We start from the raw sequence: 72089 nt of genomic DNA on the forward strand, positions 1-72089 counted from the left end.
ACATAAAAATTTTAATAATTTTTTAAATATAGGAATTAAATTTATAGATTAAATAAGGAGCAGTTCAATAAAAATCAGTTGTTATGAATTTTATGATCTCAAGTATTTCTTGACAGGTGGCTGGATTTACAAAGCTTACTTATAACCATTAAAGATGATAAATTAAGCGACAAGACATGTGCGAATTCCTTTGTCAGGAGCATAAAGGGTTAATTTAGAATTCTTGTACTATTGGACACAATCCAAAGGAGAAGTGATTTTTTTTATTACTCCCTCTGTTATATTTTATCCTTTCTTGGCTTACACTGCTACTTAGATTACTAATATTTGCACTAGGCCAGGCCTGATTTTGTCCAGTAATTGTCAGCATGTGTGTTCAGGCTGGATTGGTATAAATTTTATGGGAAATAAGTTATAAAATGTAGTGTAAGGTAAAATCAAGCTCCTTTTTTGTCTCATTTCTAAATTTAGGGGGAAATGGCATCCATCTAACTGTTCTTGTGAATATTCATTAACTATCTCTTATCTGGGTTAAGTCTACTTTCCCAGGTAAGTTACATTTGGAGATTTCTCCCTTTCCTCCTTAACTTTTCTTTTTATAGTCAATTGAAAGTTAATCGTGAATATGATTTTCAGTCAATTTAAAAAAAATAAATAGGCTAAAAGAGTAAGGAGAAAAATTTTGAAATTTAAAATTAATTTTCTAAGTATCTTCCGATTATGATCCAAAATCTGAACATTTATCTTTGATCTTTGCTGGCCAACATGTTAAATCATTTCAAGGATGAGGAGTTAAATCTGGGAGATGGAAAGAACAGAATTATACTTCCCTCTCTGATCTAATGATTATTTCCTGAAATATACCCACATTTTTAAAAACAATAGAATGTAGAATAGCCTGCCAAACTGCTCCAAAATGCTTTCCCTTAGCAAAATCCCCAAATAATACAAAATTCCGAGCAAAGGTTTAAACATGTAATCAGACAAAGTTCTGTTTGCAAAAGGAAAACTTCATAGTCACCAGGAGGGGGAAAGAAAACTGTGTATGGTTAGTGACTGACGCTAACTTAAGCTGATTGAAGCTGGCAGTTCGAAGTTGCTGATGTTTCTTGGAGAGTGTTCAGAGTTTCAGGTTGATATTCTGTTCCCTCCCACAACCCTCTGACATGTATATAAACCCTGAGCTCTCCAAAACTCATTGCCAGTTCTCTTTCTTGACTAACTGAAGCAACAAGGGGACTAAAGATGATACTTCTTTTACCCACATTTTTCACACTCTTATTATCTGCTCTTGAGTTTGCAGACTCCACTGCTCATTATGACAAGATTTTGCTCCATAGTCGTATCAGGGGTCAGAAACAAGGGTAAGTGAAAATGTAATTGTTGCTATTATTGTTTTACCTTATGCCATGTAAAAAGGTAGAAGAATAAAGTAAAATTTCTTTACTATAGTCTAGTTAAATCTTTGAAAGGAAAACTATTTATAACTGTACTTATATACATAAGTTTATATATGTTTATATATATATATGGTGTATATATATATATATATATATATATATATATATATATATATATATATATACCTATATATAAGTATAAACATTCTTATCTCAAAAATTACATAAAGATACTTTAAAATGAACACATTTTAGGAAATGTACAGTTCTTAAATCTAATTGGCAGTATTTCATATGTTTCCATTGTAAAAAAGTTTAATTTTTCTTTCTGTAAATCCTGGATGTAGCATCAAACTAAAACCCTATGTAAGAATCTATGGTTTTATAAACATCTAAGTTATTTCACATCATGTTAAGAATAGTAGTCTGGAGTTTCTTTGTCTTGTTTTACCAGTCTTTGTGTGTGTAAAGAGAACAGGATAATGAAATATAACTAGCTTCCTCTGAGTTTTTGCCAGCATTGAATTTGAAGAAGTTAAAAATCCCCATCCAAGCAAAACAATACAAGTAAGTCATATTTCCTGCCATGGCACTCAAATTTGACTTGGCCTTCTTTTCATATTAGGCAGTTTAGTATGACAAGCAAACCAAGAAAACGATGACTTTTTGATTCAAAATGGATTTGAACACTGCTGACTGTGTCTCAGAGGGATTTTTCAGAGTATTCATATGTTCCCTGGTTCTACTGAAAAGATGAAATCACTGTTTCAGATGAGAAATTCATATGGGACAAAACTAATGACAGAATATTTTCTGATCTATTTTATGAATGTCAAAAAGAAATGTTCATTTTCTATCTGAAGCAATAATATTATAAAGGTTTCCCCATTATGAACCTTCCTATTGGTTTTCCACTAGCTCCTTCATGAATGGTTTACCATTTATTTTGAAATATGTGGTTTTCCACAAAGAGGGAAGAAAAATATCTGCCTAGAGCAAGAAGTGTGATATTTTGGCAAACACTGAAAAATCTCACCTGCCTTTCATTGCCCTTTGAACTCTAGTTTTTCCAGCGTTTCAGAACTGAGCACAATTTTTTTCTTTTAAACCCAAATGCTATAGCTGAGATCCTCAGCAATTTGTGTGTTTACACACACATACTCATACACACACATATTCACACCCACACATCATACATAAAAATAAAATTCACAAGCAATAAGGCAACCAGATTATTCAGACCCAGCTATCTTTGTATTCTCAGCAGGGAAGTTGTTTCTGACCCTGTGAAAAGGGGCAATTTTTCTAGGGATCTAACAGGATCCTATTAAGAGCTACAACTCTGCTGGGGTGGAAATTCCATCTGCTATTGGAAATGAAAGCCACATGTTACATTATAGTGCCAGACTATGAGATGAAATGGATATAATTGTGATCTAACTCTCTTTTCTTTCCTTCATCCTCTAGCCCAAATGTCTGTGCCCTTCAACAGATCTTGGGCACTAAAAAGAAATACTTTAGCACTTGTAGAAACTGGTATCAAGGAGCCATCTGTGGAAAGAAAACGTAAGTGCCATGTGTTTCCTATAGAAAATATTTCAATGAAAAGGGATGAAAGGCATAATATATTTTTTTTAGGTTTTTGCAAGGCAAATGGTGTTAAATGGCTTGCCCAAGGCCACACAGCTAGGTAATTATTAAGTGTCTGAGACCGGATTTGAACCCAGGTACTCCTGACTCCAGGGCCAGTGCTTTATCCACTACGCCACCTAGCCGCCCCCATAGTATATTTTTAAATGTACTGAATGAGCCCCAACATTCACTCCCAAATGGGAAAAAACACAATATGTCAATTTTCAGTAAAAGAATCCATAAAAATTAAACACTGTTCTATACATTACTTTGAATGATATTAATTTAAGTTAAATTTTTCCCATAATGGTTATGTAGAGTGAAAGAAATCATAAAGTAAAAGGACAAAGTCCTAGGCTCAGTACCAGGAAACCTGAATTTCCTAACTCTTGATTTGCTGTTAATTAAGGATTATGATACTGGGTAAGTCACCAAAAACTTTTTGTACCTCAGTTTACTTGCCTCTAAAATGGTCACTAAGTTCTCTTCTACTCCAATATTTTATTACTGAATAAAGAAACACATTAAAGTCATAGATCAGTTGCATGAAATAACAGGGATTCAAAAAAAAATTCATTGGCTTCAAGCTCTATCCTGTAAGGAACAAGACCATTATTCATTTGTGTAAGTTGTATGCTGAAGCAATTAGTTACTTGAGGCAAAATAAAATTGTGATAAAATGAGTTTTATTAAAATTATCTAGTATTCCTTTCTATACTTATATAAATAAAAATATATATGTATATATATACAGATAACATATGGATCCAATATCTATTAAAATATCTATTTTTACTTTACAAGCAAACTTTAACACTTTTTTAGGAATGAGAATGATTCATTGCAATGCAATAGAAAGTACACTGACTGAAATCAAAGGATCAGGGTTCAGACCTTGACTTTGCCATTGTGACCTTGAGGAAATTTTTTAATATTGCTCTCTCTAATTATCTATATTTACTAAAAGAAGTTGAACAAGATGACCCATATAATCCCTCTAAGCTCTGAATCTATGATCCTAGGGTCCCAAAGTATTTTTAAGTGTTTAAAGATCTTCAGAAGAGAGCTATTATATTACCCAGGAAAGAAGTACTTATCCACACTTCTGTAAAAATTAGAAACATTACATCAGAGAAGAGATCATAAGAGAAGTTCTTGGGGCAGCTAGGTGGCACAGTGGATAGAGCATCAGCAGTGGAGTCAAGAGGACCTGAGTTCAAATTTGACCTCAGGCACTTACTAATTACCTAGCTGTGTGACCTTGGGCAAGCCACTTAACCCCCCATTGCCTTGCAAAAACCAACAAAAAAAAAAAGAATAAGAGAAGCTCTCTATATTCAAGGGCTGCCCAAGAGAAGGACTTCTCAATTCTTACATCTTTGCTTTACTACATATGTGATTTTGAGTAAGTCTGGACCTCAGTTTTCACAACTGTAATATGAGGAGATTGGACTAGATGACCACTCTTCCAATTCATTATGTTAAGTTCTATTGCATTCTTACCTTGGATCACAGCCCATATGTGCTACTATAAGAAATGAAAGAGACTTCCTCATAGGATTTTATTATAATCCATTCACTCTGAGTATCATGTAGACTAGAACTCATATTTATTTCCAAATGGAAAGACTTTATTTTGTCAAACTTTCTTTAGCTAAAGCCCTCCAGGAAAGAGCTTCTCACTGAATCCTTTTATATGGTACACAGTGGGTATAGATAGACCCTATGCAGAATTTCTTGGAGAGTTATAAAAAAGAAACTTCAAAGACAAAAATGTACTGTTTTTTAATTACATTCAATATGGATTCATTAAATTATACTATATTTAAGATATTAGAATATAGTAATTAGTAAATTATTTTGGTGTATTGCAATACTTCATTGGAAAGAAAATATATATTTAATATGCAAATAAAGTCCTGAGATATCACATTTTGCAATACACATCTGCCATTGGCCACTCTCTTTCCTATTAATATATTTAAATAAAATCAATAGTTTGTAAAAAAAAACCAAAAAGTTAAATCCTTTACTTAATTGTGGTAAATTCATAGTTTAGTTTCTCTTTTCTCTTCTAAACTCACAAGGCAAAATTAGGTAGTGCCTTTATCAAACAGGCAGAAACTTTCACTATGTAAAATAGAAGACTAAAGTGTTGTAGTTGTGCTTTGAATATAATAATTAACATTTATCTTATACTTGCATGTGCCAGACACTGTACTAATTGCCTTCCTGATGCTATCTCTTTTGATTCTCACAACAATGCAAAGGGGTAGGTGCTATTATATTTATTTATACAGATGAGGAAACTGAGGTAAACAGAGGTTACATGACTTGCCCAGGGTCAGAAAGCTAGCCTGAAGGGGTGGCTAGGTGGCACAGTGGATACATCACCAGCCTTGGAGTCAGGAGTACCTGAGTTCAAATCTGGCCTCAGACACCTAGCTGTGTGTGGCCTTGGGCAAGCCACTTAACCCCACTGCCTTGCAAAAAAAATAATAATAAAATAAATAAAAGCTAAAAAATATAAGGAAAGCTAGCCTGAGACCAGATTTTATCTCAAGTCTTCCTAATTTAGACCAATACTCTGACCACTTCACCACCTGACTGTCTCATAATTTCTAATTTTTAAAGTTTAGAGAATATTTTCATAAACTGCATTTGGAAAATTAATTGGCTAAAGGGCATTTAATAGACACATGTCCATTGTAATCAACAAATAATGTACACTAAAATTATTAATATTTTTAACTTCAAATGTGAAAACTGAAAGAACTTAGAAATTGTTATTTTACATTTCTGTGACTTGATAGTATTGCATCTAAGTGTACTGAAAATAAGGTTCCCCAAGTAGTACAGAATATTTAATTCCCTTTACCTCTTTGCCTCACATTTCTATGTACCTGCCTGCCCAAAGGAACAAAAGACAAATGATAAAGATTAAGTCAAGAATGCCATAGGATTTTTATGAAACTGTCAAACCTTTTTTAGCCATGGAGCTCTTAGGGTTTCAACTGACAGATCTCTGACCTTGGAGTTATTCCTATATAAGCAAAGAATTCTAGTCCAGGATCATGAGAAATCAAACAGCCCATTTTGAGTGCCTGAATAGAATAAAATTGGGCTTGTTACTACTAGTTCAGGACTTACTGTTATAAATTAGATGTTGGATTCTTCCTTAATCTTTATTCTTCCATGGCATGAGCCTTATTAGATATTCCAATTATTAGATAAGAAAAGATATAGCTGTAAAGGAAAATCTTTATGGTACCCTGCCCAGAAGATATAGTGGTATGGTATAATCCTCCTCCTACCATGTAAACACAGCAAAGATGCCAAGATTTGAATAAAGTAAATGTCAAAGTATAATCTTGCTTTCAATCAAAGGGCTACTTAAGAGTCAGGTATTTTTCCAAAATAAAAGTGTCTTTGTTCATTTTTTCACTGTTTCTTTTCTTGATATGCCAAGAGTTTCAGAGAAGCCACATCTTTCTAATGAGTACATTAACACCCAAGCTTTAATGTATATCCAAATTTACAAACAAAAAAATAAACAATACTGATAATAGCATTTCAGTATTCGATACCCATTCTCTTATATTTAAATTTCCAAAGATAATTTTAGGATCTTATAAAAAACACAAGGTGACATAAATGGAAGACTTCTGTTTGAACTTATGTTTGGAAAATCTGGGGGTTAAGCCAAATCAAGATCTTTCACGTTTATAATGTAGGAAAGATCTTTAAAGATTTTATATACTCACCTAACATCATATAATGGCAAAAATGTCTATGCAGACTTTGTGTGGTATGTCATAAACCCTTTGGGAAAATTTGCTCAAGAGAGTTTGTAGAATGCTTAGAAAACTAATAAATATCCCTGGGATTATGGGATCATAAATTTAGAAACAAGAGAGTCCAGAGACCACCTAGTCCCTTATTTTACAAATGAGTTTCAGAGGGGTCAAGGTGTCCCACTCCAACCCCCCAAGTCACATAAATAGTACAGGAGGAACAAACAAGCCTAGGCTTTCATGCTAAGTCCAATCTTTTTTTTTTCATTGTACCTTTTAGATGACGCTAAATGAAGCTTGAGGTTGATCTTCCCTATCAATATTGACCTTACTTATGTCATGTTGCCTGGCAACTCCTTATTCAAAAGGCACTTTTTTTTCCTTAAGTACCCAACTTGGGTACTTCTAGTTTTCAGAAAATAGCAATGAACTGACAATGAAATCTTACCTCTTCTAGGGCAATACAAAGGGATTCAAATGCAGGAAAAGAGTATATTTTCATATATCCATATGTTTATGCATGTATATGTGAATAAGTATGTATTTTCAAAAGTTAATAGCATCTTATGACTTTTTACTTCAATGCTGTACTTTAGGTGGAAACTAATTCTTTGAACCTCTAATATTTGATCCTCTTGTAATAGCTTCTCAAATCACTCAACAGAAAAAGAAATATTTATGGGGTTCTTTAGTCCAAGGTTCATGTATATTTCTTCCAGTTGTTTGATGCATACAGATAAAACTCTGTACTTATCAAATAGCAAAAGAAGCCCACAAAATATTGCATTGGATTTCTATATATGCATATATTTATATATGTTTTATATTTTCATAATGTAGTTTAAACTCAGGGAATTCTCAGATTAGAGCTATAGTGTAATCTGGAAATTGCAATGTGCTGATTTTTTTCCCATTCCCATCTTCTTCACCCATCTACTCTATTTGTCCCAGATGTTTTATATAAAACAACTACAGCTAAGACAAGATAAACATAAAAGCAGAGCAGGGTCAAACAGGGAGCTTGAAATTGCTAGGAGTACCATAATTATTCCTATCCCCTTATTTGGATAACATTAATCTATTGACCCTCTTTATTGCTATTAAAGGAAAACAGCTGTTAAGGCTGATATCTAATAATAGCTAAATAAGCTGTTACCATTATAAATGACATTTTCCTTATTCTACTGTATATTAAAAGAATATTTTTACTATTTTCTTCCAAATATGTCACTATTAATGGTAATTAATGGTATATTGTAGAAAAATCCAATCAATTAATCAATGAGTAAAGAAAAATGAAATGAAAAATGAACAAAATTATGTTGCTATGGATGTAATATTAAATCTATAATGACTCTACCTTAGTGACTTGGAGATTTGTCTCTTTCCCAAGGACATTTGCATTTTTTCCTTATGTATCAATATTCCCTCCTCATCTAATTATGTACTGTTGCACCATCCTACCCATTTACTAATCCTCCAAGTCTCTACTGTTAAAAAATAGTTTCATTATACTTAAAAGTAAACTTTTTTAGATTAAGCTCTTAAGATCTGCAGGGGCTTTAGTTGCCAAATGAAATTTGACAACCTAAAGTAGAAAGAAATGGAGAACTGCAACCACTATTTGTATAATTCTGGCAAAAATCATGATTTTAACTGAAATACCAGGAAAGTTGCAACAGAATTAATTGCTCTTGCTTGAATTATGTCTATTACCTCATTCCATGAATTCTCTTTGAACCAAGCACAATTTTTGGACATCAAAGCATTTTCTTGAGTGTTATTGCTCTTTTGTCAGTTTTAAATTTCACCTGCCATTTGTTTTTTTCAGATTTTCTGTACAAATGCAGTGAAAGTAATGTCTCCTTTTAAGTTATAAATACTAATTATCAGTATGAATAATTAAAATCAATTAAACCACTTTAGGAACTAAATTGCTTTTCCTTATGATATTTTATTGTTATAGGATATTCTGTTGTCCTGAAAAGTCAGTGTTCATTCATAAGTTTTAAATTAGCTAGTGCAAAGTAACTTGTTATTTTACTTGTCAATTAAAAGAGGCAAAAAAATCTTTAATTTAATTCTAATCTTTCTCATATTTGATTTATTCCCTTTCCCCTGTATATAGGACTGTGTTATATGAGTGTTGTCCTGGCTACACAAAAATGGAAGGCATGGAAGGCTGCCCAGCAGGTAAAAATCTCTATTTCAGAATTTACCATGGATTATATCTTGTGAGGATAAACTGAAGAAAATACAAAGTTAATGTCATTTGTGAAGGAAAAACTGGATAGATTTTTTCCATACATTAAATGGTAAGAGTATGCATTTCAGAACTTGAATCTTGAAAAATTTTATGTATATTGGGTCAATTTCACCCTACCCTTCCACTGGAGGTTTTAACTTTGTTAATTATATTCATCTGTGATTTCATGGTATGGTATGGTTATTAGAGATTGTGCTTACTATATGCATTCTTATTCTTTATCAAATTATTAATTTTCAACTTGTTCAAGATTCATTAAATATCATTTATTAAATCAATAATTATTTATTAAACAGTTATAAGATGTCAGATACTATGTTAAGGTCTAGGAATACAAAGTCAAAGAAGGAAACAGTGACTATTCTCAAGGACCTTACATTCTAGCAGAATGAAGGACAAACATCATCATCATCATCATCATCATCATCATCATCACAAAACATTCCATCAGTAAAACATAAAATAACTGCAAATCTATTATTTAATAAAGTAGGCTATTGCTTTAAAATATTTTATTGTTAATCTTTATCAACTCAAAATACATTTCCTGATAATTTTCATAGATATCTAGTTCTATGTTTCAGAGAAAAAACAAATATATGTTTCTTCTTCCATATATCAATCTCTCAAATATTTGAAGACAGGCAAACAATGTTAATATTTAGTATTTAAATGATATTTTAAAGTTTTTCAATTTCTTCATAAGTAATAATTAATCTTTACCTTACAACCACCCTGGAAAGTAGGTGCTCTATGGTTCCCATTCTTTTTAGGTTTTTGCAAGGCAAATGAGGTTGTGACTTGTCCAAGGCCACACAGCTAGGTAATTATTAAGTGTCTGAGGCTGGATTTGAAAGCAGGTACTCCTGACTCTAGGGCCGGTGCTCTATCCATTGCACCAGCTAGCCTCCCCCATGGTTCCCATTTTATAGATAGCAGTTAAGTGAATTATTTTCAGATAGCATCAAGTGAATTATTCAGGGACCCACAACTAGTGAATTTCTAAGGCTAGATTTGAATCTTCCTGATTGTAAAACATTTTATCTCTACTGAACCACTTAATTACTCAAATGCTTACTCATATGACATGATTTCCATTCTCCTCAGTCTGTTAGTTGGATCTTTATGGCAGGTGTCATAGTACTCATTAAAATGCAGCAAATAATTATAGGTGTGGAATAACTAATGAAGAGTGCAGGAAGACAACTATGTCCCTTGTTCTAGGGACTACTCTTCTACTAAACAAAAATTCATTAAATTTTCTTTAAATTCTGTCATAACTATCTCAAACAGAGCTTCTTTTCAGTTAAAATACTAGCACTTTCTTTTCACATGATGATAAACTCAGAACTGTCTTCTTTAGAACTTCTTTGAGTTTTTTCCCAGTCTAATAATGATCTAGGGCTTGATAATAAGCATAGTAGAATGATATGGTAAGAAGTACATTGACTTTGAAGTCAGAGGACCAGGAGACCTGTTGGAAATACACTGCTTATGTCACAACCATTCTTGACTTCAATTTCTTCATTTATAACATTAAATAATTTGCTTAGATGACTATTAAGGTTCCCTTAAAGCTCTAAATCTATCATCCCTGTGAGGTTTCATCTGGTTAGTGTTGATCCCATTATTTCATTCCAGTGAGACACTGCTGATTCTTGAATCTGTCATTCAATATATTAAATACAAGTCCCAATTTGTGCTCATATATATCATAAATATATATATATATATATATATGTATATATAAAATGTCTTCTCTAGGTTCATCCAAGTCCTTCTCATGGTTCCATATGACATTTAAGTATGAATAATCATTGACATGGAATTAAATGCATTTTTGCATGAGATAAGGTTAAAATAATTGTAATGAAATGTTATATGAATACTATTCTAAATTAAATATTATTATTTTGACTTTTTTTTCAGTTTTGCCTATTGACCATGTTTATGGTACCCTGGGCATCGTGGGAGCTACTACAACTCAAGGATATTCTGATGTGTCAAAACTGAGAGAAGAGATTGAAGGAAAAGGTTCCTACACTTTCTTTGCACCAAGTAATGAAGCTTGGGACAACTTGGATTCTGTAATTGTTTATTATTATTATTATTATTATTATTATTTACTACTACTACTACTACTACTACTACTACTACTACTACTACTACTATTAATGCTTCTTGACATCCACTGATGTTTACTTTCTAAATTTAACAATAATGAAGGCACCTAGGTGGCACAGTGAATGGATAGATCACTGGCTCTGAAATCAGAAGGACATGGGTTCAAATATGGTCTCAGATACTTACTAACTGTGTGACTCTGGGCAAGTCACTTAATTCCAACTGACTTTCAAACAAAAAAAATTAAAATAATGTATAGACTTGAGGCTAAAAAAACCCTTAACTCTTACTTTCTAAAATTTGTAATGTACACATTTGTGGAGTATCCACAAGCACATAGGTGTGTGCATGCGCACGCGTGCATGTGTGTTTGTGTGTGTGTGTGTGTCTTGATAGTCACATACTCTTTTTTTTGGCAAGGCAATGGGGTTAAGTGGCTTGCCAAGGCCACACAGCTAGGTAATTATTAAGTGTCTGAGGTCACATTTGAACTCAGGTCCTCCTGACTCCAAGGGCAGTGCTCTATGCACTGCGCCACCTAGCTGGCCCAATAGTTGTATACTCTTAACAAAGACTTGAAAAAAAATAAAGAAGAAAGATCTGCATACTCAAGGTCCATAGAGTATCATGATACATTCAGCAAAGAAAAAAAGTCAGAGAGAAAGTTTATCTGTTTATCTTTTTTGTCTTCTTAATTAATTTTTAGGTTGTTTTGGGCAGATAAAGGAGAGATGTTCAGAGAGGCATTTGATGTAATTTTAGGTAACAATTGAAATACTGATTAATTAAAAAGCATTAATAAGATATCAATACATATTCTTCAGAACAAATAAAGTTTGAGAACAAGACATTTTTAACAAAATAACAATATCAAGGATTTTTAATGGATATATAGATGAGTAGTTATATTAGATAATGGTTAGAGAGCAAACTTTAATTCACAATGATATGAGTTCAAGTCCTGTATTTGACAAAAAAAGTAGCTGCATAATGTAGCAGATGTCATTCAATCTCCAGTTACCCAAAGTACTCTTTGAAATTGGACATTTTCAAAAATGTAAGCCTGTATTGTCAAAGGTAATTTCTTTAGTGGAAGCTCCTTATACAAATGAATTCATAGAGTCAAGTTCAAAAATGTGTGTGGATATAGAATAAGGTTAGATTGAATAGCAGATGATAACAATCTACTTAGGTAGTCAGAAGTCTTGAATTTTTGACTTGGACATTAAATTTTTTCATTAAAATTTTCTCATATGATACAAAAGAATTAATTCTCCCTTTTTGAGTGTTCATCTTATACTCAGATTACTTATTAAACAGCCATTCCCTCAGTGCACGTTATGTAGACAGGCCAAAACAATTTTAACAAGATAAAAATTTAGTTACTGATATTTGCTAAAAGTACTGAACATTTTAATATAATTTGTCATATTAGGTCAAATTTAATTTGACAAATGAATAATACAACAAAAATAAAATGATTTCAACTGCTATGATTTACATGTGAAAAAAATTAATTATGACTAATAAACCAAATTTCTACCATTTTGTTCTTCCTCTAGGAAATTCGTAGAGGTTTGGAGAGTAATGTCAATGTTGAATTGTTGAATGCTTTACATAGTCATATGGTAAACAAGAGAATGTTAACCAAGGATTTGAAAAATGGCATGATTGTTCCCTCTATGTACAACAATCTTGGACTTTTTATTAATCATTATCCTAATGGAGTAAGTTTGATTTAAATGTCTTATACTTTTCCAGATTATTAGTTATTGGCCCATGCATATGGTTGAATCTATCTAAAGGAATCAATGTGAGGATATTTGGAGTAGTATCATGATTCTTCTTAATTTTAATATTTAGATTACATATACAATATAATTAAAGCTTTATGCTAACAAATTATTATGAGGAAGATATATGTTTTTAGTTCATATTGCATCTCTTGCCTTCTGCAATGCTGTCAAAGAGAAACTAGATTATTTTTAACATGGAACCTGCAGATGTTATAGTTAATAGCTGTGAGACAAACATTTTGCACACACTTAGGAAGATTACCAGATATGGAATGTGGTACTTTTCATCCCTACTTCTTCTCTATTCTATGTGATATCAATTTATGTGTTTGAAAGGAAATATTGCAAAGTGGGATATGATGTACTTGGGTATCCTTCAACAACTACATCTCAGGAATTGAGGAGTAGTGATGATACAATGATAATTAAGAGGTGACCAGAGAATTCACTTATATTTTTCAGGTGATGAATTCACTGTCTTAGTTTTTGCTCACCTGCTAAATTAAAATACCAGCCCAAACTGCATTTTAAAATAACTTGTGACCATATGAATAATGGGGAAGGAATATAACTGAAAATTTTCTTAAATTCTTAAATTTTCTTAAATAAAAGATTATTTTGAAAACGAAGTGATTTTAAAACAATAATATAGCTTACTTTGTAAAGAAAAACAAAAGAATCTAGGCATTGATCTGAATAATTATAGAAAAAGAACATTTTTATTTCAGTTAAATGAAATGTTCAAAAGTGGCAACTAGGGATCTGAATTATTTGGAAAGTTATTTACATTATTTATCTTTTTCTTCTTTGCCTTCATAAATAGATTGAAATATTTTGATTCCTATATCATTTCATTATATTTTGTAAGGTACTATGCATTAAAATACATTAGAAATTGGCAAAAAAAAAATTCTGTATGTTTATTAATGGTGTCTCAGTATTCTGCCCTTTTATTCTCAATGAATTACAGGTTGTTACTGTCAACTGTGCTAGAATTATCCATGGCAACCAGATTGCAACAAATGGTGTTGTCCATGTCATTGACCGTGTCCTAACACAGATTGGTACTTCAATCCAAGATTTCCTTGAGGCAGAAGATGACCTTTCATCTTTTCGAGTAAGTATGTGTGTGTGTGGGGGGGTGGACATTAGAAGGAGAAGAAAAGGAAAGACACAATAAATAAATTATCCTTGATCTTAATTGTTTTTAAAAGTCCTTTTGGAATTAAGAACATTGCTAAATTTGGTCATAATTTCTAATACATTTCTTGAAATTGAGACATGTGTTTTCCATTTGAATGGAGAAAATCTTTTCCTGAATTGAAGTCATTGTTTCATATTCAAAAATTACAAAAATAAGATAATAAAAAGTAGAATTATTATAATAATTCACATTTGTATAGTGTTTTAATGTATGGAAAAATGTTTTGCATTGTCTTCTTTAGATGCAGTTCTGACATAGTGGGTAGAGATATGACCCAGGACTTAGAAAGTCCTGGGTTTAAAATACAGGCTGAATGAAACTGGACAAGTCACTTAGTTTCTTGGTGTTCCAGGCAAATCCCTAAGACTTTCAATTTCAGAAAAGGCATTGATAAACATTGATAAAGGGAATTTGCTCATCCGAAGATCCTCCATATCAATGAAATGAAAAGTGCCATCTCTATCCCTCAACCTCTCTCATTGGATCATGGAACAACATATAACTTCTGGGTGATCAATCAAGATAATACAATTCAATTCAGCAAGTATTGATTGAATAACCTATTATTGAATGGGATTCAAAATAGGAGGAAGAAAAAGACAGGAGAAAAAGAGAGGAGTAGGCATTAGAGAAAGAAGAGAAAGCCAATTTGATTTACATAGTAGGTCATTCCTACATTTGCAATTTAATCATTCCTTCATTTGTGTTTTAGGCAGCTGCCATCACATCAGATTTATTGGAAGCACTTGGAAGGGATGGTCATTTCACTCTCTTTGCTCCCACTAATGAAGCTTTTGAAAAACTCCCAAGAGGTGTGCTGGAAAGGATCATGGGGGATAAAGTAGCTTCCGAAGGTACTGACATTTTCCTTCCCTTTACTGCACTCTACTAGTCTAAGAAGAAATATAAATGAAATGAACTTGTAAAGTCCATAGTATTTTGATTTTTTTCATATTAGGGAACCATCAAAAATTCCTTTTTCTTAAGTGCTCTCATAAATACACCAACAAAGAAATCTTGAAAAACAGATGAACTTTTAATGTTGAATTAGAAGCAAGTCCTTGCACTATGTTCTTAAATTTAATACTAAGCATTAAGGACATTGTAGGAAAAATTTCCTTTGCTACAATTGTGTTCATTTCTATTTGATAGAGGCATTCAATACAGTACTGGTTTACAGAGGTTTGAAGATAATTCATGTATCTAAGTATCTTGCATTCATACCCATATAAATATGACACATGCTTTCAGGTTCTATGAAAATCTCCTTGTTATCTATGTGAATGGATCCACATGCCACATTCCAGTGGTTAACTTTAGTCCTTTGGGAAGTTGCTTGCATTCATAGACAACAATGATCTTTTCTCATTCTCAGTCTTTTTCCAGACTGTCTACAGATGTTGACTATTTCAGAACTGGGATCACAAATTAATAATTCCACCCTTAAAGGCCTCACTCCAAGACAATTTTCCTTGATTTTATATTACCAGTTTAGTAATATTTTTGCCATAGCAGCTGGAATCTTACTCCTCTTTGCCCACACTACTCCCACACTCAAAACATAATATTTCCTGGGACCACTAGTCATTTCCTGAGTCTCTATTCTTCTATTTACTGGGTTAGATTCTTTCTTTGTTCTATTTGAAAAAATAACTTTCCTAGAAAAAGTCATAATTTGAAAGTCTATATTAATTGATAGTTACAAATATCTATTGATTTCAGGTATTTAGTATATAGAATTTCTTTCTGAAAAGCAGATAAGTCTTTAGTGTTATATCCTAGTATTTAAATGTTTCCTCTTTTTTTTGCTTGTCCTCTAGCTCTCCTGAAATACCATATTTTAAACACTCTCCAATGTTCTGAGGCCATCACAGGTGGTGCAGTGTTTGAGACTTTGGAAGGTACTACTGTTGAAATTGGCTGTGATGGTGATAGTCTAACAGTCAATGGTGTCAAAATGGTAAACCGTAAGGATATTGTAACAAATAATGGCGTCATCCATTTAATCGACCAGGTGCTGATTCCTGATTCGGGTAAGAATCAGTTTTGCTTGTTATTCTTAGGATTAGAAAACACTGAACTTGCAGTTGGAAGAATCCTGAATTCAAATCTTCGTCAAATTCAATTAAAAAATTATTGTGTCCACTAAATGCCACAGAGAACTATGAATACAAAAACAAAAACAGTAGTCTCTCCTCATTTAGTACAAGGTATATGGCCATGAACAATTTGCTTCACCTGTTTTCTCTTTGGCAAAATGGAGATAAAATTGTGTGTGATATCTCATCTATTGGCATTCTGCCAAAAAACTAAAGCAGTGTAAGATTATGCTATGGTTAATGAAATGTGGATTGGGCCAACTGTGAAGAAGGAAAAATGAAAAAGCTAAGATAGCAAAGGAAGATAGAGAATTTAAAAAGTTATTATACTTATAATAAGAGTTGCAAGCTATATTAATCAGTAATATTAGAACTCAGATGAATAAATTGAAGTCATATTTTAGTCACTTAATATTTCTTAGGGTTTAGAGAAAAACATGAGAAAGATCCTATCTTTAGAATGGGTGGACCTTTAAAAGGGCATCTAGTCTAACTCTTTCATTACACAAATGAGCAATCAGTCCCGTAGTTGTCTAAATTTACATTCAGAGATAAAAGTAAGATTTGAAACTAAATTCCCTGACTCCATGTCCAACATTCTGTCTACCATATCATCTGGGTCTTGAAAAAAGTCAAGTAAAGAATCTGACAAAAAGTCAAATTTCTGTCATTTTATGATGACTTCTATTACTCAAAAAGTGAAATAAATGTTATGGAGACTTTAGCTAACATTAGAGCATAGTCCATGTGTATGAGTATACTATCTGTGTAGCTCAAAGCATAAAAGCCAGTTCTAACTTACTTATGAAAATTGATTGCAAAATTTCAGTATAAATTACTGAGAGAATAGCACTAATTTTAAATCAGGACTTGATATCTTGTTTTGTTCATTATCTGGATTTAAGAAAATGTCAACAATGGAGATAAAACTTAAAGAAAACAGGTAAACAGCTTTGTTGTCAAACAATTACCCTCACACCCCTGAAAACAATTTCCTAGGTTTTAGTATGCATTAATCTTGGACTATACTTCCAAGCCTTTTTAGCAGTGCTCTAAAATCCATTTATTGTAGCCATCTTTGAAGTCAACTGATTGAAAAGTGATAGGGTATGTCTCAGAAAGAAGAGATATTCAAGACTGTTGCCATCATAGCAACTAAGGAACTCAGACAGGAGGCAAGTATGTGAAGAAATGATACAAAAAAAATAGAGTAGGAAAACATTTTCCTTGATTTCGGAATAAGTATTTATCCATTGCCTTATTACGTGCAAAACACTAGGCTTTAAATCAATCTCTTCCCTCAAAGATCTATTTTCTAGTTTTCTTGCTAATGACTATAAAACCCAAAGAATAGGACCTACAAAATACTCACTAGACATGAGATATAACTTTTTTATAAAGTAAAGATAAAATAAATGGCCTCAAATATTAGCCTGAAAAGTGAATAGCTATCTGATGATAGTAATGATTAATATTGCAGCCAAGCAAGTTATTGAGCTCGCTGGGAAACAGCAAACCACTTTCACAGATCTCGTGGCCCAACTAGGCTTGGCTTCTCATCTAAAACCTGATGGAGAGTACACTTTGTTGGCTCCTACAAATAATGCTTTTACTGGTAAGTACTATGTTGCTTCTTCTCCCATTTGAGTACACATACTTCTTTCTAATGATTAAAAAGTTGATAAAAGTTTAACAAAAGACCAATTTAGTTTCTATATGTTACTTCAGGTTTGGAGTTCATATATGGTGGCTTATTAAAGTTTTGTCTTTATTAAACTATTTTTCATATCAATTTCTTGAATTTTCTTTACAAATTATCCCGTAGAGATAAAAGCTCTGGATTCAATTGCTCTATGGTTCATTTCTTATCTCATTTCATATCTTCTCTGTAACCTAGGATTCAGGGTGTATATTTCTCCTTACTCCCTGGCACCACTATTAAAATTATGTTCATAGCTGCATGTACATTTTGTGTAGTTAAATCAAGTTTGGAAGAGTAAGAAAACTAGATTGTAAATGAAAGAGACATAGAACTTTTAAGATGGTCATTAATCTTCATGTGCTTCTTTTTCATAGCTTATATAAATGGAAGTATTCTACTTAGCTTGCATTCCATGTGGAAAAACAAAGATAAATATTTATCCATACAACTTTTATCCTATAGACAGTTAGACTGATTCACAAAGAAAATAGTTAAGATCTCATTCCAAATTAGACCTGAGTTCATTTGTTAAAGATTTTGTTGATGTGTTTTGTTTTTATATTACAGCAATTTACAGATTACATTTGCTCTCCAGGAGATCTCTTTTAATAAAGTAAAAACAATGAAATGAGATTAACAATAAAGCAATCTCATCTGAAAATGCATGCAACATTTCACATCTGTAGTACCCCTTCTTTATTATTATTTTAAATAATAAAACTATTTTCTCTTCCCCCACTTACCAACTCATTAAAAGTAAGAGAGAAAAGGAAAAAATATAACAAATATTAATTGTGAAGCAAAATAAATTTCTTCACTGGCTATAATCAAAAATACAAACAAGTAGAAGCACATACACACACAAATATATATATACACACACTATAAAGATATATGCAGATATACATACACACACACACATATAGGTTATGCATTTGTTATTGCAACTTTCAGAGTTACTTAACTTATAATTGTATAAGTTATCCTCCAACTTTTGCCTAATTCATTACCTATTTCGAACTGCAAAATTGTTAATTTTTATTAATATTATAGTATAAATTTTTTCTTCTGGTTCTGCTCCTTCCCTCTCCATCAATGCATATGTCTTTGCATCTCTTTGAAATTCAAATTAATTGAGACAACAAGCCATTACTTTTTTCCATTAGGTGAATTAAATTAATGAGGTTGTGGAGATGATTGAATGAATGATACTTTACACATAAATTTGCACTCCAATCATATTTATTATTTTTTGCATGAACTTCATTTTCTTAATAAATGTATTTGTAGATGATACCTTGAGCATGGATCAGCGCCTTCTTAAATTAATTCTTCAAAACCACATTTTGAAAGTGAAAGTTGGACTCAATGAGCTTTACAATGGACAACATCTAGAGACCCTGGGAGGCAAGCAGCTCAGAGTTTTTGTCTATCGAACGGTAAGGGGAGATTGTGGTGGGGAAGGGAGCAAAGGAGATAAAAATTGTATCAAAAGTGTTTGATTTCTATAAAAATAGTGTAAACCATAAAAAGAATCAAGATGGGAATGTGAAGTGACAATAAAAAGTGACAATAACAGATAATGATGGTGTACCCCTCAATGGTACATAATATATTGGATATATTTTAGGGTATATTTATAATTATAATATTTTAGGTCAGTCATCTCAGTGATCATAAATAAATAAATCCAAACTTTATACAATCTCCAATTCTTTTTGTACTACAGAACCTAAGAAAAGGAGCTCTATTTGGATTTATAAATAAGAAAAGATTGATGTTTTAATGATAGGACTACCATGATCCATTTGATTTTTTTTCAATATGCATTCAAAAATTTCTGGCAAATTCTCATTACTGAAAATCATTGAGTAGAGGCTGGATGACAATTTTTGGAGGATCTAGAGGGAATCATGCTTTAGTTACAGGGTGAACCACACAATTTTGCTATTGTAATTCATAAAATGTATGAGCATATAAAGAAAATCCATGAATTAAAAAAATAAACTGCCATGTGAAAGGAGGATGTCACAGTAAAAAAATTTATTAATGTCACTCAAATAGCAAGTATTTGAAATAGTAAATGTAGATATGAGTATCCTATAAAATTTAGTATTAAGCCTTGTATAATTGAGAGACTTAGCAGTGATTCTTCTTAGCTTTTTAACTTTTCTAAGATTGTTTGTTCATATTCATTGAATAGACTTGATGACCCCAGTCATCACACTAAAGATTTATTATACTAATGTCCACATGTCATGTGTTGAAACCATATTTAGGTGAAACTTTTAAAATAGATCCTTTTTAAAAACATTTTTTAGGCTTTTTTGCAAGGCAATGTGGTTAAGTGGCTCACCCAAGGCCACACAGCTAGGTAATTATTAAGTCTCTGAGGCCAGATTTGAACTCAGGTACTCCTGATTCCAGGACCGGTGCTCTATCCACTGTGCCACCTAGCCACCCCAAAATAGATCCTTTTATGCAACCAAAATAGTATTTCATTTTTCATTCAATTCAAGATGAATCTATCATGTCATATTCCATGTATTTTATAAGAATTGCTTTGCAGCCTAGCTAGGAAAAAAATTATAGCCATCTTTAATACATGAAAAAAGTAATATTAGTAAAAATAGCTTAGTTCTCAGTTTTAGAGAGAAGAATTAAATAGAATTGAAATTTCTTACAATCCCAAAAATGTCATTAGAACTGAGAAAATATTATTTTTAATCAATTTCTGTTACAAATTATATCTGTTTGCATGTTACTATTTTATACTATCATATAATTTAATAAAAAATCAATTTGCAAATATTTATTATGTACCTAGTCTGTGACCAACACTGTATACAGGCCCAATGTCCTCTCCTCCTTTAACAGTCTTTTCTTAGAATCTTTGACTTCTGTCAAGACATATTAAGGGACATGTCCTTCATATGACCCTCATAGCAGTTTCCTCTATATTAAAGAGAATTTTATTAATATATGTTCATGTTAACATATACAAACACACATAGCCTTCATATGATATATACATAAGATATATAGTATATAATATTCAATATGCATATGTACATATTCATATACTTTTGTAGCTGTTGCTTCTCTCTAGTGTACCTTGAAGGCATTAAATATTGTTATCTTTTCTTTTTGTTTTATAAGCCTGTTATAATGACCAAATCATAAAAGGTGCATAGCTAGTAAATGTTGAATTATTTTATAAAATGTATTAGGTAATAGGATTAAAAGTTATAAAATATGAAGGTCATTGGAAAGGATTCACAAAGAAGACAGTTCTTGAATGGAGATAAAGTACTCAAAGAGGGAATATTGTGAAGGAAATAAATGATGAGGTGGGAAAAATAAATTGAGCCAATGTGTAAAGATGGAAGACAGAATGCTGAGATAAAAGAACATTTATTTAACAGTCCAGTTTGGCTAAAGGATGGAGTGCATGAAAGTTAGTAACATGTAAAGGGACTTGAAAGAGAAGTTGAGTCAGAATGGAGAGGCCCTTAAATGCCAGTCTGAATGATTTTGTTTTTTATTTTTTATAATTACTGAAAAGTTTCAAATATGGAAGTTCCATGCCCAGATCTGTGCCTCAGGAATATTATTTTCCTGCCTATATATAGAAGGACTCTTTTGAGAAAAGAGAAACTGGAAGGGGGGAACCTATTCTGATAGCAGCTATTTCAGTAGACTGGACAAAAGACACTAACTGGGCTGATGTGGTTGGAAAGGAATGAAATTATGGGAGATAAATTATGGAGAAGAAATGAAAAGAAGTTCACAAGTGATTAAATAGAGGTAGGGAAAGAGAAAAGTGTAGGGTGAGTGCATGTAAAAACTTGGGTGACTAAAAGGTTGTTGATGACCTCAACAGAAATAGGGAAGTGTGAAGAAAATGTAGTAGAAAGATGATTAGTTCTCTTTGATCATGTTGGATTTGAGATAGAAGTGAAGATATTTAATCGATCTTTGGTGATGTTGGATTAGAGTTCTGAGGAGTCATTAGAGTAGAATATGTGAATATGAATACACTTGTGTAGAGATTATAATTGAACCTCTGTTAATAAATGATTCTAATTGGAGAAAGAAGAGTAGAAAGTTGGGTGAAATCTGAGATTTGTTGAACTACTATATTTCTCCTAGTTAGAGCAAGGAAGAGGAATATACTTGGAAATAAAGGTCATGTAAAAACATAAGAAATCAATAGATTTCCTTTCTAATATATTTTATATATAATATTTTACATAACATACACACACAAATATGTAATATAATATCATATGTGTGATTTTCTTTTTTAAAGAAAAAAGAAAAAAGTAAGATAGATACAGATATAGATATAGATATAGATATAGATGATATAGATATAGATGATATAGATATAGATATAGATGATATAGATATAGATGATATAGATATAGATATAGATGATATAGATATAGATATAGATATAGATATAGATGATATAGATATATTTCTGGTTTTTGGAAGATTAATCCAAAAATCAAATCACCTCAAAAGTTTTTAAATTGAAATTTTCTTGGAAGTTTGGTTAACATTTGTTTTTCTTTCCATTGTCAGGGCATCTGCATCGAAAATTCATGTATGCTTAGAGGAAGTAAGCAGGGAAGAAATGGTGCTATTCATGTATTCCAAGAGATTATCAAACCCGCTGAGAAATCCCTGCATGAAACACTGAAACAGGATAAGCGCTTTAGGTAAGAGGTTATTAACTTTACCTCCTCAAATTGTGAGCACTCAGCCTTGAAATTCATATTGTTACTCAAAAAATCATCAGCCTCCCACTGAACTGAAAATGAGGAATCTATGAAAACATTTTCAAAAGTGAAATGAATCTTCTTTTTTTTAAATTTCTCGGGAGAGAATGGTTGAAAAAGATAAAAGAGAAAAGTAGCAAATACACTTTAACCATTTTCTTTTCCTTTTCATTATGTTTTACTCAACAATCACAAGGAATGTTGGCAAATATTATTCTTTTGAAAAGAACTAAGATGTTTTCACTTTCTAATTATATTAAACTGACCAAATTTTATAGAGAAAGAAACTCTAAACAAAGAAAATAATTATAGTATTCTTCAAAAACTTAAACATTACCCAATTTTAATATCATAAACATAAAATTGCATGAAGGACTTTGGTGCTTCTTTTAAGAAAATAATTGGCAATGAGTATTACTAAATCTTAGTAAATCAAAGCTTAAGGCTATGTGCTTTTTTCTTTTACTTAGCATTTTCCTCAACCTACTTGAAGCTGCAGATTTGAAAGATATTCTGATACAACCAGGAGACTGGACCTTGTTTGTGCCAACCAATGATGCCTTTAAGGGACTGACAAATGAAGAAAAAGAAATACTGATGCGTGAGTATAAAAATGAACTTTTCATGATAGAATTCCTCAAGCTTAAGTACTCTTCAACAAATTTTGAATTTAGTAAATATTCATATTATAAACATTCATGTTTATAAAAGGCTTATTGAACAGAAAAAATAATGTTTAGATAAAACAAAGTCACAGTCTTATGGCATGTATAGTCTTTTAAGGTATATTATATTTACAGATAATTAAATGGTTAGATAAATGTGTTAGAGAGCATAAAACAATTCTGTGAGCAAATAAACATCAGTTTAAAGCTAGAATGAATCTAGATGGTAACTTAAGCCACTTCTCATTTTAGAAATAAGAACAGTGAGCATCAGAGAAATATAAAGACTTGTCCAAAGTCAGACATATTGTTAGTGAGTAGCAGGCCAAAATTTTCAAATCAGTTCATTGGACTTCAAATTCAATACCCAATAAACCATGCGACCTAATGAGTTCTTTTGAATCTTTCACTTTCTTCCTCCATAGTCATCAGCTTCCACTCTTTATCATTCTTTAATATAATTTTCAATTTAGTAGATTGAAATTCTGCAGATGGAAAATAATCTTACACTTATTTCGCAAATAAGGAAATGACCCTGTCAAATGTCAAAAAGTCAGGTCCTGGGACTACTGAAACAAAAACCCAGTTCTCTAAATTGCTAACCCAGTGTGCTCCTTTAATTATACCATACCTTGTTGTCTCTCTCTGTTCACTTGGATTTTGATGGACTATCTTTAAGCATGAAATATGACCAGTGTTCAAGTTTATGCTATTATTAAAATAACTCTTATTTATAGAATGCCAAATATAGCATCATTTGCTCTGACTTATTTATATTATTCTTAAATTTTAAGTAATTTCTTTGAACAATTTCATATGTTGAATGAAATATTCATTTTAACATTTTTTATGTTAATTCTCAGTTTTAGTATTCCTCACCCATCGGATTTTGATTTCATTTGATCTGACTTCAATTTCCTTTTCCCTTGTTTCTTTAAAGTAACAGAGTGGTAAACAAAAGGAGAACTTAAGAATGGGAGAGAATATTATATTTTTTCAAACTTCCTTTTTTTTTTAGTAATTTGTTACCATGGTTGACCAAAGTAGATGATATTCTATAGTTACTTGCTCAACATTAAAAATCCAATGAGTATATGATCTTTTATATGTATAGTGGCAAAACTGTTGATTTAATTAGTATTGAAACTTTTAGGTGAAGACATGCTTTCTACTAATATGTCAACATGTGAATGGTAATTTAAAATTCTGTATTATCAGGTGAACTAAGAAGTAAATTATGTGTTTTAGATCATATATCCAGAAATACACATAATTACATGCATATATATTTGAATATCTTATATAAAATGTGTTCAAAGTGTATACACAGTACATTTATGTCTATAATGTATAGGCATTATTTTCAAGTTGGTTGAACTGATCTCCAATAAATTTTGTTACTTGACTAGTATAATATACTGCAATATTGCTTTGGGAAGGATTTAGTCATGCTGTGCCCATCATAGCAGACTGACACTGAGAAAACTGGCATTTGGCAAATGATCAGGTTTGAGTACTGATTACAATATAGTAAAAGGATACTGAAGTCACATACTTGAGCCCCATTTAAAGACCACAGAAAGATTCTGTTATGATTGTAATACTTACAGTGTTAGAGTTTGTAAAACACAACGTAAAATGCTCTAACAATGATATTTTCTGAATATCTCATCTTATTTTTCCTAGGAGACAAAAATGCTCTTCAAAACATTGTCCTTTATCACTTGACACCAGGAATTTTCATTGGCAAAGGATTTGAACCTGGTGTCACAAACATTCTTAAGACGACACAAGGAAGCAAAATCTTCCTGAAAGGCGTAAGTCCTGTATTCCATGGTTTTGACTAATGACTTGAAATAAATTCATATTTATAATTAAGTTTGGAGATTTGAAATAAGCTTTTATAAGAAAACAACAATCTTATGGTTTTTCATTTTTTCCTCCCTTTTTCACCCTTTATAGGTAAATAACACACTTATGGTGAATGAAGTAAAATCAAAAGAATCTGATGTCATGACAACCAATGGCGTCATTCATGTTGTTGACAAACTACTCTATCCTGCAGGTTAGTTAGTATATATAATACTATGATAAATAAGTTAATATCATTTATTATACATAAGTATTTTTATGAAAAAATGTGTCCCCAAATTTTAGTAATGAGATAATATGTGCAATAATGCTTTGTAAAGTTATCTTCTTGGAATTAATTTTATGGATAACTTTTTTCTAATAGAAATGCATACTATTAAATTTAAGAAATTAGTTAATTGAATAGAGTAAAACATTTAATTCAGTGAAAATTATTACATTTGATACCTGCCTAAGCATTTAAAATACAATTCTTTCCCAACTAAGATTTTTTTATCTGAGACCTATGTTTAATGTATAAACATCTCTCTGTGCCAATTTTTGACTTTTTTCATCCATATATACATGTGCATTTTTAAATTACAAAATTTCCTTCCATCCTCTCTTCCCACATCCCCCTCCCCTCAGTGACAGACAGGTTAGCATTGTTCGTGCATATTTTTGATAAACATGTTTACAGATTAATCATTTTCAATATGAGGAATTAGGATTAAGGGATATACATAAGAGATAATTTTTATAAAGTGTTCATTAGATTCTGAAAAGTTGGTTTTTGTTTTCTTTTTCTTCCTTTGGATGGGGATGGCATTGTCCACAGTCAGGCTAATACAGTTGTCCTAGATCTATGAACTGCTGAGAGGCACTGATCATCACACAATGTTGTTGTTAATGTGTATCTTGTTCTCTTGGTTCTGCTCCTTTCACTCAGCATCAAATCCTGTAACTCATTCCATGCTTCTCTAGAGTCCAACCATTTATGATTTCTTATAGAACAATAATATTCCATAGTATTCACATACCATAACTTGTTTAGTCATTCCCCAATTGATGGGCAATGACTTTTTAAAATAAAAAATAAAAGTATCAGTTTCCCTTTGAATATATTTGAGGGTCCTTAATTCAAAATTGCCTATGATTTCCTAAATACCTTCTGATTCTGAACTGTTATTCTTCATAGACATACCTGTTGGAAATGATCAGCTGCTGGAGATCCTTAATAAATTGATTAAATACATTCAAATTAAGGTAAAGTACTTGGTTTTTAATGTCTTTCATAATAAATTATGCTTATCAAAGGTTGAAGATTTAGAAAACATGACCTAAAATGTCTGCATGAGTAATAAAGTAACAAAACAGTTGGATTTAACTCTTCAATAACCTTTTATATGCTGACCTTTAAAGTTGTCGTAAAGATTTATTTTTCTATTATTTAACATGTTATTTATAGAAAGTGGAAAACTTACTAAATGTTTTAATTGTAAAATAGCATAACTCCTTGTTTCAGATAGCGAGCCATTTGACTTTTCTGAATTCCATCCCTCCTTTTATAAGAGATATTAGATAATGTCTAAGTACTCTTGCAACTCCAATAATGATATAAATACAGAAACTGTTGATTCAGTTTCTTTAAACCATCTCTTTTTGCATTATAGAAATAATACTTTTATTATAATCTGGCCTGTTTGGCAGAGAGTTAAGTATACAAGCTCCCTGGGCAACTCCTTTCAATCCTATGAAATATGACGAGTGTTCCCTTCTGTTAGGCTAATAGAGAATGATGGCAATGTTTGATTTTATTGGCAGAAGTACTGTATTTCCTTCTACTAAATTTAAACATTTATGATTTTTAGTTTGTCCGTGGAAGTACCTTCAAAGAAATCCCTGTAACCGTTTATAGTAAGTACATTGTGAACCTTTTGAAACAAAGATGGAAATACTGATGCAAAAAATTAGGTCTTTTTGTCTAAGCTATAAATCATTGGTAACTTTGTATTTGAACTCTCAAACACTGGCAGACAAATGACTTCCCAGTGACTCCAGGTTTAAGAAGAGTAGGGAGAAAAGCATTAATTTCTGATCACACCTTTTAAGTTGAGCCACACTCCTCACTCATATACCACTCTGGGATTCGAAGAGGAAATTATAAAGGGTGAGAAAAATTATCCAAAAAAGTGAGCTTGGAAGGGGGGGAAGGAGGCTGAACAGGCTAAAAAGGGAACACACCTAAAGCAGTGCATGTTTTTAGGAGTGATTGTTCTTCAGCACTCCTTCACACTTCTGAGCTATCTCAAGAACAGAAATAATGAACAAAAACAAATATTGAAATAAATAAAACCAAATAATCCAGAGTTTGACAGTTTCATGTTTATATACCATTTCCTACTTATGCAGCTGCAAAGCTTGGCTGCCACTTCTAAAAATGACTGACTCAAATCCCAATCTGGCCAAACTATAAACTTTCTAATTGAATCCCTTGAAGAAAGATACCTTTAGGTTTTATTGCTAATGTGTAAATATGTTTTTAATGGAAATGGTTTCTTTTTCTTCTTTATATCTTTTTCTATATATATATGTTTTTCTTCCTTTAACCAGAGCTTTTAAGAGCAGAAGATTTTTATTTTGTTTGGCTTTATGAATAAACCCACAGAATATATCTATAGGAAAAAATGAAATTCATTTGTACATTTAATTTTACTAGGGGGGAAAAAACCCTCCATTTCCAAGTTCTAATTTTTCAATTGATCTCAGCAATACAACTCTTTCTAAACTCATCCAAATTTTTAACAGAAAAAAGTCTAACTTTAGAAGCGAAACAAAATGTCTGCTACTTTACTGATTTAATTTAAATGAAAAAATAGTCACTTTTAAAGTAATATAACTCAGTTCAGCTCAACATTTCACTTAAAGATTCTAAAGGAAGAGTAAAAATTGTGGAATATTATTCATTTTGTTTTAGAGGTATTTAGTCTTGCTTAATACATCTTATTAAAGAAGTCTTTATGGGCTCTATTCATCAGAAATGTTATATGAACTTTATCCATTAAAAAAGATCTCCATGATGTTTCCTTAATGTTTCTGATTTATTCAATATTATTTTATCAGAGATTTCCTAAATGATTCAAAGCAACATTTGTTTAGATAAGCTAAAGAATATACATTAGTATAATAGTGCCCTTATTTTCACCATTTTTCCTTTTACAACCTCTAATTCCTTAGATCCCAAGCATAAGTTAAAGTTTATGACATCTCTAAACTTTTTAAAACTGGTTGGTCATTCTTAGATCTGTACTTCCTGTATGTCATTGTAATATTTCACTCTTTGTATGGTGCTTTAGTTTCCAAAGCTTTTTGTATTTGCCTTGTTTGAATTTTATATTATCAAGAAACATAGAGTAGGTAACAATATCTTTATTTTATAAAGGAAGAAAATGACATTAAGTAATGAAATCATAAGAAGAAACTGAATATGTTCATATTGATACTTTGCAATCTGAATGAGTCCATCTTTCAAATGATTTTATGAAATAATATCATAATTAAAACTTAAATCTTCTTGTCCTTAGTCCAATATTAAATTCATTAAACCATATTCCTTCCCATATGTTCATTTGCAATGTTGTCACCACATATAGAATAGGTATATTATTATTATTACTTAAGAATATCATTTCAAATAAAGAGAGAAGATAACTGAAAAATTCAAATTTAAATCCAATTCAAATCAATAATGTATTGCCTTTATCATTGCTTTTATCAAGCAAAACTGTCTGATTCCCTCAATTTATCTTTATGCTTCTTCAAATATAGCATGACTTACAAATTGTGTTGAAAACACATTTTATAGATTCTATTAGTCAAAATAAGTAAGATTTGAAAAGAAGTGACCACTTCATTAACTTCTATCCTACCTTTTTAAAATGATGATTATATATATCTAAAGAAGAAAACCTTCTTTGTTCTTTGTTTTTAAGATGTGGGTGTAAAATGACTAACAAGATGAGAATTTAAACACAACTCTGAATGTTGTTCTTTAATTGGAACAAATTTTTCTGTGGTAGGACAAAACATATACATATACATATATATGTATATGCATAAGCAAAATTTATTATGACATGTGATGAGTTTCATTGCATGCCTTCAGGACATAAAAGTGGAATGTGGTTTTATCTACATATTAATTAAAACTCCTTCATCCTGCCAACATTCTTTCACCACCCCAACACTCCTCTATTCAACGTCCCAGTTTGTAAAGACAAAGTTTTGGGGAATTAAAATTGAGAATCTGAAAAATCACCAGACTATGCTAGCAGCTTGATTTTCTAGTGTTGACATATCTATACTATGTATTCACAGGTAGATTTATTGTAGTCATTAGCACAGCATTAAAGGACACCATCTAATGCAGAAATGGAGGAAACAGTAGCTAGGCATATATAGCAGGAAGTTAAAAAAGAAAGCTAGTAATTTTTCAGGTTATTTGAAGAAGTTCAACCAGTACAGTTAGGTCAAAATTCCATTTGGGGGTTAGAAATGGGAGTGTTGAACTATTTAGTTTGATTTTTTAATTTTGCTATTATGTAAATATTGTAAAAATCCTCTCCCACTTCTCATCACCACTTTGGCATAGGCAGACACTATATTTTCATCTTTTATTGATATTTTAAATATAATTTTAATTTTATAGCCAAGAGGAAAAATTATATTATGTAAGAATTTTTTGTGGTGTTGCTTAAAAATTAGACATTGACTTGCAGTTTGAAATACTCAACATATAATATTTTGTTGCATAGAGCCCACATCTGGCTGGCTGAAGTTTAATTTGGATTCTTAATTATGTTGACCTTTTTTTTGTTCTTCCTTCCCTGTCTCTATAAGTAAATGCATTAAAAATGTTTCACAGCCTTTCTCTTTCATTTTTTCCTTTTAACTGAGAGGGATGAAAACCAAAAATGCAATTTTGAAATATGGTAAATTGCATGTCTAATTATGTTTGTTTATCTTCTATTACCATGCAGCCCATATTTTCAAGAAGTACAATGAAAGGTAAAGAGCTTAGTGGTACAATTTTTTAAAAAATCTTAGTTTTCTAGATAAATGTTCTTTAATGAATTTGAAATAAAACTGGATCACAATTAAGCCAAGGAAATTCAAAGTCTTCAACCTCTGGATTTCTGAAGATACTGAATATGACATCAGTAACATTGCTTGAATCTGAGTCCCTGGACTTGCACTATACGTGATATTTCGAAAACATTAAGAGGTCATTACTAAAAAGACAATGTTGTTCTGGCTGGTTTTTTTTTTTAACATAAACATCTTTCATGTTCCACTTTCTGTACTTTCAGCAACTAAAATTATTACAAAAGTTGTGGAACCCAAAATTAAAGTGATTGAAAGCAGTCTTCAGCCTATTGTCAAAAGTGAAGGTAAAAAAATCAATCTGTTAATAGATGTTTTCTATTCATTTGGAAAAAAAATATCTATATAATAGATTGATTTCTGTGAATGTTATTACATTCTATGAAACTAACATGCTAAATTCTTTTAAATAAATGGCATGCTGCTACGATTGCAGAATGCAATATGTAAAATCTGTAGCATAGTAAATGGTTCATATTCTTAATCCTTTCAGTACATTTACTTGTGCTAAATTTATGTTAAACTCAAGTGATTCTGCCTCTATTCTGGTACTCAATCATTTATTAAGCAACATAATCCTATAAATTTTTGTAAATAAAATTTCTTTGATGATCTTCAATTATTTTTTATATGTAAACTCTGGCTTTTTCTTGAAATTCATCACTTTTGACCTTTATTAGAGCTATATTCCAAATCATTAGTCCCCTTCATTGAAGAATCTTGAGCACCATGTTGAGAATAGAAAGGCTAGAACTTGTTGCATATTAAAGGCATGAGCTATCATTTTTGTTTCTTCACTTTCCTCCATTGATAGAACTATATTAGTCAGGATCTTGTCATTGTCTATTTGAATCATCTTCATTACTTTCCTTTTTTCACTATTTTTCTTGGAAGGGCATCAGGATTTCTGATATTCCAAAGAAATTTCTCCTTTAAGTACTTACATATGATGAAGAATGTTTTGGAAAATACCATTTTCTGGAGCTATGTTTTTTTTTAGTTTTGTTTTTTTTTTGCAAGGCAATGGGGTTAAGTGATTAAGTGTCTGAGGCCAGATTTGAACTCCAGTACTCCTGACTCCAGAGCCGGTGCTCTATCCATTGAGCCACCTAGCTGCCCCTGGAGCTATATTTTTTACTTCAGATAAACAAAATATTATACACAGATCAAATATCATAATCTTCCACAAAATATGCTTTTAACTACTTGATGTTATTTTAAATATTCTGTTATTCTGTGATAATTAATTTCAGATTCTGTGAAATTAGATGAAGTATTATCTGGTAGCTTTTGTCTATTCCTCTTAAGTCATATTAAAGGGAAAAAGAAATATCTGTCTTCATTTTAAGCTACTGAATTTTTTGAGAATGGCTGATATTATTCTCTTGAGTTGGTTGGCTGTTGTTTTTCATTCTTGAAGACAACCTAAATGACAGCACTATGTTGAAGTCAAGGTGACACGTGCCTGATTGTGACTGATTAGACCAATATGGGCTTTGAAGTCTCTACTACAGGTCAGGCACAAATAGTACATAGGAATATTTGGAGTAGAGATGTCTAAATTTACATTATTTCACAATTCCTTTAAGTAAGTCTCTTGAATATTGCTTTGAGAATGGTTTTATTGTTTTCATCTTTTGTCCAAAAGGAATATGGGACCATTAGGTATGCTACTATCTTTCAGTACCTTTTATTGAGAAAGTGTTTACTGACTTTTCATTGAAAATGTCTAAAACTTTAATCACAAATTAATATTTATTCCTTATATTATTAAGAAAAAATAATTATTCTTGATAAAGTTCAAACACATTTCATCATCTTTTATCTTAAGCCACACTTTGGAACTCTTTGTTTTCCTTACTAAGGTGTTTCTCCATTCTTCCAATGACCATTCTTTGCATTCTGATTTCCTGTCTTAGCTTCTTAGCTCTGTAGAGCACTGGTAAAATTTTTCTTCAGGTAGATTCTGCTGAAGAGGAGTAGATCTTCATTTTATAGTTGGGTGGAACTCATGAAATGGAAAAATCCATATGAAAACAAGTAATTTCTTTATCTGATTCATCAATTCAAAAGCAGCTACAGCAGTGACAGAAACAAAAAAACATTTATTAGAATGATTATGTATCTTCATACTGATCTGCATATGTTCTTCCATCTTAAATATTACACTTCATCTTTTCATACTATCTTGATTGTCTCTCATGTAATTCATTGCTAGTATAGAGCTCATCAACAGTAACAGCAATTGCCTAACATGATATTTTATCAAGCTCTAGATTAAAAGAAGTTGATTTGAGGATTCTTTATAATTATTCTCATGTAATCTCATTTTGCTCTTTTAAAGACAGCATAGGAATGTATTTATTCAAAGAATATTTTTATATGGAATTATTTTGCTTCATTCTCTTCTTGTGAGCATTAATACATTCAGTAATATATTATTTCAGTTCATAAAGTCCATTTCCATATTTCTTAAGTTCTTCCTCTAATTTACATTCCATTATTGTGTGGTTTCAGTGTCTACGATATTGTACTCCATCCACAAACATTTTAGAAAATTAACAGTCAGGAAATTATCTTGAACAATAATTTCTGGGGGAAAAACATGCAAATACAAAATAAACAATTACATTTTACAATTGTTAGATATTATAGCATGAGTTAAATGTACTGAACCTTCTTACTTTTTCTCTGAGGGATTTTTGGTTAACTAATGTAGTAATCAACTTCCTAACATTCAAAATGCTTTGCTTATGAAGCAAAGACATTTTGCAAGTAAACTATACTTGGCCATTTCTTTTGCTATTTTAAAGGGGAATGGGTTCATTAATTAATTGGTTAATTATCATCTTCCTGTAGCAGGTAAGTATATTAAATATAATTATTTTATACACACATACACACACATTTCTGCAGCTCCAAGATTCAATCTTATGTATGGATAAAAAAGTAAATGATCATTGGATTATAAGGTTTTTGCATCATTTAGAAAAATAACAGCAAATAAGGTAGTATAATAAAACAAGACCTATGAATTTTTACATATTTATAGACTCAAATCTAATACTGAAAGTAACCTCAGAGGTCATCTAATTTAACCTTCTTATTTTATTGATGAGTAAATTGTGTCTTTGGGAAATTAGGTGACTTGCCTACGTTCACACAGCTAATAAGGATTTTGAACTCAGCTCCTGTGACACTAGAGTCAGTGGTCCTGTCACTATATCAAGTTGAAGTAAAAAATACATCATATGATTAGTTTGTTCTTCCATTTAATCCCCACAACTTAGTAAAGAAATAAGAGTTTACATACTACTTATGTGACAAAAAAATGAAGCTCAATTTACCAAAAAAATAGTTCTTAGAGCTAATTTTAAAAAATAGTTTCAATAATTTTGAGTTATGAGGTACATTTTCCCCTTCACTTCAGACTAAAACATTTTTAAGTTTTGTTAAAAATATCACATAAACAAAAGTTTTTTATGTGGCCCTTTATGTCTTAAAACAATTTTTCAGGAGGTGATTCTGATTTCCAAGTAATTAAGGAGGGTGAAACAATAACTCAAGTGATTCATGGAGGTGAGAGTTTTAAACATGATTTTGTATCTTCATTGGGCTTCTTTTAGAAACATCTTTGAAGTTCAGAATATTTTCTGTTTCTTTTTTTATCTATTTTTAAAGAAAACTGGAATTATTTTATCAGATGGAGCTTCATAATTGCTCAAAAATATAATTCTTTTGTTCCAGTATAATAGCTCTTATGTTCTATATACATTAACATATATAATAAAAAAGCATATAATAGAGAAACTCTTTAGGGCAAGCAACTCTGCCAATGCATTTAACTGAACCAATTTGATAATGAAATGACCAGCTCTCTTATAATTGATTGTTTTGAATATCAAACTCAATTTTCATTTTGTAGTTGAAAATGAAAATACTTGACTATGTAATAACAATCAAATCTATTCTTACATAGTACTGTTTCTGTTAAAATATAACTTTTTCTAGGACTTACTCTAGGATTCAAGATTTAATCTTGTATCACTCATTGGAACTCATAAATTGACTTGTATGACATCCAGCCATCAAAAAAGTAAAACAAGGCATTGGCAGTTATTTAGGTTGGCCTTCCCTACTACCCAAAATACATGACAAAATTGTTACAAATTGATGCTAATTAGATCTGGACTTACATCAGGGAGAATTTTAGTTCATTAGTAAAACTAATCTTTGTATTAAGTGTCTAAATGACATTGTTTTCATTAAGAAATTGAAACATTCAACTGCCATATGAATAGTATTCTAATAACCACTGAGGGATTTTTTTGGTTGATTTTTATCCCATTTCAGAGCCAATTATTAAAAAGTATACCAAAATTATTGGTGGGCGACCAGTAGAAATAACTGAAAAAGAGACTACAGAGGAAAGAATTATTAAAGGTAAATGATATTTCTATCCATGGCCATCATCTTCACTGCAGAGTGGAATATTTATCATTACAATGTATTTTTATCAACAGAAAGTCATCCTTAGTACCAAAATACTTAGCTGAGGTAACAAAATATGCTGACTAGTAAACTCATGCTCTCTATCTATGTGTGTGTATGTTATGAATGTATATATGTATGTGTGTGTGTGTGTTATGTATGTATGTCTCTAGACCTGTGTGATTATTTGTGAGGAAAATTTCCCAGTAAGAAAACTGTCTCTTAATGCAAGCTTAGTCTTAGAAAGTTACCTGAAGATACCTTTAGTGCAGGTTCACATAACCAATTTGGTTTGATTTTTTTAATCTAATATGAGAAATTTAATACATATATTCATAAATCTAACTATAGGCACTACTTCAACTTTACCATCTTTCATTGATTCAATTAACAAACATTTATTAAATGCCTACTATATGCAAAGTGTTAGGAATGCGGAAACAAAAGAAGAAATGCTCCTTACTGTCAATGAGTTTTCATTTCATTAGGGAAAAACAACATAAATACAGATAAGTAGAGGTAAAAGAAGCTACATAGACTAAATACAAAATAGGGTCCCAGAGAAAGAACTCTGTTTATATATTGAGGCATATGATCCATTCAGCATTTTAAAAAATTTAATAGAAGGATTTTAATAATCACATAAATTTCCTGATTATGATTACTTCTTGGCCCCTGTTATTATCCTATATTGATGCAGTCAGTAAGCATATTAAGTGCCTAAATGTTTGCTGAATTGAATTGATTAGTCCAGTTTTAAAATATAACATTCTGATTCTTTACTTCAGGTCCTGAAATAAAATATACCCGAATTTCTTCTGGCAATGTTGGAGAGACAGAAGAAACCTTAAAGAAGTTGCTTCATGAAGGTTTGTATCTTTACATTAATAAGAATCTGTGTCCCTCAAGATCAGTCATTTTATGAAAATCTTGAAGGCTTTAACAGTTCATTCTTCTGCAATTCTTTTTTTTTTTTTGCTTCAGGTTCCCTCCTAATTTAACCAAAGAGATCACAGATTTGGTCTTCTATCATTTAACAGTCACATTGGTTTTAATTATTTGGTAAAGACAAAACTATCTCATATTGTAGCAAGGGGAAAAAAAGACTGTCTCAACATTATTATTGTTAATTGTTGAGGAAATTGATTTTTTGTGTGATTATGTTGAATAAACAAATTTCTGCTATGAACATGTATCCACTCAGAGGTCACCAAGGTCACCAAATTCATTGAAGGTGGTGATGCTCATTTGCTTGAAGATGAAGAAATCAAAAGACTGCTTCAGGGAGGTTAGTAAAGGGGTAATGACTAACCTTTTTAACAGGTACTGGTGACAAGTTCACAAAAAATTTTCTTTCAGCTTTTTAAAGACTGAATGAGTTTTAGATTAATATTTGTTTTTATAAGCAGCATCATGGATTGTTCTAAGAGATCAATTGGTTTGCTTTGAGTGAATCAAAATGTTGATCAAAATGATAAGCAATTTCAGCAGTCTTTAAAAGGTTTCCTTGAAAAAAAACTTAGGGAGCAATGAATACTTTTTTCACTCATATATAAAGAATATATTTTTTCATTTAAAAAATATAAAATTGATAAATTTGAAAATTTAAAGAAGCCTATAGTATGTAGAATATACTCTTCAAGCAACTTTGAAATGAGTATTCACTGCTTCCAGATCAGCAAGCATGTTAATGGAATCGTGATATGCATAGAGGTAGCAAGGACTGATGCATTCATAACTTTCTTTTTCAAAGCTACAATCTTGGGAATGGGAATATCTATTTTTTCTAACGGTGGTATAATTATCTACAGCTGGGGGTGTAGATGTTATTGCATATGAAATTAATCCCAATCTAAAAAATATGGAATGTTTTCTGCTTGTCGCATTAAGTAAAACTGCCTGTAATAGAATTGTAAGGGGGAAAAAAAAGGAATTCAGTATCCATCATAAAAGTTTCAAATAAGTTTAGCTTTCAGCAAGATAGATAATCAATATGAGTGATTTCAGTTTGGTCAATTGCATTATTTTCATAATCTTTTCCCGTAATGTCTAAGTGAATTTAAATTATTTAGAAAAATAGGCAGTTTAGAATAGCCCTACTTTATTAAAGAATGTATCAATTTATAACTGCATTTCGTAATGCTTTAATTCTTTTAGTCTTTTTTTATCACTATCATTTGTGTGTTTTATAAAATATTATGATACAATTTACTGATATATCAACAGGATTCTTTAAAAATTATTATTGAAAATGATTAAGTAGGGGCAGCTAGGTGGCACAGTGGATAAAGCACCAGGCCTGGAGTCAGGAGTTCCTGAGTTCAAATCCAGCCTCAGACACTTAATAATTACCTAGCTGTGTAGCCTTGGGCATGCCACTTAACCCCATTATCTTTCAAAAATCTAAAAAATTTTTTAAAAAATGATTAAGTGACTTAAATATATACACATATTTATTTTAAATTAAAAAAAAGAAAATCAAACACAAAAATGGAAACAATTTATCCATTGACTTAAAATTAGAAATGGAATGGGAACTAAACTCATTTTCCTAGTAAAATAAACTTTCAGATGAGAAAATTCCCTTTTCTAATGAAGGTCAATATTTTCATGTTAATTTAGAATCTATGCCTAAGTGCACTAAAAGGTTATATGATAACACCAGAGTCACATAGCCACTAGGTATTAGAGACAGGAAATGAACTCAAGTCTTTCTAGTTTTGAGGCAGGAACTCTATACACTAGAATATGTTGCCTCTCCTTAAAATAATTTTCCCAAACTGTTTTACATAATATATATAATTTAGTATCTTTCTTGGATTATTTTTACTAATAGCTATCAATTGATCAGATTTATTTTCATCCCTTCCTCAAAAACTGCAATAATCTCTTAATTTCTGTTCATCTGTTTTAAAATTCTAAAATCAATATTATTTATTAGTTAGATTTTTCTTAAGGTATGCATAATTCCAATGGAGTAGCTTGTTTGTTCAGGAAAACCATCTCCCTAAAATGAGATGAGTATAGAAGACAATTTTGTCCAAATTTAATAATAATGAAAGTCTACTATCTTCAAATATAGAACAAATCTAATTATACATTCTATATGTTGCAAAACATTATTTGAATTCCTTTTTTTATTCCATGCTATGATAGGCAGCTTTGTAGAATAGTACTGCTTTATTAAAGAATGAATCAATTTATAGCTGCATCTTATTGTAATGCTTTAATTCTTTTAGTCTTTTTATTACTATCATTTGTATGCTTATAAAATATTGATACAATTTATTTATATATCAACATGTAAATATGAGATTTCTTATTTATTGAGTTGTTCCTGTGTTTATTAAGAAAAATAGCTTGCATGGGGTCTCAGTTTCCTTTTCTGTGAAAAGGACAAGTGGGTTAGACCAGTATCTCTAAAAATCTATTCCAGCTTTAGAACCCATTATTAACTGATGAAATATTTTTATGATGATGTTTGCAATTATAAAATACTTTTATAAGCATTATCTCACTGAAATTTTAAGCTTCTGAACATTTTTTCTCTTTTTTTCCATATACAAGCAGAATCCATCAGTATGTTTAGTCAAGAAAAGATGTATAGATAAAATTCTATGACCTTCCTTACTAACTACAATAATGTTCTACTTTTCTCCAGTAAATGGAATCCTTCCCTTTGGCTGTCTCTGATTTGAGTATATTCACCAAAATGTACTTGTCCTGTATTTCTATAGAACCTAATTTCTATTACTCTCCTCTGTACATTACCAAAGATAATATTTTTTCTAGACTACTTTTCACTTATACTGCAAAATATTATTTTTACCCTGCTGACCTGCCAGTGGATTTATTTTTCTGACCATGCAGCTCTTCTTTGTTGCACTAAGACACCACAATCACTTTCCTAGTTTTTGAGAGAGACAAATTTATGAGACAATTGAAGAAATTAAGATTGTAAGATTTTGACTGTGGATAAAATCTATTTTTCCACAAACCTAATGGATAACTTAGGGCCTTAGTACTTCATCTGCCATATACTGATTTAGAATTGTGTTTAACCCTATATACTTTGTTTAACAATGTCTTTTATTTAATGATATCTCACAATCCCACTTGCTTCTGAAATGTCTCCAATTCCATCATCTAAGGAAATTTTCTCTCCAAATTGTTATTGAATTATGCAACTGTTATCATTTGTTTCTAATGCTTATCTTAGCTGGAACTGAATACAGCAAGTTCACTAAAGTAATTGAGAGTGAACCACAGATTATGGAAACGGAAATCAAGAAAGTCCTCCAGGCAGGTTAGTTTGTCTCTGCCCCTAACAATGTTGAGATTCCTATCTTCAATTGATATCAAAGAGTTTGGGGTAAAAAAATTTCTACAATACTTTCTGAAAACATTCATTCATCAATACTTCAAATATTTATTTTCATTTTCTTGAGCAACAGCCGTCAAAGAAACAGATTGCATGTAGTCCTTATAAAACTTGATGGATACTTCCTTTGTACCAGAAGTTAATTTACTTGCCTTAACTGGGTTGATCCTCAGGGACGGAATGTCTCCCTCATCCTGGCATGGTTAGATATTCCTGAACTCAGGCTCCACGAGGGGAGAATTTAAAGTCATTTTTATGATGAAGAACTGGGTAGAAATTTACTGGAGGTTGTCCACACATGGAGAAATTGATTGAATGATATCCACTCACTTTCAAAAGTGAATGCTTCAAAAAATATTGTTGTTGCTGTTGTTATGGTGAGCATTCAGATAATTTCTTCATTATTCATGCAGTTCACACCTATGAGCATGATCAAGTATAATGGTGCTTCATTTTGATAGGCAGAAAATATTTTAAAATTCAAAAATAATATTTAATATATTTTTCAGAATAGTTATTTTCATATTTTCACATTGTCAAACTTCTAAATTATGAATTAATAACTCAATGAAACTTCATTAACTTGGACCATCATGGATGAAGCTGAGATTACGTATGGCCCACTATTCATACTTAAATAGAAAACATTTTGGAATAGTACTGTGTATGAAAGGAACCTGAATTCACCCAAATCACACAACTCTTTGTCATTATTAATTAGATGGAGTTGTAGTGAATAAGTTCTATTTTACATGTATTTATTTTAAAATGCTTATCAAATAAAAAAATAACATGTGGTAAAGACTGGGTAGCTGGCTTTAGAGAAAGAAAAACTTGGGTTCAAGTTCTATCTGTGACCCTTATTGGTTCTGTGATCATGTGCAAATCACTTGTGTTCTAAGCAATTCATTGACTGTAAGTTGCAAAGAAAATATCATCCTGCATTGGTAGAGAGTATTCCATCACAAGGGATTTGCTAATTCTAGTGAAATCACAGTTTCAATCCATATTCCTGTTTTTATTTCTATTTGGTAAAGTAAATGTGCAAAAAAAATGTTTAAGTATGTTAAGACAACAAACTATTTTACACTTTAAATACATCATTGTCTATTATTAAAAATAAGTCACTATCTCTTCTTTGCAAGACTTTGTAAGCTATGAATTGATTTTATTGGATAGTGCTGTGATTGACAGCAAGGTCATTGCCATCCAAGGATGGGGAAACTTTTTTCGGTCAAATTCTTTGGATGTTTATTTGATTAAACATTTAATTAATTCATCCCTAAAATTTACTTGATTTATTGAATTTTGAATCCTGCCTATGATTGCCATAGCAAGGCTAGATCCAGACCAGGGGCCTTCTATGGATTTTTGGACTTTGCCCCACCCCTGCTATGGTTCCAACCCGTTCATTTTACATAGGAACAAGAATTGAGTCCCAGAAAGGTGAATTGATTTGCACAGTGTCACTTAATTAGTAAGTCACAAAGATAGAATTGGAATCTGGACCCTCTACCTAAACTTTTGAATCCTTAGGAGATACTTATGGCTTGGAATACCTTAGCCTCTAAGGTATTTTTCAGCTTTGGATCTATGATCCAAAGACTTCCAATACAATGCCCTTGCTACTGTAATGTATGCTTGACAAGAATAAACAATGCATTTATTTGAAATTGGTCTTTATCTCAAATGTAAAATCAAAGTTTCTTAGAGCTAGAAGAAAACTTGAAGAACCTCTATTTCACTCTCTTTGCTCTGTGGACAAGATTTAGAGGCATGAAGCATTTTATATATGCATTGGTTTTAGTCCAAATTAATGAGACTTCACTGTATTTCTGCAATGTGTTGTATTACTATTATTATGGCACACTATTCACACTTAAATGGAATACATTTTTGGAATAGTACTGTGTATGACTAGAAACTGAATCTACCCAAACCATATAACTGTTCTATTTCTGTTACTCTTAGAAAAATCCACAAATGGTTCTGAATATATCTATTCATACATCTATTTTCAAATGAGATTGAGAAGTGATCATTTGTTATAGAAACACTGAATAATGACACTGATTTTTCTAGGGAATGAACTAGTACAAGAAGAACTGCTTTGTACAGATTGAGTTTTCTCTTCAAGTTTACAATCCCAGAAATTTTGTTTAAAAAAAAAGCCTGAAAAAGTCCATTTATTGGTGATCAACAGCTCCATTACCACTTGATAATACTTTTATCTTTAAAGCTAACACGAGAGTTAAAAATTGAGGAGGGTTGTCAGAAACATTTTAGAACAACAACAATAAAGCAAACAAACATACTCCAAATACTATTAATACAATTAGCATGGAATCACTGAATTTAAGGGGTTGGAAGAATTTTCTGTGGTCTTCTTGTTAAAACCTTTATAACAAAGAAATCTAAATTTCGATGTACTCAGCAAGTGGTCAACCACCTCTGCTTGAAGATCTCCAAAAAGTATAAACTGCCACTCTCTAAGCAAACTCATTTCTCTTTTGGGCAGCTCTCATTGCTAAGTTTTCCCCAGACAGTGTCTAATGCCTCTTTGTGATAGCTATTTATTGCTTCTCATTCACCCCCAAGGCCAAACAGAACAAGGCTGGTCCTTTGTTTCCATGAGTCTTCATCAACAACAGCAAGAATTTACAAAGTTTTTACTAAGTGTCCTAAGGACTATGTGTGGACTGGAAATGTGATAAATCCTGGAATTTCAAAGACAAGTTTTTCTTACCCTCTACAAGCTCTTAGTCTAAGGAGGGAGACAACTTACAAACAACTAGGTTCATACAAGATTTGTGCTTTGCAAGTTTCTAGAGATAAAGTTATCTGATTTAACCAGGTTAGTCCTAGGACAACTCTGTCATTCAGCCTATATTTAAAGCCTTTTTTCCCCCGTGTGGTAGTACCTTCTAGAGTACAGGTTCTTTATTAGAAGTCTATTACCTTCCAAGGGAACCAGGAATAGATGTCAGGGGGTTCATAAGCTTGGGTGGACAACCAAATAACATCTTCATTTTTTACTAATCTCAAAGTGAAATTTAACCTTTCCTTATTTTTAATTAATTTACTTCTACTACCTTCCCTCCATTTATTACTCTCAATTTATCCTGTATATAATTGCTACTTTTCACCTTCCCCCTCATATACTCTTTTTTCCTTGTCTTTTATCCTCATTTAATTCAGGCCTAATATTGACTAGGTGTTTAGTAAATGTTTGTCGACTAACAGCCTTAATACTATTTTGGGAAAAAAGGTGTCCATAGGTTTCATCAGACTCTGCAAAAAATTCATGATATGAAAAAAAAAAGTTAAGAACTTCTAAGCTAAGGTTTGTATTCATAGACATGGACTTTCAGAGACACAGTAATATCTATGCTATGGTGAGGGAAGCAAAGGAGGACTTTTAATAGATTCCAAATGAATACAAATATAAGAATATTTTTTGGGGGGAGCAGTCATATTGACTTAGGAAATTATATTTGGGTATAGAGACATAGAGTTGTTTGCTTGTTTGTTTTTTTAACTCCTTTGGTTTTCTACTCCTGGGAATCTCTAGTCAATACTTAATCATTGCTACATACCTTTTAACTGAATTGTCAAAGCTAGAAATCTTATAAAGTTTCAAAGTTCTACCACTAGAAAATAGGTGTGTGTATATATGAGAATTTGTACTGAATAACTCTATGATAATTTATTTCTACTAAACATTAGATACCATTGAACAGTCATCTCTTTGCAACACAAATCGTCATCTACAGAGGGAATGGGGAAGGAGCAATATTTTGTAGATAGATAGCCCTTAGGACATTAGGATCACGTTCTCAATCACATAATGGAACATCATGTGATCTATATCATGCATATTTACTTTAATTTGTCAATTAAGTGATAGGTTTTTTTTTTGTGAATGAAAACTTCTTGCATTTAGGTATTCAGATTAACAAATTCACCTAAAGCTCCTGTCCTGAATGTATAATGTTTTCTTCCAAAGATTTTTTTGCTCACTTCTAACTAGGTATTCCAATTTACAACAATTCATGGCTTTAGAGTATATCTAATTTTTACTATTTATTTTTAGACCGACCAATCAGGAAAGTACCAGCCAACAAAAGGACACAAGGTACAGCATATTAAAATATTTATTCACTTTCAAAAATAGAACGTTTGAGTTTTTGAGAAATCTTGTTACCTAATGAATAATAGGTACTTAAACTTTTATTTAGCTCAAATTATAGGAAACTCCAGATAGTCTATTATGTTAGCCTTTTGTGAAATAAGATTAGCATAAATCTTGAAAAGTGGGATGCTGAAGTGGATAATCTCCTGTGAAATTCAAAAAAAATGTTAATCAATTTCTATAAAATTAGAGGCAATTTAAAAAAATACAAATATCAAAAGAAAGAAAATGCAACATGTTCCTTAACTGGTGACTATATCTAGTCACTGGCTTACTCTTCATTTATTGAGTTATAGTATCATTTCATATGCCTTAAGTGAAAGAGGAGACAGCAAAGCAAATACAACTTTTCTGAGAGTCTTTTAGACTCTTGTAACTTAGTCAAATTATTCAGTCAATTTTAGATGCTTGGGTATTAGGTGCTTAATATTCACAAACCATGAAAAGGCATAAATGCTATGTGTATTCTAAGACAAATATTTTATTTTTATCTATTCAGAAAGACCATGAATTAATGAAGTGTACATATATCCATGGATACTTTAGACAATTAAAACTCCCAATCATGAAAGAAATGTATATTTTTCAGATTCTCCTTTTCAGCAAACCTATTATCGCTTTAAGAATGATAAGACTAGAATGATCAGAGACTAGGGTTTGTAAAATTGGAATAGAAAAGTAAAAGAGGGAGAAGCAATGTAATGTAATTTTAGAATTTCTAAGAACTACCCAATCAGCTCCTGCTGAAATGTAAGCTTATTGTCCAACATTAGAATGCCTTGCCTAAAAACTGGCCATTTCTATGTCTCCTCCAAATAAAATGGAAGTTGAGGAACCTTTGACCATATTGTTATGACATTTCTAGATGTTCTTTCTAAAATGATTTGGTACAAATGGGTTTATTATATACTTAGAATTAGCTTGCTTGTGCAGATTTACAAAGTCCCTTTCATTTTCCTCGTGCAGGAACAAGAAGAAGGTCAAGAGAAGGCCGTCCTCAGTGATACTCCAAAATGACTTCGTACAACTATGAATCGACAGTTGAATCTTTGAGGAAAAAAATTGTGAAAGCCACTTTGATTTTGGAAACTTTTACAAACTGAACCATAAGCCCATGCAGAATAAGCAGGGAACAATCCAGAATGTAAATTTTACTATTTCTTGTAAATGAGAAATATAAATGAAATTAGATTTTTTAGAAAAGGAATGAATAGTTTTGTTTGTGGAAGGATGTGGAAAGTAAGAGGGAAATGAGCTGTATGTACTTTGCACATATAGTTCAGCAGAGTCCATTGTATCTTCAAACTTTGCCAATTTTTGTCAGCCTTTAATGCCAACAGCATCTGTCATAGTGGGTACATGCCGATACCACCATCATGTTCTTCTATTTCCTGAAAATTTGAGTGATTAAGTTATTTTAGCACTACAGATGAAGTTTCTAAAATTCATCTTCAAAGTGACTGTATTGGCTAGCTCTTCATTTCAGATACCATACAACATAAGTATTTACCACTTGAAGTCAATTCAATTCAATATAAATTTTAGAATCTTGAAATGTTATCCCTTTAAGAAACTTGAGTCATAAATTACATGTAAGGGAGACATAGAATGCATGCAAATATTTTACCTCTGCATGGGTAATTAAATTGCAAAAAATGGGTGCTTGATATGGAAACTTTTATATCAAAAATGCTTTGCTCATTTCTGATATTAATGTGGATTTATTTGTAAATGATGTCATTTTTTTATAACTAGTTTTGTACTCATGGATTGTTTGTCATTTGCTTCTTGCAATATATATGTATATTTTTAATCTCAAATGTTGCAATACAGCCATTTGTCAAGTCCAAAGAAAGTTACTTCAAAATGTGTCGTTTTGAAGTTACAAGGATTTAATTTAATAAATGGTTTGGGGTTGGGAACATGATTTTATACCTCTATTTGAAAAAAATATTCATTAAAGGAAATTTGTGAAATTTAACGTCCCTTGTATTGACAAGGCAGTGGTCAAAACAGAGACATTAAAAGAGATGGTTGAAAGTCTCTAATCCATCAGGCCATCTTATGGCTGGAAACATACTATGGTGGAAAGTTCAATAGAGTAATAATTAAGAGTAAAGGGTAGCATTCAAAAATTACCACTGAATAGTTGAATAACTTGGACAAGTCACTTTATCTATACTTCACTTTTCTCATCATTAAGATGAGGGAGTTATAAATTCATTTTGCATAAATAATGACAGAATAGTTTGGAAAAATACCAAATCACCAAATAAATATAGAATAATATATAAAACATGTTTATTTCATTAATTGTTTTTGAATCTCTCATTTTGCCAATTTAACAGACAATTAATTACCTGTTTTTGCAGTGTTCTGTGATTAAAAAATAAAGGTAACAATATCAAATTTTGAGAGATTTCAGTCCATATATTTTATACATTTTCCTTAATCAAGAAATATTATTCTCATGAATCCCCCCAACCTATTTAAATAGCCACAGTAGGTAGCATCTATATAAAGTCATAAGGTTCACAAAATCATTTACATGCATGGTCTTATTTGATCCTCCCAATAACTCTTTGGTGCTATTATCATTCCTATTTTGCACAGTGTGAGATTCCTTTGACTTGCCAATATCATATAAATTATTAGATATCTGAAGTCGCATTTGAAACCCTTCCTATCCCCAAGTCCAAGACTCTATTCTCTATACCACTATACACTATTATACTGGTGTGAAGCATAAAGAAATGGGTTCCTCTGTCACATATATCAGTAACAGTAATTCTATTTTGCATTCATGATCTGCAACCCCTCATTGGGGACAGTTATCTTGAAATCCCTATCATAAAACTGGTGGATAGATGTAGTACTTTAAAGTTTATAAGGTGCTTGCCCTCATTTGATCATTTCAAAAATTCTTTTCCAGTATTATTCCTATTTCAGAGGTGAAGAATTTGAGATTCAGAGAAATAAAATGTTTTTCCCATAGTCACATAGTTAATAAGTGAGGAGAATCAAAATTTGAATGCAGTTCTTTCCATTACCATTGAGTCTGCAAATATATATGATAATAGTCAAAAGAATATTAAATATACTATGAAGAATAAGTCCAAAATATCAACATTCATGAAAAATAAAGCAAAATGGATGTATTACTGTTGATGAATTAAGAGCACTGTTTTTCTCTATTTCTCTTTCCCTCACATACAAATGCAGTAAAAGACCATAAAAATACTCAAATTGGAAGGAATTTAATGTCTGAATTAATGGAGGTAGCAGAATATTTCCACTAGGAATTTTCCTTAAAATTATCATGGAAAATTTTGTAGTTTGGAAGTAGTATTTTATTTTTTTCCAATTACATATAATTTTCAACATTCATTTTATAAGATTTTGAGTTTAAATTTTTTTATTCCTTTCTTCTTCTCCATTGCCCCTCCCCATGATAGCAAGTAATCTGATAAAGATTATACATGTGCAATTATGCAATCATGCAAACATTTTTAATTGGTCATGTTGTGAAAGAAGAAACAGAAGAAAAAAGTAAAATCACAAAAAAAAAACCAAGAATGAAAATGGAACTTCAGTCTGTATTCAGATTCCATAGTTCTTTCTCTGGGTATGGATAGTATTTTCTATCATGAATCCTTTTTTAATTGTCTTTAATCATTGCATTTCTGAAAAGAGATGTCAATCATAGTTGATTGTTACACAATGTTTCTATTACTATGTGCAATGTTTTCCTGGTTCTGCTCTCTTCACACAGCATCAGGTTGTTTCTAAAATTAACTTTCTCATAATTTCTATAGCACAATATTTCATCACATTTATCTACCACAACTTGTTTGGCCATTTTCCAGTTAATGGACATTCCCTTAATTTCCTACTCACAACAATAACAGCTACTGTAAGTAGTGTTGTACCTGGAGGTCCTTTGCCCTTTTTTATGATCTCTTTGTGACAGAGCCCTAGTGGTGATACTTTTTGGTCAAAGGGTAAGCACAATTTGACTGCCCTTTGAGCATAGTTACAAATTATTCTCCAGAATGGCTAGATCAGCTCTTAATATCATCAACAAAGTATTAATGTCTCAATTTTCCCACATCTCCAAAATTCACATTTTCCTTTTCTGTCATATTAGACAATCTGATAAGCATGAGGTGGTACATCAAAGTTATTTTAATTTGTATTTCTCTAAACAATAGTGATTTAGAGTATTTTTCCTTTTTTGATTGCAAATAACTTTGATTCCTTTATTTGAAAACTACCTGTTAGTATCCTTTGACAATTTGTCAATTGAGGAATGACTTGTATTTTTATTAATTTGACTCAATTCTCTATATGTTTTAGAAATGAAGCTTTTTTCAAAGACAAGTGCTATAAAGATTTTGTTTCAGCTTTCAAATCTTGGTTGCATTGGTTTTATTAATGTAAAACCTTTTTAATTTAATAGAATCAAAATTATCCATTTTGTGCTTGATACTGTTCTCAGTTTCTTTTTTAATCATAACATCTTCCCTTCTCCATAAGTAAATTAATCCTTTGATCTCCTAATTGACTTGGGATATTACTCTTTATGTCTAAATTACATACCCATTTTGATCTTTTCTTGATATAGGGTGTGAGCTATTGGTCTTTATCTAGTTTCTGCCAGATTAGTTTCCAATTTTTCCATCAGTTTTTGTCAAATACTAAGTTCTTATCCCAGAAGATGAATTCTCTGAGTTTATTGGGCAGTAGAATACTACAGTCAAATACTGATGTACCTTGTATATGTAACTTTTCCAGTAATTCACCACTCTATTCTTAGCCAGTATAAAATAGTTTTGATGATTGCTACTTTATAATATAGGTTTATCTCTGGTATGCTTCGATCACTTTGTTTTTTGTTTGCATTTTCATTAATTACCTTGATATTCTTGATTATTATTTTTTCCTTTCTTTTTTTTTTTTTTTTTTTTTTTGCATTTGTCTGACGCCAGATTTGAAGTTAGGTCTTCCTGACTGCAGTGTCAGTGAGTGCTCTCTACCCACTGCATCACCAAGCTGCCACTGTTGTTATTTTTTCTAACTCTATAAACTAATTTTTGGCAATTGAATTAGTATGGCAATGAATAAATTTAGGTAAAATTGTCATTTTTAGTCTATTAGCCTGGCCTACTCATGAGCAATAAAAATTTTTGCAATTGTTTAGATCTGACTTTATGTAAACAATGCTTTGTGATTGTGTTCATATTGTTCCTGATTTTGCCTTTGCAAATAGATTCCCAATATTGCTATAATCCTTTTCTTTTTGTGAGGTAATTGGGTTTAAGTGATTTGCCCAGGTTCACACAGCTAGTAACTGTCAAGTGTCTCAAGCTGAATTTGAACTCCTGAATGTCCTAATTACAGGACTGGTGCTTTGTCCACTGCACCATGTCTACATTTATTTTAAATGGAAATTATCTTTCTATCTCTTGTTGCTGAGTTTTGTTGATTTTATAAATAGAAATGCTGATTTATTTATTTTATATCCTGCAACTTTGCTGAAGTTGTTAATTGTTTCAAGTTTTTAGGTGATTCCCGAGGAAACTCTCTATATACCACCATATCGTCAGTAAAAGATAGTTTTGTTTCCTCATTGTTTATTTTAATTCCTTTTACTTGTCTTATTAATAGAGCTAGCATGTCTGGTATAATATTAAATAATAGTGGGGATAATTATCATCTTTATTTCACTGCGAAGACAAATAACTCGTTATAGATAATCATTGCTGATGGTCTTAGATAAATATTGCATATCATTTTAAAGGAAAGTTCTATATATTCCTATGCTCTCTAGTGTTTTTAAAAGAAATGAGCATTTTGTCAATAGCTTTTTCCACATCTATCAAGATAATTATATGATTTCTTTGTGGTTTTTTTATTGATAATTTTCCTAATATTAAACCAGTTCTGCAATCTTGGTTTAAGTTCTACCTATTTGTAGTTTATTATTCTGGTGATAAATTGCTGTAATCTCTTTGCTGATAAACTACTTAAAATATTTTGTAGGGAAAATGACCTATAATTTTATTCTATGATTTGGCTCTTCCTGGTTTAGTATCAGCACCATATTTCTGACATAAAAATAATTTGGTAGGACTTCTGCTTACCCTATTTTTAAAAAATAGTTTCTGTAGTATTGCAATTAATTATTCTGTAAATGCTTGGTAGTTTGGTGTTTATTGATATCTATGAAATTAATAATTTTTGTACAATTAAAATTGTCATCATCTTGGAGTTTGTTATTGAATGAGTTTGAATTCATCTGACTCTACTATCATCAAGTTTCCACCTCTATCTTTTCCTCAAGAATAACTTGAGAGCTATTAAATTTACACATATTTTCATTCTCAAACCCTGAAAGCTATAAATAACAGTCTATTCCCACTGTTCTCTTTTTCCCCAGTTGTCACAACCAACTCCTAAAATTTCAAGAAAGTGAGTAACATCAAGTGTTATTGTTCATAAAAATTCTTCCTGGACTTCTGGCAAAGATTGGGGAGAGAAGACAAGCACTGAGCTAAGGTCTCCAGGTTTCCCCTCAGAAATAATATGAAAGATGAAAGACAATATCTCTCTCATCACGTTCAACTTAGATTAATGCATACCATGGAAACAATGCAAAGACTAACTGCCTTCTGTTTGGGGTGGAGGGAAGGAAGCAAGATTAGGGGGAAAATTTTAGAATTCAAAATAAATAAAATCATTCAAAAAACCAGAAATAATATGAAAGAAACCTCTTAACAGAGACAAAATCCAGAAAGAGAAGCTAGGAGAAGAACATCTACCAAAATATCTGTCTCTGGGGACCATGGGTGAAGCAGGGGCAGAGAGTAGAAAGTCAATGGGGGCAGGGTGAAACCTAAGATCAGTCACGGAGGCTTTGACCATGGGAGGCAGGTCCAAGGCTGCGGGGGCTTTGGCTGTGAGAATGGAGATTTGGGGAGTCCCAGCACAAAAAGTTGCAGAGTGTGACTGGACATCAATCCGCTCCTCTTGGGTAGGCCATGACACGAGCTCCATACATTCAGCAGAGGCCTATTCCCAGAACAAAGACAGTAACAGCCCCTCCGCCCCCTACCCCAGGCTCAGGTGTGAGCAGCAGAGATCCCTCAGCTGAATATGCTTGCTCAGGGGTCCAGCTCACATTTGAACCCTGTTGCTCCCCTCACCCCCTCCAGAACTGGGGAGAGGGCCTCAAGTCAAGACCACAGACACTCCAGACAAAGCAACCAGCACCACCTACTGGCAGGCCCACTTGGAGTACAAAGCCCAGTGAGCAAAATCTGAAGCACCCACTATTGGACAGCCCGCTTGAAGTTACTCAGCCAAATGAGCAAAGCCTATAGGGATTTCAAAACCAAAACTCTGTGAACCAGCCCCAACTCCAAGACAAGATTCTCGGAAAATGAAAAGTGGGGCCACAGAAAACTATCTAGAAGGTAAAGACTGGGGCTCAGAGAGATCTAGAACTTCTGAGGAGAATATGAATTGGTCTCCAGCCCAGAAAGGCTTCCTAGAAGAAATCAGGAAGGAGTTTAAAAATCATTTGGAAAAACTGGACAAAGAAAATAAAGAGAAAATTAATACCTTGCAAAAGAAAATTTACATCTCACAACAAGAAAACAAATCCTTGAAAAATACAATTGGACAAATACCAAAAGAAAACAATTCCCTCAAATCCTCAATTGGGTAAATGGAAAACTTCAAAAATAGAATTGACTTACACAAAAATTGATAATGTACTAAGCCATAAAAACCTAATAACTAAATGCAGAAAGGCAGAAATAGTGAACAAATCCATCTCAGATCGTAATGCAATAAAACTCACATGCCATAATGGGCCAGAGAGAGATAGAACTAAAACTAACTGGAATCTAAATAACCTCATTTTAAAGAATGAGTGGATCAACCAACAAATTATAGAATCAATGATTTTATCCTAGATAATGATAATAACGAGAAAACATATCAAAACTTATGGGAGACAGCCAAGGCAGTTGCCAGGGGATATATTATATCTTTAAATATTTACATGAATAAATTGGAGAAAGAGGAAATCAATGAACTCAAAATGAAACTACAAAAATCAGAGGAAAAAAATTAACCCCCCCAATTAAATACCAAATTAGAAATATTAAAAATTAAAGGAGAAATTAATAAAATTGAAAGCAAGAAAACTATACAATTAATAAATAAAACCAAGAGTTGGTTTTAAGAAAAAAAAAAACCAATAAAATTGGGATGGCTAGGTGGAACAGTGGATAAAGCACCGGCCCTGCAGTCAGGAGTACCTGGGTTCAAATCTGGTCTCAGACATTTAATAATTACCTAGCTGTGTGGTCTTGAGCAAGCCACTTAACCCCATTTGCCTTGCAAAAACTTAAAAAAAACCCAATAAAATTGATAAACCTCCGGTTAATTTGATTAAAAAACCAAATTAGCAGTATCATAAATGAAAAAAGGTAAACTCGCCACCAAATAGGGAGGAAATTAAAATAACTGTAGAATTACTTTGCCTAAATGTATGCTAATAAATTTTATGATCTAAGTGAAATGGATGAATATTTTTTATTAAAGATATTATTAGAATTTTACAATTTTCCCCCCACTCTTGCATTCCTCCCCCACCCCACCCCCACAGAAAGCAATTGCTCAGTCTTTACTTTGTTTCCATGTTGTACATTGAACCAAACTGAGTGTGATGAGAGAGAAATCATATCCTAAAGGAAGAGACAAAAAGTCTAAGAGATAACACATCAGAAAATAAGATATCTGTTTTGTTTCTAAATTAAAGGGAATAGTCCCTGAACTTTGTTCAAACTCCACGGCTCTTTATCAGGATACAGATGGTATTCTCCACTGCAGACAGCCCCGAATTGTCCTCGATTGTTGCACTGATGGAATGAGCAAGTCCTTCAAGGTTGAACATCACTCCCATGTTGCTGTTAGGGTGTACAGTGTTTTTCTGGTTCTGTTCATCCCACTCAGCATCAGTTCATACAAATCCCTCCAGGTTTCCCTGAATTTCCATCCCTCCTGGTTTCTAATAGAACAATAGTGTTCCATGACATACATATACCACAGTTTGCTAAGCCATTCCCCAATTAAAGGACATTTACTTGATTTCCAGTTCTTTGCCACCACAAACAGGACTGCTATGAATATTTTTGTACAAGTGATGTTTTTACCCTTTTTCATAACTCTTCAGGGTATAGACCCAGTAGTGGTATTGCTGAGTCAAAGGGTATGCTCATTTTTGCTCCCCTTTGGGTGTAGTTCCAAATTTCTCCCTAGAAAGGTTGGATGAGTTCACAGCTCCACCAACAGTGTAATAGTGTCCCAGATTTCCCATAACTCTTCCAACAATGATCATTATCCTCTCTGGTCATATTGGCCAGTCTGAGAGGTGTGAGGTGGTACCTCAGAGAAGCTTTAATTTGCATTTCTCTAATAAGTAATGATTTACAGCAATTTTTCATATGGCTATGGATTGCTTTGATCTCATCTGTAAATTGACTTTGCATATCCTTTGACCATGTGTCAATTGGGGAATGGCTTTTTGTTTTCAAAATATGGCTCTGTATATTTCAGAAATGAATCCTTTGTCAGAATCATTAGTTGTAAAGATTGTTTCCCTATTTACTACATTTCTTTTGATCTTGGTTACAGTGGTTTCATCTGTACAAAAGCTTTTTTATTTAATGTAATAGAAATCATCTAGTTGGTTTTTGGTGATGTTCTCCATCTCTTCCTTAGTCATAAACTGCTCCCGTTTCCATAGATCTGACAGGTAAACTAGTCCTTGATCTTCTAATTTGCTTATAGTATTGCTTTTTTTATGTCTAAGTCCTGTAACCATTTGTATCTTATCTTGGTAAAGGGTGTGAGGTGTTGATCTAATCTAAGTTTCTTCCACACTAACTTCCAATTTTCCCAGCAGTTTTTATCAAAGAGAGAGATTTTATCCCAGTAGCTGGATTCTTTGGGTTTATCAAACAGCAGCTTACTATAATCATTTCCTGCTAATGCACCTACTCTATTCCACTGGTCCACCACTCTATTTCTTAGCCAATACCAAACAGTTTTGATGACTGATGCTTTATAATATAATTTTTAGATCAGGTAGTGCTAAGCCCCCTCTTTGCACTTTTTTTTTATTAAATTCCTGGAAATTCTTGACTTTTTATTTCTATATATGAATTTACTTACAACTATTTCTAACTCATTAAAATAATTTTTTGGAATTTAATTGGTAGGGCACTAAACAGGTAACTTAGTTTTGGTAGAATTGTCATTTTTGTTATATTAGCTCTACCTATCCATAAGCAGTTGATATTTGCCCAGTTATTTAAATCTGATTTAATTTGTATGAGAAGTATTTTATAATTGTTTTCAAAAAGCTTCTGAGTCTGTTTTAACAAATAGACTCCCAGGTATTTTGTATTGTCTGAGGTTACTTTGAATGGGATTTCTCTTTCTAGCTCTTCCTGCTGTATCTTGCTAGACATAATTAGAAAAGTTGAGGATTTATGAGGGTTTATTTTATAACCTGCAACTTTGCTAAAATTGCTAATTGTTTCCAGTAGTTTTTTGGATGATTTCTTGGTATTCTTTAGGTACACTATCATATCATCTGCAAAGAGTGAGAGTTTTGTCTCTTCCTTCCCAATTCTAATTCCTTCAATTTCTTTTTCTTCTCTAATTGCTGAAGCTAATATTTCTAATACAATATTGAATAGTAGTGGTGATAATGGGCACCCTTGAAATTCCTCTAGCCTCTCCCCACTGAATATAATATTTGTTGATCGTTTCAGATAGATACTGCTAATTATTTTAAGGAACAGTCCATTTATTCCTACACTCTCCAGTGTTTTTAATAGGAATAGGTGCTGTATTTTGTCAGAAGCTTTTTCAGCATCTGCTGATATGATCATGTAATTTCTGATAGGTTTGTTGTTGATATAATTGAGGATATGAACAGTTTTCCTAATATTGAACCAACCCTGCATTCCTGGGATAAATCCTACTTGATCATAATGTATTATCCCAGTGATAGCATGTTGTAATCTTTTTGCTAAGATTTTTATTTAAGATTTTTGCATCTATATTCATTAGGGAGATATGTCTATAATTTTCTTTCTCTGTTTTAATTCTTTCTTCTTTAGGTATCATAACCATATTGGTTTCACAGAAAGAGTTAGTCAGAGTTCCATCTTTCCCTATTTTTTCCGAAGAGTTTATATAGAATTGGAACCAATTGTCCTTAAGTATTTGGTAGAATTCACTTGTGAATCCATCAGACCCTGGAGATTTTTTCCTTAGGGAGTTCAATAATTGCTTGTTGAATTTCTTTTTCTGAGATAGGATTGTTTAGGTATTTAATCTCCTTTTCATTTAAACTGGGCAACTTATATTTTTGTAAATATTTACAAAAATATAAGTTACCCAGGTTTAATGAAGAGAAAATTAAATAAAATTATTTACAATAGAGACACTCTTTGCAGATGACATGATGGTATACCTAGAGAATTCTAAAAAGTCATCTAAAAATCTACTAGAAACAATTATGAAATTTATCAAAGTTGCAAGATATAAAATAAACCCTCATAAATCCTCATAATTTCTCTATATTAATAGCAAGAGCTAGAAAGAGAAATACCATTCAAAATAACTTCAGACAATATAAAATACTTGGGTTCTATATGGTTTCTCAGCAACTGTCCATGGATTTGCAGAAGTTACAGAAGGTGCCTCTAGACATTAATTATACTCAAGGAAAAATTTTCTTACAAGGGATATCTATCTTTTATTGGTAGAAATCTTGGCAGTCAAGGAAAGGAAAGTCTCTGCTGTTTTTGCTACCTTGCCAGAGATGGAGTTATCCATGTGTTACTCCTCCTATGCCTCAAAAACAGACTGAAAACCTCTTCCTACCAATGTCATTCTCCATATGTCTTATTTCTCTACCCAAGTGAATGTGTACATTATTCCCTTTCTGAGGCAAATCCAATGAAATTAATGTTCAAACAATAGTCACCCAATGAATAGGACTGTCTTGCTCTCCATTTTCAAAAAAATCCACTGCCACCAAATCCAGGTTACAAATATCTAAAAATTTAGATATTTTTTCTTCCTTTGATCATTAGAAGAGCCCTCTTATAAAAAAGAATGCTGCTCCTGATTTGTTCACAAGGTGACTTAAAAAATAAACCTTAAATTTTCCCTTACTGTCTCTAAAATACCAAAAAATTGCTATGTAGCCAGGAGATGCTAGTTATTCACTGTGTACCAGATACTGTTCTAGGCTCCCTAGGATACAAAGATAGAAGTGAAAGAATATTTGCCTTCCAAACTTTAGATTTTTCTCAACAGAGACAGCATGTGTGTCTGTATAAATATATATGTATGCATGTATATAGTATGAATATATATATATTTTTATCCTTATATATATTCATTCTATACATGCACACACACACTAAATGAACATAAGACAATTTTGAATAGAGATTATATATATATATATATATATATATATATATTATCTGTTCTGCACAACAGATTATGGATACATGAGCCTGAAAGTTTGTGCTATTCCTCAGAATAGTGAATTGCCAAGAATGATAATGGAATTTCAAGATGTCTTTTAAAAATACAAATACTGATATATGCAGTATGTTGAAATTTAATCATCATTTCTGTTGTCTATACTTTTAACAGAACCAACAAATGGTAATCCAGTCTCCTTTTTTAAAACATTTATATATTTATTTTCACCGATAAGCACATGAATATTTTTAAATTACAAAATGTCCTTCTCATCCCCCTCCCCCTCAGCTGCAAACAGTCAGGTTAGCATTGAATACATATTTTGAGAAACATGTTCACAAATTAGTTATTTTTGGTATAAGGAATTAGGATTAAGGGGTAGAGATATATGAGATAATTTTTATAAAGTGTTCATCAGACTTTGAAGGGTGTGTGTGTATGTTTTGTTTTGTTTTTTCTTCCTCTGGAAGAGGATAACATAGTCCATAGCCAGTCTCATTCAGTTGTCCTAGATCTCTGAACTGTTGAGAGGAACTGCTTCTATCAAGGTTGTTCATCTCACAATGTTGTTGTTGATGTATACATTATTCTCTTGGTTCTAGTCCCTGACCTCAGCATTGGATCCCATAAGTCATTCTGTGTTTCTCTGGGGTCCAACCATTTATGGTTTCTTATAGAACAAAAGTATTCCATAGAATTCATGTACCATAACTTGTTTAGCCATTCCCCAATTGATGGACATCTCCTCAATTTCCAATTCTTTGCTACTACTAAAAGGACTGCTATGAATACTTTGGAACATGTAGGACTTTTCCCTTTTTTTATAATTTTTTCTCAATATAGATATAGAATTGGATTTGCTGGGTCAATTATTGACTTTTGTGCTTATTTCTATATTGCTCTCCAGAATGACTGGATTCCATTCACAATTCCACCAGCATTGTATCAATTTCCAATCCTCTCACAACCTCTGCAACATTGGTAATTTTTCCTATTTCTCATCTTAGTCAGTTTGATAGGTATATGGTGATACTTCAATGTTTTAAATTGCATTTTACTAATGAATAATTATCTGGAGGGGTAGCTAGGTAATACAGTGGATAGAGCATCAGCCCTGGAGTCAGGAGGACCTGAGTCCAAATCTGGTCTCAGACACTAAAAATTGCCTAGCTTTGTGATCTTGGGCAAGTCACTTAACCCCACTGCCTTAAATAAATAAAATTTAAAAAAAATTTTAAAGTAATGATTTGGAGCATTTTTTCATATGCTTATGTATATGGCTTTAATTTCTTCATTTGAAAACTCTTTGTTCCTATCCTTTGACCATTTATCAATTTGGGAAACACAGTCTCCTTTTGAAGATTTCTAAAGTACTTACCATCTCCTGAATCAGTGTATAGCCTTTTTGGATAATTTTATTCATTAGGAAGTTGTTTTCCTTTTTTTAAGTAATAAATTAATGGAGATCAGAAGAAAAGTAAAATAAGTGTTTTGTTACAGGGAGAAAACAATATCCTGACTCCCTTCCCTCATAGAAGTTAAGTTAACTTTTTCTTAAGAGCATTGCAACTATACTTGGAATCTTGATAGCATAGGGACTAAAAACATTGGTTATTGACATCAGTCCTTGGTCATCTAATACAAAGCAGCCATAATGACCTGCTCTAGGTTCATTTTCATGTTTGGCTTATAGAAAATATTGAACAACTCAGGCAAGGGAGTTTTTCTCAACTGAAACAACTACAGACATTCTTGATGCATATCCTTAATAAATATCCTTCTCTGATTATGATTAAATAAATCTCATTTTGTGTATTTCAGATGATTTATAAAGATCATATTTCATTCTATTATTGAATATAAAATACCATGATATCTTATATCCTATCAAGGATAAGTCTGAATAACCTTTAAGCATTATTGGTAATTATTTCTCTGCATCTTTTAATAAGAAAATTTTCAAAGACTTTGAATACCTCATCAATCATAGAAGAATCACCAAAGAATGTATTATGACTTACTGGAAGAGAAATTACAAAACCTTACCTGGCAGACCACATCCCATTCTCCAAAATTTATATGTACTTCTAATAAAGAGCCATATGTTCTTGACACCAACATGCTTAAAGACTTTAATCTTAAAACCAAAACAACTAGATGTCACAGTGGGTAGGGTCATAAAGACATGAGTTTAAAATATGTCTTCAACAATACTAAGAGACCTGTTATGAAAAATACCATCCATGACCACAGAAACAATATATGGAGTATGATTGCAAAGCAAAGCATACTATGATCACTTTTAAATGCTTCTTTTATTTTTTTCTTTCTCATGGTTTTTTTTTTCATCTTAGCTTTAATTCTTCTTTCACAACATGACTAATATGGAACCATGTTAAACGTGACTTACATAGACAACTTATATCAGATTGCTCACTGCCATGTAATAAGGGAGAGGGAAAAGAGGATAGTAGGAAAATGTGGAACTCTAAAGCTTATAAAAAGGATGAATGTTGAAAATTATCTTTGCGTATAATTAGAAATAAATAAAAAAATAAAAATCTGGGCTCAGGCACTAGTTGTGTGACCCCGAGAAAGTCACCTAATCTTTGTTTTCCTCTGTTTCCTCAACTATAAAATGAAGGAACCTTTCTTGCTAGGAAGTTGTAAGGATCAGATAATAGTTGTTCAGTATGTAACACTGTATCTAGCACAAAAATAGATACTTAGTGAATGATTTTTATCTTTCCCAATCTCTTTCCATTTTGAGACTTCAACACGACTACCCCCTTCCCCACCCCCTCACTCTTCTTCCCCAGGATCTTAAGGAACAGAGAAATGAAAAGTATCTCATTTTTTACAAGAAGTTTGGGGTCAACTTCCAACCTAGATGACAGAGAGAAGCCAGGCACTATTCTGAGGTCTCCTGTATTTACCTGAGAATTAACATTAACCAAGCCTCTTAACAGAATTTGGATCCTCAGAACCCAGAGAAGAACCTAGGAGAAGAACATCTTCCAACAAGTTCAGTCTCAGGGGAGCATGGGTGAACTGGACACAGAGAGCAGAGAACCACACAGGAGCAACAGGGTGAGGCCAGGGGACTAACCTGAGAACAGTGGTGGAGGTATTTGTTGTGTGCATGGTGGCAGGCAGAGCTCTAATCTTTATTGTGTGTCTGTTGGGAAGGGAGGGGGAGAGCTTCAGTCCAACCAGACATAGATCCTGGTCAGCTTGGCTGGTCACAAACCCTGATGTTTTCAGTGAAGTCCTTGTATTTCCCAGTCAGTCCATTCCCCTCTTTCCTGTGGGAGAAAGTGATTCTTCCCAGAACAAATACAATAATTCAGATATATGTGGCAGATCTCCACATAGTGCTGATTGAGGATTGAGATTAACCATAGAGCCCAAGGGCCTAGCTCACAGTATTTGAGGATAACCCAGATCCTGCTACCCTATTAACTCCCAGGCCTGGGGAGTAGGTCATTAATCAAGGTCAAAGACACTCCAGGAAAAAGCTTCTAACAACCTCTACTGGTCAGCCCACAGGAAGTTACTAACCCCAGTGAGCAAAGCCTCTGGGGATTTCAACACCAAAGGTATGGGAACCAGCCCTTCCACCAATACCTGATCCTAGGATAATGAAGAAAACCCAGAGGAAATAGGGGTCCAATGAAAGTTATTTTGAAAGGGTAGCTAGGTGGCACAGTGGATAGAGCACTGGCCCTGGAGTCAGGAGGACCTGAGTTCAAATGTGGCCTCAGACATATTAATTACCTAGCTGTGTGACCTTGGGCAAGTCACTTAATCCCACTGCCTTGCAAAAACCAAAAAAAAAAGTTACCTTTAAAACAAGAGAGAACTAGAATTTTAGAGGAGAATATGAATTGGTCTCCAGCCAAGAAAGACCTCTTAGAAGACACCAGGAAGGAGTTTAAAAATCAGTTGGAAACTCTGGGGAAAATAAATTCAAGATAAAATTAACACTTTGCAAGAGAAAATTATCATATTGCAACAAGAAAACAAAAATACAATTGGATAAATGCAAAAAAGAAAATATTGCTCTCAAAATCACAATTGGGTAAATGGAAAACTCCTCCAAATATAAAATTGACCAACTGTAAAAGGAGTTGCAAAAGGTTAATGAAGAAAGTTTTTCTCTAAAAAACATATTTGAATCTGTGGAAATTAATGACTTCATGAGTCAACAAGATGTTAAACAAAACCAAAAAAATGAAAAAAATAGAAGACAATGTAAAATACCTCATCAGTAAAGCAACTGACCTAGAGAATAGATCCCAGAGAGACAATTTAAGAATCAATGGCTTCCTGAAAACATTGAGAATAAAAGAATCCTGGTCTCTATATTTAAGGATATAGTGAAGGAGAATTGCCTTAATATCGTGGAACCAAAGGGCAAAATCGTTTTTGTTTTTTTTTTAGTTTTTTGGCAAGGCAATGGGGTTAAGTGGATTGCTGAAGGCACACAACTAGGTAATTATTAGGTGTCTGAGGCTGGATTTGAACTCAGGTACTCCTGATTCCAGGGCCAGTGCTCTACCCACTGTGCTAACCTAGCCACCCCCAAAATAGTTATTGAAAGAATTCATAAATCCTCTTAGGAAAGGGATCCCAAAATGGAAACAGCAAAGAATATTTTGGTCAAACACCTGAATTATAGATAAAAGAAAATGTCCTGCAAGCAGCCAGAAAAACAACTTAAATACCAGGGAGTCAGAGTAAGGATTACACAGGACCAGGCTGCATCAACTTAAGAGATCAAAGGACCTGGAATTTGATAACCCAAAGAACAAGGGACCTTGGAATGGAGTTAAGAATTCACTATCTGGAAAAACTGAGTCTTCTTTTCCAGGGAAAATGGTGGACATTTAACAAAATAGGAGACTTCAAACTTTTCCTGATGAAAAGATAAGAACAAAATAGAAAATTTAGACTCCAAACAGGAGACTAAAGAGATACATTTAAAAGGTAAAAAAAAGGGAAAGAAATAAAACTGTTATCCAATAAGATGAAGCTGGCTCTATCCCCTCCTGGGAGGAAGATTCTCATAACTCTTGGGAATTGAAACTTCTCTAGAGAATATACTTAGTCAGAAGTAATGAACACTCATGATTTTGTTCATGACTCTTATAGAATGTTTAAAAATAATAATCCCACTTAAAAAGGGGTACAGTAAAGAGAAGGGAGGATGGGGGAGATTGAATAGGGTTAAATTATATCATATGAAAATGTACCAAGAACCTATTGCAGTGGAGGTGAAAAAGGGAGGAAATGAGAACTGTCTGAATCTTAATCTCATCAGATCTGGCTCAAAGAAGGATTAACACACACTCAGTTAAGATTAGAAACTTATCCTACCTTTCAAGTATTGAGAGGGGAAAGGGGGAGCAGGGGGTGGGGGGAGATGAGGAACTGACAGAAAGAAGGGAAGAAAGAAGGGGCAAAGGTAAATGGAAAAGAAAGGAGATGGGGTTGAATGTAAGGGGGCAAACAAACTGAAGGAAGTGGTATTCAGAAACAAAATACTGGGGAATATGGATAAGGCAAAAAAGGGAAAAATACAAATGGAAGGAAGATATCATGGAGGGCAATAAAGAGTTAGTAATTATAACTCTGAATATGAATGGAATGGACTCTCCCATAAACAAGTGAATAGCAGAGTGGATTAATGGATTAAAAACCCAAATCCTAGAATATGTTGCTTACAAGAAACTCATTTGAAATAGAGAGATACATACAGGATAAAGGTAAAAGATTAGAGCAGCACTATTATGCTTATGTTGAAGTGAAAGAGACAGGGGTAACAGTCTTCATCTCAGACAAAGCAACTGCAAAAATACATTTGATTAAAAGTGATAAGGAAGAAGAATATATGGTCCTAAAAGGTACCATAGACAATGATGCAATTTCAATACTAAATATGCATGTACCAAGCATAATAGCATCCAAATTCTCAGAGAAGAAACTGAATGAGTTACAGGAAGACATAGACAGAAAAACTCTACTGGTAGGAGACCTTAACTTCCCTCTCTCAAAATTAGATAAATCTAAACATAAACTAAACAAGAAGGAAGTGGGGGGAGGTAAAGAAAAATGTTAGAAAATGTAGGCATGTTAGATCTTTGGATAAAACTGAATGGAGATAGAAAGGAATATAACTTTTTTTTCTGTAATACAGCATCTACACAAAAATTGACCATGTACTAGGGCATAAAAAAATCACAATAAAATGCAGAAAGGCAGAAATAGTGAATATTTCCTTTCTCAGATTATAATTCAATAAAAATCAAAAGAATAAAAAGATTGAGTGAATCAAACTACAAATTATAGATAGATTTAATGATTTCATCCTAGACAGTGACAATAAAGAGCAAAACATACCAAAACTTAGGGAAACAGCCAAAGCAGGTATCAGGGGATATATTATATTTGTAAATGCTTACATGAATAAATAGAGAGAGAAAGAGGAAATCAATGAATTATGCATGCATCTAAAAAGTCAAAGTACAAATTAAAAACCTCCAATTAAATATTAAATTAGAAATTCTAAAAATTGATGGAGAAATTAATAAAATTTAACTAATAAATAAAACCAAGAGTTAGTTTGATGAAAACCCTATGAAATATATAAACTTTTGGTTAATTTGATTAAAAAAAGAAAGAAGAAAATCAAATTACTAGTATCATAAATGAAAAAGTGAACACATCACCAACAAGGAGGACATTAAAGTAATAATTCAGAACTAATTCACCCAACTGTATGTAAATAAATTTGATAATCTAAGGGAAGTGGATAAACATTTACAAAAATATAAGTTTCCCAGGTTAAATGAAGAGGAAATTAAATACCTAAATAACCGTATCTCAGAAAAATATATTCAACAGGCCATCAATGAACTTCCTAAGAAAAAAAATCCCCAGGACCAGAAGGATTCACTAGTGAATATTATCAAACATTTAAGGTACAATTGGTTTCAATTCCATATAAACTCTTTTTTAAAATTAATTTTTATTAAAGATATTATTTGAATTTTCCAATCCCCCCCCCATCTTGCTTCCCTCCCCCATCCTGCCACAGAAAGCACTCTGTCTGTCTTTACTTTGTTTCCATGTTGTACCTTGATCCAAATTGGGTGTGATGAGAGAGAAATGATATCCTTAAAGAAGAGAAGTCTAAAAGGCAACAAGATCAGACAATAAGATATCTGGTTTTTTTCTAAATTAAAGGGAATAGTCCTTGAACTTTGTTCAAATGCCACAGCTCCTTATTTGGATACAGATGGCACTCTCCTTTGCAGACAGCCCAAAATTGTTTTTGATTGTTGCACTGATGGAATGAGCAAGTCCTTCAAGGTTGAACATCACTCCCATGTTGCTGTTAGGGTATACAGTGTTTTTCTGGTTCTGCTCATCTCACTCAGCATCAGTTCATGCAAATCCCTCCAGGCTTCCCTGAAATCCCATTCCTCCTGGTCTCTAATAGAACAATAGTGTTCCATGACATACATATACCACATGTTGAAGGACATTTACTTGATTTCCAATTCTTTGCCACCACAAACAGGGCTTCTATAAATATTTTTGTACAAGTGATGTTTTTACCCTTTTTCATAACTCTTCAGGGTATAGACCCAGTAGTGGTATTGTTGGGTCAAAGGGTATGCACATTTTTGTTGCCCTTTTGGCATAGTTCCAAATAGCTCTCCAGAAGGGTTAGATGAGTTCACAGCTCCACCAACAGTGTAATAGTGTCCCAGATTTCCCACAACCCTTCCAACAATGATCATTATCCTTCCTGGTCATATTGGCCAGTCTAAGAGGTGTGAGTGAGGTGGTACCTCAGAGAAACTTTAATTTGCATTTCTCTAATAATTAATGATTTACAGCAATTTTTCATATGGCTATGGATTGCTTTGATCTCCTCATCTGTAAATTGCCTTTGCATATCCTTTGACCATGTGTCAAGTGGGGAATGGCTTTTTGTTTTCAAAATATGACTCAGTTCTCTGTATATTTTAGAAATGAGTCCTTTGTCAGAATCATTAGTTGTAAAGATTGTTTCCCAATTTACTACATTTCTTTTGATCTTGGTTACATTGGTTTTATCTGTGCAAAAGCTTTTTAATTTAATGTAATCAAAATCATCTAATTGGTTTTTGGTGATGTTCTCCAACTCTTCCTTAATCATAAACTGCTCCCCTTTCCATAGATATGACAGGTGAACTAGTCTTTGATCTTCTAATTTGCTTAAAGTATTGTTTTTTTATGTCTAAGTCCTGTAACCATTTGGATCTTATTTTGGTAAAGGCTGTGAGGTGTTGGTCTAATCTAAGTTTCTTCGATACTAACTTCCAAATATCCTGTTTTTATCAAAGAGGGAGTTTTTATACCAATGACTGGAATCTTTGGGTTTATCAAACAGCAGATTACTATAATCATCTCCTGCTTTCATACCTACTCTATTCCACTGGTCCACCACTCTATTTCTTAGCCAATACCAAACAGTTTTGATGCCTGATGCTTTATAATATAATTTTAGATCATGTAGGGCTAAGGCACATTCTTTTGTACTTTTTTCATTAAATTCCTGGAAATTCTTGACTTTTTATTTCTCCATATGAATTTACTTACAATTTTTTCTAACTCATTAAAGTAATTTTTTGAAATTTTGATTGGTAAGGGCACTAAACAGGTAACTTAGTTTTGGTAGAATTGTCATTTTTATTATATTAGCACTACCTATCCATAAGCAGTTGATATTTGCCCAGTTATTTAAATCTGATTTAATTTGTGTGAGAAGTGTTTTATAATTGTTTCCAAAAAGATTCTGAGTCTGTATTGGGGAATAGACTCCCAAGTATTTTATATTGTCTGAGGTTACTTCGAATGGGATTTCTCTTTCTAGCTCTTCCTGCTATATCTTGCTAGACATATATAGGAAAGTTGAGGATTTATGAGGGTTTATTTTATAACCTACAACTTTTCTAAAATTGCTAATTGTTTCCAGTAGATTTTTGGATGATTTCTTGGGATTCTCTAGGTAGACCATTATATCATCTGCAAAGAGTGAGAGTTTTGTCTCTTCCTTCCCAATTCTAATTCCTTCAATTTCTTTTTCTTCTCCAATTGTTGATGCTAACATTTCTAATACATTATTGAATAGTAGTGGTAATAATGGGCACCCTTGTTTCACCCCTGATCTTATTGGGAATGCATCTAGCCTCTCCCCATTGAATATAATGCTTGTTGATGTTTTCAGATAGATACTGCTAATTATTTAAGGGAACCATCCATTTATTCCTACACTCTCTAGTATTTTTAATAGGAATGGATGCTGTATTTTGTTAAAAGGTTTTTCAGCATCTATTGATATGATCATATGATTTCTGATAGGTTTGTTGTTGATATAATTGAGTATATTAACAGTTTTCCTAATATTGAACCCAACCCTGCATTCCTGGAATAAATCCTACTTGATCATAATGTATTATCCCAGTGATAACTTGTAATCATTTTGCTAAGATTTTATTTAGGATTTTTGTATCTATATTCATCAGGGAAATAGGTCTATAATTTTCTTTCTCTGTTTTAACTCTTCCTGGTTTAGGTAATAGCAGCATATTGGTTTCATAGAAAGAGTTAGGCAGAGTTCCATCTTTCCCTATTTTTCCAAAGTGTTTATATAGAATTGGAACCAATTTTTCCTTAAATATTTGGTGGAATTCACTTGTGAATCCATCAGGCCCTGGAGATTTTTTTTAGGGAGTTCAATAATGGCTTGTTGAATTTCTTTTTCTGAGATAGGGTTGTTTAGGTATTTAATCTCTTCTTCATTTAACCTGGGAAACTTATATTTTTGTAAATATTCATCCATTTCACTTAGATTATCAAATTTATTGGCATAGAGTTGGGCAAAATAATTTTGAATTATTACTTTAATTTCCTCCTCATTGGTGGTGAGTTCACCTTTTTCATTTATGATACTAGCAATTTGGTTTTCTTCTTTCTTTTTTTAATCAAATTGACCAGAGGTTTATCAATTTTATTGTTTTTTTCATAATACCAACTTTTGGTTTTATTTATTAATTCAGTAGTTTTTTGCTTTCGATTTTATTAATTTCCTTTTTTAATTTTAAAATTTCTAATTTAGTATTTAATTGGGGATTTTTGATTTGTTCTTTCTCTAATTTTTTTAGTTGCATTTTTTAGTTCATTGATTTCCTCTTTCTCCAGTTTATTTATGTAAGCATTTAGAGCTATAATATATCCCCTGAGAGTCACTTTCAATGAATCCCATAGGTTTTGGTATGTTGTTTCATTATTATCATCAGGTAGGATAAAATGGTTAATTCTTTCCATAATTTGTTTTTTGGTCCACTCATTTTTTAAAATGAGATTATTCAGTTTCCAATTTGTTCTGGGTCTATATCTCCTTAGCCCAGTATTGCATATATATGACTTTTATTGCATTGTGATCTGAGAAAGATGTATTCACTATTTCTGCCCCTCTGCAGATGATCATTAGGTTTTTATGTCCTAGTTCATGGTCAATTTTTGTATAAGTTCCATGTACTGCAGAGAAAAAAGTATATTCCTTTCTATCCCCGTTCAATTTCCTCCACAAGTCTACCTTATCTAATTTTTCTAACAATCTATTTACCTCCTTAACTTCTTTCTTGTTTATTTTATGATTCGATTTATCTAGAACTGATAGTGGAAGGTTGAGGTCTCCCACTAGTAGAGTTTTGCTGTCTATGTCTTCCTGTAGTTCGTTCAGCTTCTCCTCTAAGAATTTGGGTGCTGTTCCACTGGGTGCATATATATTCAATATTGAAATGACTTTATTGTCTATTGTACCTTTTGGGAGGATAAAGTTTCCTTCCTTATCTCTTTTAACGCTATCTATTTTTGCTGCTGCTTTGTCTGAGATAAGGATTGCTACCCCTGAATTTTTTTACTTCAGGTAAAGCAAAATATATTTTGCTCCAACCCTTTACCCTTTACTCTGCGTCAAATGAGTTTCTTGCAAGCAGCATATTGTAGGATTCTGTTTTTTTAATCCACTCTGCTATTCGCTTACATTTTAAGGGAGAGTTCAGACCATTCACATTCAAGGTTATGATTACTAATTCTTTATTCCCCTCTGTGCTATCTTCGCTCCATTCATATTCCCCCCCTTCTCCACCCTTATCCATATTACCCAGTATTTTGTTTCTGAATACCACCCCCTTCAGTGTGTTTGCCCTCCTATATCACACCCTCCCCTTACTTTCCCCTTTCCCTTCCCTTTTTTATTTTCCCTTTTTCCCCTTTTAATACTTGAAAGGTTAGATGTTTTATAAGTTAACTGAGTATGTATAGGTTGACTTTAAGCCAAGTCTGATGAGAAGAAGATTCAGGTGTTTCTCATCTGCTCCCTTCTTCCCCTCTGTTACCATAGGCTTTTTTGTACCTGTTAGTCTAATGAGATTTACCCCATTCAATCCCCTCCCCTCCTCCAGTCTCTTTCATGTCCCCCTTTTAAGGAGGTAGTGTTTTTTAGATCATTCTATCTAAGTCATACAAAATTCTGAGTGTCTGTCCCTTCTAATTCAGTATATTCTATCGAATTGAGTCAAAATTCCTGAGAGTTATTAGGGTCTTTCTCCCAAGTGGGGTTAAAGCCAGTTACATCTCTTTAGAAAGCAGTCTCATGGATAGGTCATGAATGTCCATCATTTCTGGCTAGGTATATTCTTTCTTCTAGAGTTACAATTCTCAAGATTTATGAGAATCTTTTTCCCCCCATGCTGGGATATAGCCAGTTTCAACTTACTGGATTGCATTTTTTTTCCCTTTTACCGCCCCCCCCCCTTTTAATTTTTTCATGTGTCTCTTGAATCTCCTGTTTTATGTCCAAATTTTCTGTTTAGCTCTGGTCTTTTCATCAGAAATTTTTGGAATTCTTCCATTTCGTTAAATGTCCATTTTTTTTTCCTTGAAGAGAAGGCTCAGCTTTGTGGGAAAGTAGATTCTTGGCTGAATTCCAAGCTCTTTTGCTCTTCAAAATTTCTCATTCCAGGCCCTTCAATCCCTTAATGTTGATGCAGCCAGGTCCTACGTGATCCTTACTGTGGCTCCTTGATATTTAAATTGTTTTTTTCTTTCTGGCTGCTTGCAGTATTTTCTCTTTTTATCTGATAGTTCTGGAGTTTGGCAACAACATTCCTTGGTGTTTTCATTTTAGGATCTTTTTCTGGTGGGGATCGATGTACTCTTTCAATAACTACTTTGCCTTCTGATTCCATAATATCAGGGCAGTTTTCTATCACTCGATCCTGTAATATTAAGTCCAGGCTTTTTTCTCTTCAGTGTTTTCAGGAAGTCCTATAATTTTCAGGTTGCCCCTCCTCAATCTATTCTCAAGGTCAGTGGTTTTGTTGATGAGGTATTTTATATTTGCTTCTATTTTTTCTATTTTTTTATTTTGTTTAACTGACTCTTGCTGTCTCATGGAGTCATTAGTTTCTGTAGACACCATTCTTTTTTGGGGGAGGAGTTTTCTTCATTAACCTTTTGCAACTCCTTTTCCAGTTGGTCAATTCTACTTTGAAAAGAGCTTTCCATTTGACCAATTGAGGTTTTGAGAGAATTAATTTCTTTTTGCATTTGCCCATTTGAAGATCTGAGAGAATTATTCTCATTTTGTATATGTCCAATTGAGGATTTGAGAGATTTAGTCTCATTTTGTATTTGTCCAATTTTACTTTCTAAAGTTTTGCTTTCTTATTACAAGGTGTTAATTGTCTCTCCCAAATTTTCAAGCCCCTTCCTTATTTCTTCAAGGAAGTCTTTCTGTGCTGAAGACCAGATTGTATTCTCCTCAGAGGTTCCAGGTCTCTCTGAGTTGGGGGGTCTTTCCCTTCCAAGAATTTTTCTATGGATCCACCATTCTGCTGACCCTTCTTCATTTTGCTAAGAACTGGGTTGGGGAGGGGCTAGTTCACAGGGGCTTGGGGTCACTAAAGGCTTTACTCACTGAGTGCAGTTTTTCTGGCTGGCCAGTAGGAGGTGTTGGTTTCTTTCTCTGAAGTGTCTGTGACCTTAATTGAGACATTCTCCCTTTGCTTGAAGGAAGGAGTTGGAGCTATTGAATTCTTTTGCCTTCAATCAGTGGTGGGCTTTACCCTGGCCTGAGGTCATTCCTCAGCTGGGCTGGTTCTTATGCTCACACAGCTGGGCCTGAGGCAGAAGTAGTTTGCATTTGTTTGTTAGGGAAGAAGTCTGAGTTGTAATGGGACTCAGACCAGAGGAGCCCAGGGATGGTGTCCAAAGCCTTCCTGCTCCAGAACTCTCCCCCCAGCCCTGTCCGCAATCTCCCAGGGGATGGCACCACCAGTGCCACCGCTCCCCAGCCCCTGCCATCTAGCCCCACCACAGATCCAGCAGGTCTGGCTCTTGGGCCCTCAGACTCCCGGTTCCAATTCAGCTGTTAATCTGGTTGATACGGGGCTGATCCTCCCTATGAGCCCAGACTCACCCGCCTAAATTCAGCCAAAGCTGCTGCCGGAGACAAATCGGGAGGTAGATGTTCTTTCTCCGGGCTTTTCTTTCTGGGTTTTTTGGGTCGGATTTCTTTTAAGAGGTTTGTTTCATGTGATAGATGGGGAAGAGATCAGGAGATTTTAGAACTGTGCCTGTCTTCTCTCTGCCATCTTGGCCAGAAGTTCCATATAAACTCTTTTGAAAAATAGATGAAGACAGAACTCTGCCTAACTCCTTCTATGACACCAATATGGTGCTGAGGCCTAAACCACGAAGAGTCAAAACAGAGAAAGAAAATTCTAGACTAGTTTCCCTAATTAATATGTATGAACAATTCTTAAATAAAATATTAGCAAAGTGATTAAAGCAAGTCATCATTAGGCTAATACACTATGACCAAGAAGGATTTATATGAGGAATTCAGGATTGTTTCAATATTAGGAAAACTGCCAGTATAATTGACTATGTCAATAACAAACCTAACAGAAATCAAATGATTATATCAATAGATGCTGAAAAAGCCTTTGACAAAATACAGCACTCATTACTACTAAAAACACTGGAGAGAATAGGAATAATTGTATTCTTCCTTAGAATGATAAGCAGTATCCATCTGAAACTATCAACAAGCATTGTATGCAATGGGGATAAGCTAGAGGCATTCCCAATAAGATCAGGGTGAAACCCAGTACTTATTGACCCCTACTATATCATATTAGAAATGTGAGCTTCAACAATAAGAGAAGAAAAAGAAATTGAAAGAATTAGAATTGGAAAAGAAGAAGCAAAACTCTCACTCTTTGCAGATGACATGATGGTCTACCGACAGAATCTTAAAAATCATCTTAAAAACTATGAGAACAAGCAACTTCAGCAAACTCAAAGTATATAAAATATACTCACACAAATTCTTAACATTTCTATATATGACTAGCAAGATACTGAATCAGGGGCTAGAAAGAGAAATTCCATTTAAAAACAACTTCAGACAATATAAATTACTTGGCAGTCTACGTGCCAAGGCAGACTCAGAAACTCTATGAAAAATAACTACAAAACACTTTCACAGAAATCAAATTTGTTTTAAATAACTGGGCAAATACCAACTGCTCATGTATAGGTTGAGCTAACAAAAAAATGACAACTCTAACTAAATTAAACTGGTTATTTAGTGCCATACCAATTAAACTTCCAAAAAATTATTTTAATGAGCTAGAAAAATTTGTAATTAAATTCATATGGAGAAACAAAAAGTCAAGAATATCAAGGGATTTATTGAAAAAAGTGCAAAATAAGGTGGCTTAGCCTTACCAGATCTAGAATTATATTATAACGCATTAGTCATCAAAACTGTCCAGGGCTGGCTAAGAAACAGAGCAGTGTATCTGTGGAATAGACTAAGATCAAAAGAGACAGCAAGAAATTATTATAGTAACCTGTTGTCTGATAAACCCAAAGAGTCCAGCTTCTGAGATAAGAACTCACTCTTTGATTTAAAAAAAACTGTTGGGAAAATTGGAAGATAGGATGGCAGAAACTAGGAATAGAGTAACATCTTACACATTATACCAAGATAAGTTCAAAATGGGTGCAGGATTTAGACATAAAAGGCAATATTATAAGCAAACTAGAAGAACAAGGAAAGTTTACCTGTCAGATCTATGGAAAGGGGAACAGTTTATAAATAAGGAAGAGATGGAGAACATCATTTAAAAACAAACTAGATAAATTTTGATTACATTAAATTAAAAAGCTTTTGCACAAACAAAACCACTATAACCAAGATCAAAAGAAATGGAAGAAATTGGGAAACAACTTTTGCAACTAGTGTTTCTGACAAAGGACTTATTTCTAAAATATATAGAGTCAAATTTATAAGGAAAAAAATTCATTCTGCAACTGACAAAAGGTCAAAGGATATGCAAAGGCAATTTTCAAATGAGGAAATCAAAGCTATCCATAGTTATATGAAAAACTGTTCTAAATCATTACTGATTAGAGAAATGCAAATTAAAGTATCTCTGAGGTACCACCTCATACCTCTCAGATTGACCAATATGACCAAAAAGAACAATGATATATGTTGGAAGGGATGTGGGAAATCTGGGCCACTATTGTATTGTTGGTCTAGCTGTGAACTGATCCAATCTTTTTGGAGAGCAAATTAGAATTAAGCCCAAGGGGTAATAAAAATATGCATACCCTTTGATCCAGCAATACCACTACTGGGTCTATAACCTGAAGAGATGATGAAAAAGGGTAAAAACATCACTTGTACAAAAAATATTCATAGCAGCTTTGTTTGTTGGGGAACAGAGAATTAGAACTCCAGGGGATGTCGATCAATTGGGGAATGGCTGAACAAATTGTGGTGTATGTATGTTATGGAACATTAATTTTCTATTACAAAGC

The 72089-nt window shown here is 32.5% G+C and overlaps 1 protein-coding gene across 11 annotated transcripts; it reads left to right on the plus strand.

Annotated features, from left to right (window-relative positions):
* The first annotated feature begins 1099 nt into the window (after positions 1-1099).
* POSTN (periostin) lies at positions 1100-49807 on the plus strand. 11 transcript variants are annotated; one of them, XM_074217237.1, is made up of 24 exons: positions 1100-1364; positions 2868-2966; positions 8955-9019; positions 11022-11179; positions 12779-12943; positions 13983-14129; positions 14929-15070; positions 16037-16249; positions 17796-17930; positions 19308-19456; positions 22608-22744; positions 23275-23405; positions 25156-25286; positions 25432-25534; positions 26519-26586; positions 27192-27237; positions 30690-30770; positions 34000-34062; positions 34837-34926; positions 35763-35843; positions 36179-36262; positions 39194-39280; positions 43449-43490; positions 44514-49807. In XM_074217237.1, exons 1-24 carry the CDS (start codon positions 1246-1248, stop codon positions 44549-44551), a joined length of 2574 nt encoding a protein of 857 aa, XP_074073338.1. In that variant the 5' UTR covers positions 1100-1245; the 3' UTR covers positions 44552-49807. The 11 variants fall into 11 exon arrangements, with proteins under 11 accessions (XP_074073338.1, XP_074073340.1, XP_074073342.1 ...); XM_074217239.1 differs by lacking the exon at positions 36179-36262 and having other exon boundaries at positions 1101-1364; XM_074217240.1 differs by lacking the exon at positions 39194-39280 and having other exon boundaries at positions 1102-1364.
* Positions 49808-72089: the final 22282 nt, after the last annotated feature.

This window comes from Macrotis lagotis, chromosome 1, assembly GCF_037893015.1.
Source record: "Macrotis lagotis isolate mMagLag1 chromosome 1, bilby.v1.9.chrom.fasta, whole genome shotgun sequence".
In the NCBI taxonomy this organism is placed as follows: Eukaryota; Metazoa; Chordata; class Mammalia; order Peramelemorphia; family Peramelidae; genus Macrotis; species Macrotis lagotis.

What these genes read in the sequence shown, in the direction of transcription:
- POSTN (XM_074217237.1), top strand. Translation starts at nt 1,246, where the DNA reads ATGATACTTCTTTTACCCACATTTTTCACACTCTTATTATCTGCTCTT. An exon ending in AACTCAAGTGATTCATGGAG is followed by an intron (nt 34,063 to 34,836) that starts GTGAGAGTTTTA and finishes ATCCCATTTCAG; the next exon opens with AGCCAATTATTAAAAAGTAT. An exon ending in AGCCAACAAAAGGACACAAG is followed by an intron (nt 43,491 to 44,513) that starts GTACAGCATATT and finishes TTCCTCGTGCAG; the next exon opens with GAACAAGAAGAAGGTCAAGA.